The following is a 72,089-nucleotide window of genomic DNA, read 5'->3' as shown; positions in this document are numbered from 1 at the left end:
AATTATTAGTTATGTTGTGTAGAATAAGCTGGAATCAAACATCATGAGGAGTCAACTTGTCGGAATGATAAAGAAAAAATTGCATTACAATGTCGACTTGCTAGAATAAATGTAATGACAAAGTAATAAGAAGTCGACATGTTGAATTCAACTTTTCAACTGATTATGTCGACAACTTGCTCATTTGATGATAAGGTAAAACCACGTGACCATTTTGGAAAAACATAGGTCTATTTTTAAATCGATGTCCATATCAGTCGTTTTTTTTAATGTGCTTCGGATGTTCGAAACCATCCATTGAGTTCAAGTTCAAATTAAAGTTCGAGTTGATGTTCAGAGCTATTTGTTATAAAAAGGGGGAACGGCAGTCAAATAATAGAAAAAAAGTACTAAAAAATAACAATATTTAGGACATAACAGGGATATACCCACATCACGTAGTCCGGCTGTTTATTTTCCTTAGATCTTACATACACTACAATAATAACAAACACAAAGCAATGCATTTAGCCGTGCAGACTATTTTAATTTTTTTCCCACTAATTTGTCATGTAAATTATTTGATACTCTTATAAGACCTATTTTGACATACAACTCTGAAATTTGGTTTATGGATAATTTTCAGTCAGCTTTTATGGCATCTAAAAGAGCTGCTGTAAATAATTCTTTTTGTGATACTCTTGCATTAGCAGAAAAATATCCCTTTGAGAAGGTTGATTCTAAAGTTTGTAAAGCAGTATTAGGACTGAAAAAGACAGCCACTAACATAGGTGCTAGATCAGAATTAGGTAGATGTACTTTGGACTCTTATATAAAAACTCAAACAAACACTCATGTATTTTTGATATTTATCCCCTGGTTAAGAATCTCTACAAACAAACATAAATTTACATTCCACAGGAATTTTTTCTTGGTACTCATTTGCAGATAAAATTTTTAAAGATATGAAAATAAACCCAGAAAATTACTCTAATATTAATGTACCTTTTAAACAATTAAAAAACGTGTTAAAATGTAACAATAAAAAGTGTGTTTCAGAGGAATATGAAAAAACTACTTTAAATAAACTTTCAAAAATTGATTCCTCTTTGTCTTTATGGAAAATTAAAAAAAAATAATTGTCAGTTTGAGGAATATTTAAATTGCAATAATTTTATACATAGGCAGTTAATCTCAAAATTTAGACTTAGTGATCATTCCCTAGGCATTGAATTGGGAAGGTTCAGAAACATTCCAAGAGCACAAAGATTATGTAAAAAATGTGGAGTCCTAGATGACGAATTTTATTTCTTTTTGTATTGTGACATAAACATATCATTGCGTTCTAATTTTTTTGCTTATCTAAAAGACTATGTACCATTATTTCAACATCTTAATGCATTTAATAAACTAAAACACATTCTTAACCCCGTTCCTGAACTTGTTTGTCATATTGGAGTCTTCATTAAGCAGTCTTTAGAACTGAGGGGTCAGACCCATGTCAGACAAGCTTATGATGGTGTTTTTTTCATAAATTTATAATTGAACTCTTAAAATATGTTCTATTTTTCTATATATTGTATTGTATTACATTGTATTGTATATAATTGTTTGATTGTATTGCTTGACCCTTATGGGTGTAATTTTGCAATTTAGATTACTAACGGAGCAAGTGCAAGGCACGCCTCAGGACATTGATGCCGACCTTCAACAAAAACAAAATAATATATAAATATCAAATATTATAAAATATTGATGTTTAGTGTTGAACGTCTGCGGCTAGAATGATTTTCAAACAAAAAGAAAGTTAAAACCCGCTTTCACCTCATTAACATAAGAATACTTATTGACACAATCCAAATGATTGGTCCACGTAACCATGTTCAGAACTACACATAATATAAATTGCTTCGCTGAGCGCAGCTGGATACGACCGCAGATGTCCAACCCTGAAAATTGGGGCCGAAATGGACACAATATTCAAGCTTGATACAGGTTTGAATTTGGATTGTAATTAAATATTTGACACATAATAGGTTTCTGCCACAGAATAACTGTAGTCAAAGAACTTAAAAATTGGTTATATGATTTGAATATATATTCAATTTTTTGCTTTTGTGCAATACACTATGCTGTTGCAAATTGACCCCCTCCCCCACCTAAATAAAATTGACCCCGTTTTTGTTGGCTTTTGCGCAATGATACACTATCCTGTTGAATATTAATCCCCCCAAAAAAATATTTGAAGAAATTTTCTTTTTAATTTCTGAAATCTGAAATGAGAAAAAATAGTCTCCCCCTTTTCCCATTTTTTTCACCTCTCCTTTTCCCTTATTCCAAAAAAAAAATCATTCCCTTAAGATATAGTCATAATCTAAATTCAAATTTTAATAAAGTTTGCAACCATAATTACCCTTTTAAATACATCGTACAAGTCTTAAAATATAAAATGACATACATAGTCATGGCTAAAATTAATATTAATTAATAGTACTTAACTTTTAAAAATAAATTGACAGCTAATCACCTCAAGACAATCATCATTTCTTAATACATAATTTACAAGCAGTGTAAGGGAGGTAATCAAATATTGTTGTTTTAAATTGGGATTTGATTACCTCCCTTAGACTGCTTTTAAATTGTCTTAATTGTCCTTTAACCAGAAAAAACCTTTTTTTTTTGCCTCTGATTCCTAAATGGTTTGAGCCATAACCCCCCATAGTCAATCCTAACCATCCCTTTGTTGTATGGAAACTTGTAGGTATAATTTCAGAGAGATTCATACACTTTAACACAAGTTATTGTCTGGAAACTACAAAAATGCTTATTTGGGCCCCTAATTCCAAAACAGTTGAGACAATAACCCCCAAAATCAATCCCAACCTTTCTTTAGTAGTTATAAACCTTGTGTTAAAATTTTATTGATTTCTATTTACTTATACTAAAGTTATTATCCGGAAACCATCTGTCTTCGGACGACGCTGACGACGACGACGCAGACGACGACGACAACGTGATACTTATATACGACCAAAAAAAATTTTTAATTTTTGCGGTCGTATACCAAAAACATACCGTTCTTAAAAAACGTTCCTTGTAGACAACATTTTCCCGCTATACTCCGAAATGCGGAAAAATACATTTCTCCAATGGAATCAGTATTATAATAAATTCGTTAAGGATTCCACGGAACCCTCTGCCTCGCCTGAGATTGCTGATGTCTGTGTAAAATTGTAATGTTGACTGTAAAAAGTTTATATCTCTGTAACATACAAGATTTAAAAAACAGTTTTTTTTCTGTAGATTCTTTATCTTGATCTTACTAAAAGATTAGCTTCTATACAAGTTTTATAACAATTCATTGACAGTTACGCATTTATCAGGACAAAAAAGTTTTATTAATTGCAAAAAAAATAAGAAGATGTGGTATTATAGCAAATATGACATCTCTCCACCACATACCGTGGCAAATCACGGAGAGGTTAACAACTATATGTCACTGTGTGGTCTTCAACAACGAGCAAAACCCTCACCGCATGGTAGGCTATGAAATGACAAATGTGAAAAAAAAAACCCGAGAAACGTAACGATCTAAATGACGAAGACGCCGACGCCATTACCGACGACAGAATAAAGGTTTGTTGTTTCTCATTTCCGCGACATTAATCAAATGACTTGAACTTTATTGTCAACAAATGAAACACTTTTAATCAACTCACACTCAAGTTACAGGGAAACGACGGATAATATATGTTCCAATTTTTTCCCCGAGGATGACCTACCACATTACACCAAATAACTAGGTTTGTTATTTCACAAATAACACGAGAGGTGACTCACGTTGTGCAGGATCAGCTTACTCTACCGGAGCATCGAGATCTACGCCGGATTTTGATGAATTTATATTGGCCAGTAATACCGATTTATTGAGTAAGCCAGCTGCAACTGATTTTATAGTTTTTGTTGTGCTGTTACACGGCGGTCCCATGTAAGGGTTAGGGTTGAGCGCTCACAGACATGTTCAATTCCGCCACATTCTGCATATGCCTGTCCCAAGTCAAGAGCCTGTAGTTTAATGGTTTTCGTTGGTTCATGTGTTTCATATTTGTTTTTCGTAAATTGTTTTGTTATAAATAAGGCCGTTACATTTCTCGATTGAACTGTTTCACATTTCCACGTGGTTGCTTTTATAGCCGACTATACGATTTGTTGAAGGCCATACGGCTGCCTATGATTGCTGACATCCTCTTTATTTAAACTCTGGCGGCTAGTTGTCTCATGGCAATCACCACATCTCCTTACTTTATTTAGTAGTGGCGTTGGCGTCTTCGTCATTTAGATCGTTAGGTTTCTCGTTTGAGTTGTTTTCTATGTCATTTCGTATTCTTCATAGCTTACTATTAGTGCGTTAAAGGTTTTGTTCATTTTCTTATTTTTATTTAGCTAGCGGATCCCTTCCCGTTCGCTTCCTTTGTATATAATTCACTGCGATTCTACATAGATACTATATGTAGCTAGGAACAGGACAGGTTTGTTTTTTTGCAGTAAATAAAACTGTTTTATCCTGACAAGTAAACAAACCTCCATGAATTGTTATGAAACTTGTATAGGCGTTAATCTTCTAGATCAAGATAAAGCAGCTAGAGAAAAACTATTATTTAAATTATGTTTGTTACAGAAAAATGAACTTTTTAAAGTCAATATTACAATTTTTCACTGACTGCAGCAATCTCGTGCGAGACATAGGGTTCCGTGGAATCCACGAATTTATTATCATTATGATACTGCTTCCGTTTGAAAACTAAGGAAAATACACGGACTAAGTGGTGTGGGTATATCCCCCTTATGACCGAAATATTGTTATTTTTTCAGAACTTTTTTTCTGATATTTGACTGCCGTTTCCCCTTTTCATACCAAATAGCTCTGAACATCAACTCGAACTTTAATTTGAACTTGAACTCTATGGATAGCTTCAAACATCCGAAGCACATTAAAAAAACCGACTGATATGGACATCGATTTAAAAATAGACCTATGTTTTTCCAAAATGGTCACGTGGTTTTACCTCATCATCAAATAAGCAAGTTGTCGACTTAATCAGTTAACAAGTTGAATTCAACATGTCGACTTCTTATTACTTTGTCATTACATTTATTCTAGCAAGTCGACATTGTAATGCAATTTTTTCTTTATCATTCCGACAAGTTGACTCCTCATGATGATTTGATTCCAGCTTATAACACACAACATAACTAATAATCCGACTTATTTGCAACAAATAAACTTTAAAAGGGGTGTACCATATGCGCTTCCATAGGTATTCTATAAAATTATGCACCAACATTTAGTATTCTACCCTAAATTTCTTCTTATTACATAAGACAGCATAACAAGACATAACATACTACTTTATAAACAAATTCAAACCAATAAAGATTCTTACAAATTTTCATTTTATCCGCACACAATAGTACATCGGAACCTACAACCAACTCAGCATTCCTTTGTACAACAATTTAAAATAAGGAGATGTGGTATGACAAAACAATTAACGAAAAACAAATAAGTTTTATAGCTGGCTATACGGTATGAGTTTTGTTCATCGTTGAATGCAGTACAATGACCGATTATTGCTTAAATTTGCTTCATTTGGACATTGTTGGATAGTTTTCTAATTGGCAATTATATCAATATACTAATGGTTTGAAACCAGAATAAAATGTTTCTTTTGTTTCTTCTGCAGTTAAATTTTGCACATATTTATTCTAACCATTGAAAAAAACTGTACTGCTTATGACGTTGTTTTATGACATTCACTCTAAAGAACAGCCACTGATATTAGAGTTTCATGATTATGTTAGGTAACTTAAGTTTACTTTCAGTAACAACAAACACTGAATGATACGATATTGTTTACTGGTATTTCTATATTTGTTATCAATTAAGTTATTCTTTATTTCAGAGTCCAGTGTTTTCTCTGTACTGATATTTTTCATGTATATTCTTTCATGCTCCTTTTTGAATTTTTCCATTGATCGACATTAAAAGGGTAAAGGTAAAAATGTATTGTAATTATTTGCTTATTAGTTGGTAATTGCCCAATATTTAGCTTTTCTGAAAGTGTTTAATTTGTAGACTGTTTTTATGCCAATGCGTCTTGTTTGCTTTTGGTCATGGTGTTGTCTCTTTTTTTCCCCACTTATAGTTTTTGATTATCTCCTTGGTGTTTCTTTCTTTTTTGTAAAAAATAAACGAAATTTAGAAGAAATCAGAAAAGTTTAATTTTACATTACTTAGTCTATTCCAATTCAATGCATATACTTTGGTTGACACACTCTTTTTCTGGTGATTTTAATTGATCAATTAATAGAATTGTTTCAATTTCCAAATGATTGTAAACTATGTAAATTGGCAAGGACTTATATAAAACAATGATGAGTTATGGAAGGAGTAGCAAATTGTTAAATTCGACCAAAAATAAAACACGGTTTTTTTTGCAAACATTTATAAAGGCGGAATAAAGAAATAATATTTCGCTATCAGCAGTCAGTTTGGTTCAATTTCGTCAAAATAAGCCAAAAAACATCACTGATGTATTATTGACTTAGAAGTCAATAATTCAACTCATTTAAATGCGTAAGCATGCAACCTTTAGTTTGACCTTTTTGTCCATGCATCATTCAGTGTGTGGTGGTTTACTTAGCATGTTCATTTATTAAAATGAAAAGTATATGTCAACATTGAAAAGTCAAACTAGGGAGTCACTAGGAATAACCATTTTATTGATTGAACCGGCCAACAAAAAATATAATTTTTATACAGGTTACATATATTTTAACCTATAACATGAAACCAAACTGACATAGAAGAATCCGATTGCACGTGCTCGCTATCAATTCATATTTTTATTTATGTTTATATCGGGTTATATGATTGTCTGCAGTCTTCGGAGGACATCTCGATGAATAATTTGATTACGTCTGGTCTAAAATACATGGAATGTTGATACATTATAGCGAGCCCATCCATTGTTAAAATTGATACTTTTGGACGTTTTGTAATTTGGATATACGTTTTCATATGTTGTTAGTCAAATATGAGAATTTGGGTCCAATCATTGAACATGAATATGACAGCTAATGCCCATTTAATGTTATCAACTGAACCAATCAAATCAAATCAAATTAAAATCTTTATTTAAAGTCGGCATGTCAAAAAAACAATAACATAAGCTCTTTGAGCTTTTATAACCAACAAATACATACATTTACACAATAAACATACACAATACTGATATTAAAGCATAAAAGACATAAAACATATATTTCATGCACAGTTAGGCAAGGCTGATCTAATTTAAATACTACACATTATATACATGCATGAGCACTAACTAAAAGCAATATTAAAGCAGCTACATAAAACACTAAAGCACAGCAATCACAAACTATAAAAAGCTAAGCAAATAAAACACAAAAAGAGAGGAAGTATAATAAGCAGCACTACTATGTTTCCAAGCTGTAACATAAAACATAAAAATAAATATTAAAATACTAAGCACATGCGAGCCGCAGCATTGCAATGGCATTAGTTGTCATTCCATGAGTTTATTAGACTCTTGAACCCCTACCGATACATGAATAATTTTAAATATATCACCAGTGTAAAAGTAGTTGGTTTAATGTAGGAGACCATTTTTGCATGCCTGTTGTTGCAGTTTCTATTCATGCAGACTTTTAAAAAGGTTTTAATAGGTAGTAGCATAGAGGCACATATCAGTTAGTATTTCTGGGGTAGCAGGTGAGGGACCCGTGACGTTATTCCGGAAATGAGTATTTCGCATGCGTCGTTCGTAAACTGTTGGCTGGGTATATATGGTCATGAGAGGTGGCCTTTGAACCGTATATTACGTCATCAAACACGTAACTTCGAACAGTTGTCAACGTGAAAAAAAAATGTTTTACTAAAACACATAGATATCGCAACTGCTCAATTTATTCTGCAAGACAACATCATAAGAAGTTAAATACATTTATGTGGTTTCACAAAATAAAAAATGTTGGTCACGGGACTGGTTTTCTTGCTACAAAAAAAAATGAGTAAATTCTCTTCACGCAAGATTATCTGAGTTAATTATCACCCCTTATATGGAGAGTTGACAAAAAAAATCAAATCATACAGAAATATTCTGCATTTCTTTCGTAGTAATAAGATTGAGCATATAATTTTCTGGATTTAGATGAAAAGTATATGAATCGCATTCCTTTTTCAAATTTTGCATATTTTATAAAATATTTTGATTGTGTTCTGCTATTTTACAATCCAAGATGGCAGAAGACAACCGATCTACATAAATAAATAACATAAATAACAGAGCTGTCCAAAACTATTCTAGAGATAGAATTGTCAGGATTTGTTCTTAAATAGAACTAAAAAAATCAGTTTAAGGGTAAAACTGTCCAAACTGGTTTTTAGGGTAGAACTGTCCAAAACTGTCCTAGGGTAGAACTGCCGGAATCTGTTCTAAGTTAAAACTGTCTAAAAGTAGTCTAGCCTAATATAACTATCCAAAAGTGTAAGGTAAGGCTTTTGCAACTGCTTTACAAATTTGAGTCAATGGAGGCCTTAAAATACGTGCACCGATTATGTTATTTCCTTATTTTTGTTGTGGTCTCTCTAAAACTTATATACAATTTCTTTTTTTTTCGAGCAGCATTCGTTTGCATACCGTAATTCTATTTTGTTTTTATAGGCACCTCACATAATTCAATAGAAGTGTTTATGTCTACGCATTCGCTAGGTAAATTCAGGATTATTAGGATTGTAGAAAGATTTTTTTATCGTTCCGATAAAAATAAGAATTACCGTGCAAAGAACGTTAAGATGGATACCTATTTTTTCATTCTTATTTAATATACATAAATGTACTATATCCGGGAAAAGATGTTTAACCTTTTCTATTTTTGTGTGAAAATCGTCGATACTGGACTCCTTATTTTTATTGTGGTCTCTCTAAAACTTATATACAATTTCTTTTTTTCGAGCAGCATTCGTTTGCATACCGTAATTCTATTTTGTTTTTATAGGCACCTCACATAATTCAATAGAAGTGTTTATGTCTACGCATTCGCTAGGTAAATTCAGGATTATTAGGATTGTAGAAAGATTTTTTTTATCGTTCCGATAAAAATATGAATTACCGTGCAAAGAACGTTAAGAAGGATAACTATTTTTTTCATCCGTATTTGATATACGAAATGTACTATATCCGGGAAAAGATGTTTAACCTTTTCTATTTTTGTGTGAAAATCGTCGATACTGGACTCTTTAAGTAAAGTTGACTGGTGAAACAATCTGCAAACAATTAACACATGACAAAAGTACTTGACGTCAATATTAACGACTGACAAAATAACTGTGATTACAAATAAATACCCTCGCTGAGGGTAAACTCACGTGGAACAACATCATTTTCATAATATTTGGATAGTCATAAATTTTGTATACAAATTTCAAGGCGGTTGGTACATTTGGAAATTGACAGGATCATGCTCTAAACACAAGTTGAAAAGGCACTGAAGAATATAAACTGAAAGAGAAACAGTTTTTAATAAGATAATAGCGACTGTAGTTTTCAATCGTGCATTGAAAAGAGTACGTCAGATTTAAATACATCCTGCAAGGAGTAAACTCTGATAAAAAATTGTAAATAGAAACCGAAAAGGTTATATAAATTGTGAAAACTTCATTTTAAAAGTCATGGAGCCATGGTTAGAAGCCACAATTATTACATTAATGACAGTTCTTGTAGTCGCTGCATTCTTATTTTGCTTTTGCTGTCGAATAGCAAAAAAAGAACACAATATGGAAGAAGGATTTAGCCAATCAGGTTACAGTAAAACCGTTGGTAGGTCCTATTTACTTAGTTTATTTATGAAATGTCTTATTTTTTTATGTATGTTATTCTTCAGAAGTTGCGTAGTTTTGTAATTTAGTACGTCAGTCTAAGGCATAATAGTTTATGATAAAATTACAAGGGAAGTAATACTGTGCACGTGAAGAAAACATTGTTGAACCCGTTTTTTTTTATCAATCCTAGAACTATTCAACATAAATTAAAAATGGACAGCTTAGCTGTACCAGAAAATTGTAAAGAATTTTGAACAGATATATCATGTTATGGAGATGTTATGGAGGGGTATTTGCGAAAAATACCAGTCAAGGGACTGTTAAATTTCCCGAGCCGCAAGTCGAGGGGAATTTGGTCCCAAGACTGGTACTTTTCGCAAATACCCCTCCATAACATGATATATCTGTTTAATTGCACCGAATAGATTTTGATTGAAAATCTCTGTACAGGTGAAGGGAAATCTTTTTTTTACTTGTAAGCTGTAATCCATAAACATGTTTATGCATAATTTTGAGGATAAGCAGAGACTAACATAGTACCGCGGGAATTATACGTGTACTTATACGCGTTAGCGATGTCTTTATGTAACATCATGGTATCTATGTGTAAACGTTCATTTGTATAGACGCCTTTTTCCACTTTATATACACAACGCATTCTTCAATATACGATCACGAGATTGGTGCCGTGCAGTTGTGTTGTCTGGCATTTTTGTTTACAGTTTTCGGATTACCTCTATCAATCAATATTGCTTAATCATGTTGCCTTAATAATCGGGATTAAGTGAGAAAGGTTCCTAATAATTTTGGCGGGAAGAGGCTTGCGACGGTAAAAAGGGAATATCCAAAATGGCAAATACCACGGCATAGAGTGGAATTTGAGGCATATTTACCGGCAGTGGTGAAAAACAGGCAAGTTCGTTTGAAATGAGGATAAAGGTTAGAATATGCGAAAAATACACTGGCTACCAACCAGTCAAAATCCGGCATTCTTATATAAGGTGTAATTAAATAAAATAAAAATAATAGTTTTTTTTTGTTCACTGATTGACATTAGAAAGGGGGATAAATGAGATCTATATAAACCTTGTTAAAGCCCACCACATAGTCACGTGCCTGTCCAAAGTCTGTAACCATGTCAGTGTTTGTTTTATGTCATATCGCAATGTTACTTGTTATATGGAGAATTTGATGGTAATGGCCGATCTTTGATTATTTCTTCTTAATTTACTAACAACTTTCAAACACGGTTTAGTACTTGACATTTCATATACACCTGTCTATTGTTGAATATAAAACAAGGAAATATGGTATGAACCACCCAAAAGAGTCAAAATAAAGCGTCTATAGGCCACCGGCCTTTAAAAATGAGCGAAACCAATACTGTATAGTCAGCTATAAAAGGCCCATACATGACAAAATCATAAACAATTCAAACGTAAAAACCGATGACCTAACTTATAACAAAACAATCGACAAATAGTGAAATACAAATATGACAGACAGCAAACAACAACAACCACTGAGTAACAGGCACCTGACTTGGGACTGGTACATATAGAATGTGGCAAGGTTAAACATATTTGTGGTCGCTCAACCCTCCCCTTACATCGGACAGTTGTGTTTAGCATAACATAAGAACAAACTGTAAACATCACTTGGAAATGGCTCGACACATCAGGTCGTGACAAAGCACAAAAACAACTAACATACAGACAAAAGACACAAAGTGCCAATCTAAGAGAACCCGCTCTGAACGTTTTTTTTTTATTTTTTGTATCGTTGAGTTGAAGCCTCATTGACCTACACAAATGAATGCCCTACATTGTTTTAGTTGCGATTTCATTGCTATACTTTGATTGTTTTTTTCTTCGAACAGATGTATGTCACTATACATGTATATTGTATGTCACTATATATTGAACAATTGGAAATTAACTCAATCTAACGATTCCGATCTGACAACTGAAAGCACGAGTATGACAAAAATGAAAATCAAGTCTTTATTTATTTCAGTATAATTCAAGCCATTCCCATATACGATCCCATATAAGATCCAGATTAAAGTTATTAACTTTTTATGATCGAACAAAACAAACGTTATTTTGTATAATAAAATTAAGAATCTATGTTTTATTGATACGTGGTGGGTATATATTTCACGACTTCATGTGTATATTTCTTTTACAGGGACAATGGTAACAGAAACAAAACAGTGACATAGAATTTAGAAGATTTGTTCTATGACTCTACATTATATTTTATACATATGTTTTTTATTTGATTCATATATATATAATTGTCATGTTAAACGCTTTGTTTAATGCGTGCAGTCGGCTTACGGAAGTTATTTTTGAATCATTCAATCCTTCTGTGATTGGTTCCTTTCAAGTGAGTAGAATACATCATTCAGGTAAAACAATATTCACTTCACCTGGCCCAAAGAGTCACTATTGTTTTGACTTGGCGTTCGTCGTCCGTCGATAAACTTTTTTCCAAAATAATATATGAAACCGCTGTTCCAATTGGAACCAAATCATGGATATACTGATTTTTAGGATGTCTAGTTTCAGATTTGTTCTTGCTGTTCCTGTCGTTCAACATGGCTACCGTTAATAAAACTAGAGGCTCTCAAGAGCCTGTGTCGCTCACCTGTATCTACAGTGGTTTTGGAAATCATGTAAAATAAGGTTAAAATCATATATACAGTCCGCCAAAAGTTAAGCACCACCTAAATATAACTGGCAATATTTTTTTAACTATTGCGAAAAAAATATTAAAGTTTGGTGTTATGAATTGCCTATAACATACACTAAGAAAAGTCATTACGACAAAAAAAATAAACTCCGATAAACAAGCCAAGCAATTTTTTATTAAAGGTCATCTGCACTATTTCGAATACACTGTTTCTATGCCTTTAAATCATCTTCCTACTGTCCCGCGTACAGGTGAAATTTGACCTTCACCAAGTCACTGTGAAATATGGCAAGGGGTAAGTTATATGTGACGGAACCTTGACAAGCAATTGACATGTCAAATGCCGGTAGGAGCACTAGTTGCATAGGTAACCATTTCAATGTTAAACACATCGTCATTGTCAGATTTTTACAACGTCATGTTGACACAGGAACTGTAAATGATAGACCAAGGTCCGGAAGACCCCGTTTAACTATCGATCGTGATGACAGACTCCCTATTGGTTGTGCTAAAGCCACCCATTTACTCCTGCCCCACAACTTAGACACCACTGGCGTCAAGGTGGTCATGTTAGTGTTCGAACATTGGTCCGTCGACTTCATAGAGGCTACCTAAGAGCACGTCGTGTTGTCAAGAGACCTGCCCTAACAGCCAGACACCGTATAATCAGGTTTCAAAGGGCTAATGACCATCGACGCTGGAACATTAGAAGCTGGCAAAATGTTCATTGGTCAAATGAGAGTCAGTTTCTGTTACGACCAATAGACGGCAGAATACGAGTTTGTCGTGGAAATAAAAATTCTAATGACCAAAACAACATTTGCCCAACGACTGCATACGTTGCTGGTGGTGTTACGGTATGGGGTTTCTTCTCGATCATACTGTTGTACAGTGGGTATGAATATTCTGCAGGGTAACATGAACGGACAGACATACAGGGATTTGGTGCTTAGAAACATTGTAGTCCCTCATTTTGATAATCCTTCACTTGCTTCAAGACCCTTGTGCATGTACGACAATGCTAGACCACACAGGGCAAGAATTGTAACCGAGTACAAAGAGTACAAAGAGCAAGAAGCCATTGACACTATCTTTTGGCCTTCCATGTCTCCAGACATGAACCCTATCGAACATCTCTGGGATGCCATTGGCAGAAATCTCAATCGCAGAGATCCACCTTTGCAAAATCTTAGCGATTTAAGAAGCGCAATTGTTGCTGAATTGAATAAATTTGCTCAACTAAAGTTCAGAAGGCTTGTACAGAGTATGAGACTCCGTGTTATGGAACTGTACCGGAAGAGAGGGTGTTACACATCCTATTGACTCAAATGTTGACATTAAATTTGCCGAACATACCAAAGATTATTTGTAGAGACTTTTAATGATATTGGGTGATTAATTGTTGTAAAAAAATAAAATCACAGTGAAACTTAAATTCCGTTTCTGATTTGTGTAATTTTCACTATTTCTATGAACGCAAATTTCAAATGCATAGAACCTGCATACGTGAACAAACTTACGTCTACGGTTTGTTTATGGTATATGTTAGCAAAATTGCTACATGAATATTTTCTCTTTTTCGAGAATTAACTGATTTTTTTAAATGAAAAAAATTTCGATGCAATAAAAATAGGTGGTGCTTAACTTTTGGCGGACTGTATAGATACCCTAATAATGATTGAGTCCAATTTTGGTATAATTTGACCCAGTAGTTAAAATAAAAGCAGAAGATTTTTGAAAAGATTTACAAAAATTACCAATAAATTGCAGAAAATTACTTTAAAGGACAATAACTCCAATAAGATGTCAATTGCCAATTGGTCATGTTAACTTATTTGTAGATCTTTCTTTGCTTGATATTTTTGCTGTTAACAGTATATCTCAATCTATAATGATATTCAAAATAATTAACAAAAAATAGAAAATTTCCTTTCCTCCGCTCTAAAATTTATTTCACCTAGGGCCTGTATAATGCTGAAAATGCCTTTAAATGTTTTTATGGAACACCCGCCGGGTATAAGTATTCTGAAAGAAAAGATATAATAATGATTTATAGAAAAAGTAACATTGAATAATTCTGAAAATGGAACATATCAAGGAGAAATTATTAGCCCCCCCCCCCCCCCCCCCTGAAAAAATTGCACTCCCTGGAAAAAAAAGACCAGTCATCCCATTGTAGTCTTACAATAGTTACTGAAGACCCCTAATCATTATTTAAATCAGTTTTCAAGTTGTGACCATTTGAAATTGTTTTTGTGCATTTTTCCCATAGACTTCTATAATAAACCCCTATGTTCTATTTTTACAAATGGGGACCATGTTGGTTGTAGGGCAGGGTCATCGGATACATATTTCAATCAAGATACTCTAATAATAATTGTTGCTAAGTTTAATTCCATTTTGCCAAGTAGATTAAGAGGAGAAGATTTAGGTAAAAGATTAAAAAAATTTACGAAAAAAAGTGAAAATTTGACTTTAAAGGGCAACTCCTTAAGGGGTCAATTGACAATTTTGGTCATGTTGACCTGATGAACATTTTAACCCCGTTAGACTTGCTCTAAATGCTTTATTTTCAGAGATATAATCCAAAACTGCATTTTACCTCTATGTTCAATTTTTAGCTATGGCGGCCATCTTGGTAGGTGGGCGCGGTCATCGGATACAATTTTTAAACTAGATACCCTAAGGATGATTGAGACCAAGTATGGTTTAACTTGGTCTAGTACTTTCTGGAGAAGATTTTTGTAAAAGATTACAAAAATTTACAAAAAATTGTAAAAAATTTACTCTAAAGGGCAATAACTCCTTAAGGGGTCAATTGACAATTTTGGTCATGTTGACTTATTTGTAGATCTTGTTTTGCCTGATATTTTTGCTGTTAACAGTATATCTCAATCTATAATGATATTGAAGATAATTAACAAAAAATAGAAAATTTCTTTTCCTCCGCTCCAAAATGTATTTCGCCCAGGGCCTGTATAATGCTGAAAATGCCTTTAAATGTTTTTATGGAACACCCTTCAAAACAAATTTGGACAGGCGTTCCCCTGGCCCCGACTCAACCGCCGGGTCTGGGGGGCATTTACCCAATATAAATATGCTGAAAGAAAAGATATAATAATGGTTTATAGAAAAAGTTACACTGACTGATTCTGAAATTGGAACATATCAAGGAGAAATTATTAGCACCGCCTCCCCTGAAAAAATTGCACTCCCTGGAGAAAAAAAGACCAGTCATCCCATTGTAGTCTTACAATAGTCACTGAAGACCCCTTATCTTTATTTAAATTAGTTTTCAAGTTGTGACCATTTGAAATTGGTTTTTTTTTTACATTTTTCCTATAGACTTCTAGAGTAAACCCCTAAGTTCTATTTTTACAAATGGGGACCATGGTGGTTGTAGGGCAGGGTCATCGGATACATATTTCAATCAAGGTACTCTAATAATAATTGTGGCTAAGTTTAATTCTATTTGGCCAAGTAGATTAAGAGAAGATTTTAGTAAAAGATTAAAAAAATTTACGAAAAAAAGTGAACATTTGACTGTAAAGGGCAATAACTCCTAAAGGGGTCAATTGACAATTTTGGTCACGTTGACCTGATGAACATTTTAACCCCGTTAGATTTGCTCTAAATGCTTTAGTTTCAGAGATATAATCCAAAAACTGCATTTTACCTCTATGTTCAATTTTTCGCCATGGCGGCCATCTTGGTAGGTGGGCGCGGTCATCGGATACATTTTTTAAACTAGATACCCTAAGGACGATTTAGGCCAAATATGGTTTAACTTGGCCCAGTAATTTCAGGAGAAGATTTTTGTAAAAGATTACAAAAATTTACAAAACATTGTGAAAAATTTACTTCAAAGGACAATAACTCCTTAAGGGGTCAATTGACAATTTTGGTCATGTTTGACTTATTTGTAGATCTTACTTTGCTGAACATTTTTGCTGTTTACAGCTTATCTCTATCTATAATAATATTCAAGATAATAACCAAAAACTGCAAAATTTCCTTTAAATTACCAATTTAGGGTCAGCAACCCAACAATGGGTTTGTCTGATTCGTCTGAAAATTTCAGGGCAGACATATCTTGACCTGATGAACATTTTTACTCCCGTGTCAGATTTGCTCTAAATGCTTTAGTTTCAGAGATATAAGCCAAAAACTGTATTTTACCCATATGTTCTATTTTTAGCCAAGGTGGCCATCTTGATTAGTGGGCGGAGTCATCGGATACATAATTTAAACTAGATACCCTAAGAATGATTTAGGCCAAGTTTGGTTTAATTTGGCCCAGTGGTTTCAGAGGAGAAGATTTTTGTAAAAGTTAACGACGACGACGACGACGGGCGCTAAGTGATGAAAAGAGCTCACTTGACTTTTTGGGTCAGGTGAGCTAAAAAGGAAATAATAATAAATTGTAAGCAATTAACTGATATTTTGAAAACCATAATGGAAAGAGAATTCTAACCACAATTAAAAATGCTCAAAATGTCAAGATCTAATACCAAATTTATCAGTCGGCTCCTAACAGGAGTTATATTTCCTTAAATGACTTGATAGGAGTTATTCCTTTAAATAGCGATGTATGACAATTTGATATAAAAATAAGGAAACATGGTATGATTGCCAATTGAGAATTAATCTAGGGAAAAATAAACTATATTGTAGCACAATTGTGACAGTTTGTGTGCGATAAATCGGATATTGTGAAATGTCTTGCAAATTTTGATTTCAATTATTAACTGAATTTGTTACTTTTTTTTCTAGTTTATATAGATTATGTTCGGTTTTATTTCCCGCTTGAATACAGAATGGTCTTGTCATAACCTGCACAAAAACTTATGATTGCTATTTTATAGAAGTGATTAAAAATTATCTATGAAATCATTTTCAATGAAGTTATTTTTAGCAAAGCAGAACCTCCCTAATCAAAGTAGAGGAAGTTTACTTTGACAATGCCAGACATATATGAAAGGAACTTTAGGTAAAACTTTGTTCTAAAATCAGATTTATCCAAAAGTTGACTCATTATCAAGCTTTCTAATGGAAAGAAGATTTCATGCATTGTCTGTTTCAGAGTTCAATGCTCTGTCAGGTTCGAAAAATCTGAAATTCACCATTATGTCACAAAAGTTTTATTAAAAATATCGATACTTTTTATACAGAATTTTTTCAAGTGAACAAATGATAATACAGTTACATACACTGTCTACCTGATTCCATTTTTTAATTTTTAAAACAACATAAAAATGAATAAATTATTATAATGGAAAAGAATGTGTAATGTATTTCCGTTTAACGGAAGCCATCTGATCAAGGATATATTTCAATTGTGGTTACCATAATCCCATACTCATTTCCTAAACCGAATTTTTACTTACCATTGACAACATGACGGTAGCCACTTGGGGAGCAGGATCTGTTTTTCTTATTTGTTTTGCCATGGAATTGTCACTTTCTCTTTGACTTGTGAGATTTGATTGTCCCCTTGGTATCTTCCACCTTTTTTTATTTGGACCTGGGAACAGTATATCTATATATCAATATATATGTTCCTGTTTGGACCTGGGAACAGTATATCTATATATCAATATATATGTTCCTGTTTGGACCTCGGAACAGTATATCTATATATCAATATATATGTTCCTGTTTGGACCTTGGAACAGTATATCTATATATCAATATATATGTTTCTGTTTGGACCTGGGAACAGTATATCTATATATCAATATATATGTTCCTGTTTGGACCTGGGAACAGTATATCTATATATCAATATATATGTTCCTGTTTGGACCTGGGAACAGTATATCTATATACCAATATATATGTTCCTGTTTGGACCTGGGAACAGTATATCTATATATCAATATATATGTTCCTGTTTGGACCTGGGAACAGTATATCTATATATCAATATATATGTTCCTGTTTGGACCTGGGAACAGTATATCTATATATCAATATACATGTTCCTGTTTGGACCTTGGAACAGTATATCTATATATCAATATATATGTTTCTGTTTGGACCTTGGAACAGTATATCTATATATCAATATATATGTTCCTGTTTGGACCTTGGAACAGTATATCTATATATCAATATATATGTTCCTGTTTGGATCTGGGAACAGTATATCTATATATCAATATATATGTTCCTGTTTGGACAAATGCTTTGCAACCTTTAACAAGCACGCGGTATGATTTCCAATATAAAAGTTTTAAAATATTAAAAATAGAGTATGATTCACAATTTTGACGCAGTTTATTACATTAGCCACAGACTAAGATATCATTACAACGAATTCATATTCCATTTATAGAAAATGAATAAAAAGCATCTAGGATCTTTCAATATCTTCATGATTGCTTATTGATCTGCCAAGAGTCCAAAAAGTATTCATTTAACTAGTTATATCTTCATATATTTTCAATTGTTTGACAATGTAAAAAGCATTTTATTAACATATTACGAAATTGTGATACTTTTATGTGCATGATATTATGTATGCTATAGAAATTTGCAAAATCTGGTAAATATTTCGTACCGAAATGATCTATTACAATGTTCCTGAATATTTCATTTATAAATATCCTGTAAATGAATAAATGGCTGAAATATTGACAAATATTGACATATTTGCCTTCAGTGTGATGTATACTTTTCAGGACGTAACTTGTCACAACTATCACTTGACATTGAAAATCAATTTGCATTAATATAGTCATATACCATTGAATTATTGGAAATCGCAAAAAAAAAACAAAAAAAAAAACAATTTTTGGTAAATTTTGTTGTTTCTTGTTACTTATCTTAGACCAGGTTATGTTTGCTATGCATAATTCTTTCGACGTATGCAACGTAAATAATAAAATTATACACATCAAAGAATATTTTTAAAGGATAGTGAAGGTCCTTAGAGACGCAGCACTATTTTTATCTCCGAAAATAGATGATAATAATCCATTGAAACTTAAAACTAAGGTATAAAACATTTGCGATCAAAAATCTGTTCGCATTGGAAATTTCCTCTAACATATGTCAGATACAATTTTTATGATAATCATTATATATGTATATTTACGGAAGCCGATAAGGGTCATTCGAAAAAAATAATTTATGTCGTAATTACGACATAGCATGTCGTTACAACGACATAACTATGTCGTAATTTCGACATAGCATGTCGTAATAACGACATCACTATGTCGTAATAACGACATCCTTATGTCGTTATAACGACATCGCTATATATATATAAACAAAGAGTATGTATTATGATTGCCAAGAGACTAAATGACACAGAAATTAACAACTATAGGTCATCATAATGCCTTCAATAATGAGCAAAGCCCCCGCATAGTCAGCTATAAAAGGCCCCGAAATGACAAATGTTAAACAATTTAATTCAAACGAGAAAACTAACGGCTTTATTAATGTACAAAAAATGAACAAAAAACAAATATGTAACACAGCAACTAACGACAACCACTGAATAACAGGCTCCTGATCGCTATGTCATAATTACGACAACCTTAGCGTTGTCACTTTTTGAGGCGATAGAAAATTCAAAATGGTCGTCAGTGAGGGCAAAGTTTGTAGCGTAAACAAATTCATCTTTTTTTGGAGAATAATGAACACTAAATGCAATCAAGCTTAATTAAAGTTATTTACTTGCACATACTAGAACTTTATTTTATAATCAAGTCAAATGAGACCCAGTTGAACAGGGGAGCGATTCAGGCTCCTTGGAGCCTCTAGTTATGTTTGGTATGTACAGATTCGTGTAAAATGTGACTAAATTTTCATTGCAGATTCTGAAGAAGATGAATTTTAAGCTTTTCCAAATAAAGACTATGTTAAACGTTGGACTCCTAGTGCTCAGACACATGGACCTATGTACCTTCATTTGTACACAATTGCATCTTTATGGCCTACTGATGCTTGTTTCAAATTATAACTGCATTGCTACTGTTAGTTCTTAATAAGATTCTTACAGCGTCCTCCCCATTGAAGCCTGTATTAAACCCCACCACATTCTGTATGTATGTGCCTGTCCCAAGTCAGGAGCCTGTAATTCAGTGGTTGTTGCTTATTGATGTGTTACATATTTGTTTTTCGTTTATTTTTTGTACATAAATTAGGCCGTTAGTTTTCTCGTTTGAACTGTTTTACATTTGTTATTTCGGAGCCTTTTATAGCTGACTATGTGGTATGGACTTTTCTCATTGTTGAAGGCTGTACGGTGACCTATAGTTGTTAATTTCTGTGTCATTTGGTTTCTTGTGGCAATCATACCACATCTTCTTTTTTTATATTTAATCCTCATCATATAAGGATCATCCATTCTCTAAGATTGATCCAATATGGCCTGGTAGTTCTTAAGGAAAAGATTTTCAAAGCTTTTTCCATTGGGGCCTATGTTAAACTTTGGACCCCTAATAATCGAGCCTAATGACCCTTATCGGCTCCCGTATATATTACAAGTTTTGTATATTTGAAATTAAGTAAAAAATTTAGTGTTGCTTTTTATAAGTCTGTCAGTATATCATAAAGTCAGGGATGTCGCTAAAACAAATTCACGAAAACCTTACTAAATTCATTCAAATATTCTTATATTTGGTTTGGACATAATCGGGATTTCACATCTTAATTTTAATATTGATCTTATTAATAGAGCACATAAATTTAGATACGATCCATATAAATGTATTGATAAAAAGAAAGAGAAATTACCACGGAGGCAATCAAAAGTCAGAAGTGCAATAAAAACAGTCATTATTATGGCCAAAAAGAACAAGAAAAGCAGCAATATAAAAACATCACACAGAAAACAAAAGATTTAGCAACACGAACCCCATCAACCAGTGTGAACTCGTGGTCTCCGGAAGTGTACATTAGGGTGATAGTTTTTGTCCCCCGAGCAACGCGGTGCGGGTGACATATAAATACCAGGCGCCCGTCCGTCCCTAAGCGGTTCCACGTATACAATTCTTGCCAAATTTTAACCAAATTTATATCAATGGTTTATATCAGTAATATCTTAGAAAGTTCGAAAATTAGTGCCAAAACTATTTTTAAAGGAGTTTTGCACCTTGGAAATATAAATTACACGGAAAATTGCATTGTAAGCGCTCTCAAGCCTACATTATTTGTAGGATTGTCTTATGTTTATATCATCGATGTCTGGGTTAAGTTCGAATATTAACGCTGATCAACTATGCTAACAGGAGTTATGTCTCTTCGAAATTCTAAAGAAAATCATATTGTAAGCGCTCTCAAGTGAACAATTCTTGCCAGATATTTATGAAATTTATATCAGCAATGTCTAAGACTAGTTACAAAATCAGCGCCGCTCAAATATTTTTTAAATGAGTTCATGGGAATTACATGTATACATTATTTTGTAAATTGAAATGTATGTACTCTCACACCTACATTTCTTGTAAGATAGTATTGAAATGTACATATAAGGTTTATATGAGCAACCATTATGTTTGGGGTGAGTTCGAAAAACTGCGCTTATTAATTTACAATAGTGTCTCTTTGAAATGAAATTTATATTGAAATTAGCATTTAGAGCACTCTCACGCCTACATTTCTTGTTAATTTATAATGAAATTGATATCGACGGCTTATATCAGCAAGGTCTAGGAAGAGTGCAAAGCAACTATTTTTACAGGAGTTATGCCACTTAGAAATAGAAAATAAATAGAAAATAACATAATTAGCAACCGCTTTTAATTTTGTGTTCGTTTTTTTTTTGTTTCGTGTGTGTCGATTTGTCGAATCTAACCTTAATTGTCCAACTAATTTTTTTAGTATTTTTCATGCATATCAATTTCTCTCTTTCCCATTGATATTTCTCATACATATCAATTTCTCTCTTTCCCATTAATCTTTATCATGTATAATACTGTTACTTTAATTATTCATCCCTTATTTTATTGATTTTGCATTCACATTGTATCATAGATCAAATTTATTCGTTCAGTGTATGTTCACTTGTGTTAATATGTCTTTTGATTGAGTTAAGCCATTTCAATTGATATTTTATAGTGTGTCGTTCTATGTTGTGATGTTACACTATTGTTTCAGATAAGGTTGTGAAGGTTTGGTACCATTAAAACGTTTAAACCCGCTGCAATTGTTTGCACCTGTCCTAAGTCAGGAATCTGATGTTCAGTAGTTGTCGTTTGTTGATGTGGTTCATAAGTGTTTTTCGTTTCTCGTTTTTTATATAGATTAGACCGTTGGTTTTCCCGTTTGAATGGTTTTACACTAGTAATTTTTGGGACCCTTCATAGCTTGCTGTGCGGTGTGAGCCAAGGCTCCGTGTTGAAGACCGTACTTTGACCTATAATGGTTTACTTTTATAAATTGAGACTTGGATGGAGAGTTGTCTCATTGGCACTCATACCACATCTTTTTATATCTATATCAATTTCTCTCTTTCCCATTGATATTTCTCATAAAATTAAGAATGGAAATGGGGAATAAGTCAGAGACAACAACCCAACCAAAGAGCAGACAACAGCCGAAGGCCACCAATGGGTCTTCAACGCAGCGAGAAAATCCCGCACCCGGAGGTGGTCCTCAGCTGGCCCCTAAATAAAATTGTGTACTAGTTCAGTGAAAATGGACGTCACACTAAACTCCAAAACATATAAATGAACTAAAATTAAAAAACATACAAGACTAACAAAGGCCAGAGGCTCCTGACTTGGGACAGGCGCAAAAATACGGCGGGGTTAAACATGTTTTGTGAGATCCCAACGCTCTCCTATACCTCTAGCCAATGTAGAATAAAGAAACACATAGCAATACGCACAGTAAAATCAGTTTAAAAGAAGTCCGAGTGCGATGTCAGAATAGGTAACAAAAGAAACTAAGCAAAATGACAATGATACATAAATTAACAAAGGACTACTAGCAGTTACTGACATGCCAGCTCCAGACCTCAATTAAACTGATTGAAAGATTATGTCTTCATCATATGAAAATCAAGTACAATCCCTCACGTTAGGGGTTTAGTATCATACGATCATAAATATATGAGAAGAACATAACCCGTATCATGCCAACAACTGGTTTTAGAATAAATGTGTTTATTTCCGATGCAAAGACCCTATGAGTGAATCAATATTAATACCAAAATATGCAATATTATCAATTTCTCTCTTTCCCATTGATATTTCTCATGCATATCATTTTCTCTCTTTCCCATTGATATTTCTCATGCATATCAATTTCTCTCTTTCCCACAGATATTTCTCATGCATATCAATTTCTCTCTTTCCCACTGATATTTCTCATGCATATCATTTTCTCTCTTTCCCATTGATATTTCTCATGCATATCATTTTCTCTCTTTCCCATTGATATTTCTCATGCATATCAATTTCTCTCTTTCCCATTGATATTTCTCATGCATATCAATTTCTCTCTTTCCCACTGACATTTCTCATGCATATCAATTTCTCTCTTTCCCATTGATATTTCTCATGCATATCATTTTCTCTCTTTCCCATTGATATTTCTCATGCATATCAATTTCTCTCTTTCCCATTGATATTTCTCATGCATATCAATTTCTCTCTTTCCCATTGATATTTCTCATGCATATCATTTTCTCTCTTTCCCATTGATATTTCTTATACATATCAATTTCTCTCTTTCCCATTGATATTTCTCATGCATATCAATTTCTCTCTTTCCCATTAATATCTTACGTTTTTTTTATTATCTTATATCTTTGCAGTTATGCTCATCTTTCTAGCAATCAAATTCAAAGGTTATTTGCATTCTAGTCCTTTGGTCTTTAGTGTATTGATGTTTCATTAGCAACCATGCCACATGTCCTGATTTTAAAAAAACAATTAACACTATATCAAATGTTTGACGTCAATCAGATGGTGATAATTATATGTGGTAAATAGTTGAAAGCCAAATCAATTATTTTAGACAATTGAACGTAAAATTGAGAATGGAAATGGGGAATGTGTCAAAGAGACAGATTCAGATTCAATATTTTATTATAGTCTCACCACATGACAAACATAAAATAAGATTCACAGAAATAAACATAAAACATTTAAAGCATTTGCAATATATGCACCAATTTTAAACAGGTTTATGAGAGACTTTTAAGACACATTATATACATATAAACATATTTTTACACATTTACATTTGAAATTTACAGTGTCCATCTATACTAAATGAAAGTAAAACATTTGTTTCTTTAAGAACTAGTGAAATAAAATACTGTTTCTTCTCAATAAAATATTATTGCAGGTTTTGGCAACTATACCAGCAACATGGTCGTTATTAAATAAAAATATAAATTTTTCACTATCTGATAATAGGTTAAAACGTTCATTAAAATGTATAGCTTCGTGTATCATGATTTGTCTTAAATCTACATATAATGGGCATTTTAAAATGACATGAGGTTCATCTTCAAAAGTAGAGCTACAGTTAAACATGCCCTCTCGTGGACTTCTTTTCTTTCATACCTTCCAGTTTCTATTTTTAGTGGAGCTACCCCACATCTAAATCTTGCAAAAGCACTTCTGTGTTTAATTAGCAGAATATTTTTTCAAATAATTTTCAGTACAATAATTATTTTTAAACAATTTATAAGTCCTCAATTTACTTCCCTCTGCATACGCAGCAACTCTTGTACACCAGTTTGACTTAAACTTATTAAAGACAACAACCCGACCAAAGAGCAGAAAACAGCCCAAGGCCACCAATGCGTCCTCAACACAGCGAGAAAATCCCGTACCCGGAAGCGGGCTTCAGCTGGCCCCTAAACAAAATGTGTACTAGTTCAGTAAAAATGGACGTCTCACTTAACTCCGAAACATATTAATGAACTAAAATTAAAAAAAAAAAGACTAACAAAGGCCAGAGGCTCCTGACGAGGGACAGGCGCAAAAATGCATAGGGGTTAAACATGTTTTGTGATATCTCAACCCTCCCCCTATACCTCTAGGCAATGTGGAATAAACAAACACACAGCAATACGCACAGTAAAACTCAGTATAGGTAACAGAAGAAACTCAGCAAAATGACAATGATACATAAATTAACAAAGAACTACTAGCAGTTACTGACATGCCAGCTCCAGACCTCAATTAAACTGATTGTAAGATTATGTCTTCATCATATGAAAATCAAGCACAATCCCTCCCGTTAGGGGTTTAGTATCATACCATCATAAAATATATGAGAAGGACATAACGATACTGTTGTCATGTCATTAAAGATGGCATATTTTGGAATTCATATTGGTTCAATCATAGGGTTTTTGCATCGGAAATAAACACATTTATTCTAAAACCAGTTGTTATTATTTTACATGCCAACAACTGGTTTTAGAATAAATGTGTTTATTTCCGATGAAAAGACCCTATGATTGAATCAATATGAATTCCAAAATATGCCATCTTTAATGACCTGACAACAGTATCGTACTATATTTCTTCTGAATAAGTCTGTTTAAAGGTTTGGTTAGCTTTTGAGGTGAATGACGACTTTTTTTGTTCTTTATATAGAATATTACCATAAAAGATTGATTGTGAAATACCTGAACGTATAAGATGTCTGCATGTTGATTTATATTTACGAATGATGTCCTTGTAGGGATGATAAAATTTAGTAAATGTTTTGACTAGTTTGTGATATCGAAAACCCTGGTGTAATAATTTTTCAGTAATACAGAGATTTCTTTCGTTGAAATCAAATACCTTGTTACATACACGAGCGAATCGAACACGCTGAGATACATAAACATCATAAGATGGTGACAAGGGAACGTCACCATCTAAAAATAGATAATTAACAATAGGAAATGAAAAGTCATCTCTTTTGTCGTAAAATTTGGTATTAAGCTTCCCGTTAAAGATATAGATATCAAGATCCAGGAAAGAGCAGTGTTCATTGTTAGTATTGGCTTTTTTTTAAAGTCAGTTCAGCAGGATAAATCTCTTTAGTGTACATACTGAAGTCTTCATTATTGAGAGCCAATATTTCATCCAAATATCTAAAAGTGGTATTAAATTTTTGTATCAGATGTTGTTTTGATTGGTCTTTGCTGATTTTAGTCATAAATTGTTACTCATAACAATAGAGAAACAGGTCCGCAATAAGTGGCGCACAGTTAGTCCCCATTGGAATTCCGATTACTTGACGATATACGGAATCTCCATAGCGAACAAAAATGACATCTAGTAAAAATTCAAGTGCAATTATCATTTCAAAGCAGGTCCAATTGACATAGTTCTTTTGTTTGTTGTCACTAAAAAATGACCTAAAAGAGTTTAAACATATACATTCGCATTCTGGCATTTTAAATTCCCATTTAATTTCTTAATGAGATTATGAGGCAATGTAGAATATAGGGTAGAAAAATCTAAACTTTGAACAGATTCGAAATCACCAATATAAGCATGCAATTTATCAAGTACTTCCAACGAATTTTTGACACTCCAAAAGTAATTAATTCCACTATTTTTTTTATTCGAACAATTTATTACCAGGTTTTTTATTGTACCAAGTGTACTAGTAAGTAGAATGGACAGTTTAGTAGTGAAACAATGGCTTGAAGACGAAATAATTCTATATTTGTAAGGTGTTTTGTGCAGCTTCGGAAGCCAGTATCTTGATTTCAGCCTATTTAGATAGGGTTGCATGCTGGACATGAGTACTCAGAACTATGATTACCTCTAAGTATCTAGATTTGTGATGTGTTTGCATTTAATTAAAAAATGCAACGGCTGCCTCTTCGCTATGCACTCGACATTTTTTCTCTCGGTAAAGCATAAGGCCAAAACTGGTAGATCGGAGTAAGAATAATATTACCAAATAAGGTCTTAGTGTTTGTATTTTACAAATCATATGCTATCACCCACACATATTGTCACCCTGTAAATGTTTGAACTTTTTGCCGCTGTACATACACCATCCATCAAATACAATCATACAATGTTTAAGAAGTCTGGGGATATAAAAATGATCATCTCAACAACCATTGTATGAGGAGACAGTGGGTGATATTCTTCAAATATTTCTATAACAACAAGGATGCCACGGAAAGTCAAACAGAAGACAATTAAACCATTATCACATATAAGTTTTAGGCCTCCTTTTATTAATAGATTCAAAATCGCCATACACCTCTTCCAATAATCTCTATACACTTGTTCCAATAAACTTTATTCATCCGTTCCACTCAACTATATACACTTTCATGATTTATTACAAATGTTTTTTATTCTCCGTATATTAATTTAGGATTTATTTAAAAACTAAAGTTTCAACTCTCTCATGAAAAGTTGACCTTAGGTGAATTTCGCTATTCTTTTTATGTCCCTTTTGTTCGTATAGCTCTTTATCGTATAGATAACAACTAACATCATAGATTTAAATGAAGCAAAAAGACACAATTAAAACCCTATTAGCACATACTTACAACTTCCAATCAAATTGCTTGAATTTGCATTTAGGTTTCATAGCACATATATCTTCCGTGTACTAAGTAACTATGCATGAATGACCACAAGGGTAAGACTTCATTTTATCGTAATCAAGATATTAAAAACAAAAATTGCCACTGGTCATTTGGAATAAAATGTTGTGTCCCAAATTAAAAAAGAAATGTTTGCTATTTGTTATCTTATTGATTTTTATACATCCTGCTACTTAAATATTTGGTTTTACAAAATATTTTTTACAATTGCAAGTTTATATCATTTAAATAAAGAACAACAAATATTGTCCTTAATACCTTGATAAGGGTACAACGCTATCTTATAATTGTGGTAATTTATTATCCATGCAATTACTTTGTACACAAAAAAGTATGTACTATGAAACCTTGTGAATGAAAATCAATGCAACTTGGTGATGATATTTTTAACTTTAAGGAACTTGATCCATCTCATCATGCATGAATTTAAAAACAGAAGGGAATGTGCCACCTTTATCTATATTCTGGTAAAGCTTTTAGTTATTTACTTTGAAAAAAACAACAAAACATCTTTGATCTATTGGTAGTTGCTTTTTAATGCCACTCAGCTAGACTATCTATGTGCAAATATATTTATATTTTTAAAATTTATCATAGCTTTTGTTTTACTGATATTTTAAACATGTTTTCAAAACATATAAAGCTCCCGATGTAATTTAATTATATTTGCCTGTTTTTGGTCAATTTATTTTGTCATCTTACCATCCTCCGGCCATCGGGGTGATCTTACACTGACACACCGCGTACTCATGGGATAACTATTAATGGACTAACCTTTACTTCGATTTACATAAATACAGCTCATAACAGCGTAACCGATAATAGTTTCAATAACAATAACACAAACTAAATATAATAAGCAAATAAGCATTGCTGTAATCCTCTTCGTATCAATATCCATTTAGATAGCAATAATGGTATGATATTTTTAATCAATTTAGACAGCAATAATGGTATGATATTATCAATCAATTAAATTTAGACAGCAATAATGGTATGATATTTTCATAATAAAAACAGCAGAATACATGAAACCGAGTTAACAAATATATCCTAGTCTGTATCTGTGAAAATACGTTGAAGTTCCCCCAAAACTTTGGTATATAAACAACGGAAGTGAGAGCGCGTGTAGCTTACTGAATTTTTAGCGCCGATCTGAATATAGCACATGCCATGGTAAAAATAACAATCCAGACTTTTAATCTAACATTATTCCACATTTTCCCTTGAAACTTCTTGGTTGAACCATAATTCTATATATGTATTATAACTTACCGCTTGACATCAGTTACAGATACCCGAGTGAAATATCGATTTTTCTGTGTTTCAAACGCTTGTCTAGATAATTTTTATCAGTACTAAATGAGAGAGGAGAAATAAGAAATATAATCCAAAAATGTATAAAAGGATGAGAAGCTATATAAAACAAAATGGTCTACAATGAATAAAGGAAACGTCAAGTTTGAGTAGTCTTCAAGGAATAAACCTAAATTGTCGTTGGTCAAGTTGGAGTGGTCTACAATTAATTATAAATAAAACTGCCTCCGGTAAAGTTGGGATGGTGGATATTATCTTTCGATCAATTTAATTGAGGTCTGGAGCTGGCGTGTCAGTAACTGCTAGTAGTCCTTTGTTAATGTATGTTTATCATTGCCATTTTGCTTAGTTTCTTTTGTTACCTATTCAAAAATCGAACTCGGACTTCTTTTAAACTGAGTTTTACTGTGCGCATTGCTATGGGTTTGTTTATTCCACATTGGCTAGAGGTATAGCGGTGGGTTGAGATCTCACAAAACATGTTTAAGCCCGCTGCATTCAAACGCTTGTCCCAAGTTAGGAACCTCTACCGTATGATAGTCTTTTGTGTTTTTGATTTTAGTTCATTTATATGTTTCGGAGTTTAGTAAGGCGTCCATTTCGCGGAACTAGTACACATTATTGTTTATGGGTCAGCTGAAGCAAGTCTCCGGGTGCAGGATTTCCTCGCTGCGTTGAAGACCCATTGGCGGCTTTTGGCTGTTTTTTGCTCTTTTGTCGGGTTGTTGTCTCTTTGACACATTCCCCGTTTCCATTCTTAATTCTACAAAGAATACTAGTAAATCAAACCGTCTGGGTGAAGTTGGAGTTGTCTACATAAACCGAATATGGTTATGTTGAAGTGGTCTACCAAGAATAAATAACACCGTATAAGGTCATGTTGGAGTGGTCTACCGATAATAAATAAAACTTCATGAGGTTATGATGGAGTGGTCTACCAAGAATAAATTCAAGGTGAAGTCGGAGTGTTCTACCAAGATTTTTGGAGTGGTCTACCAATAATAAATTCAAATGTCTAAGGACAAGTCGGAATGGTCTACATTGATAAGATAAGAATATCGACGGTCAACTCTGCTTTTGTAAATCGGAACATTGCTTTTTTGGTAAAACAAAATGCAAAAAAATCAATCAATGCATGGAGAATATATCAAAATTAATTCCTGAATAACTTAGTTTTCTACATATAGGTTTGCTTATTCTCAGTTTAATAAATGGGACTCTCGTACATTTGTTCATATATTTTAAGTTTCTGTTTATTTTTGTATGTTGTTATCTTTGTTTTACGAGAAATAAAAAGTGGCAATGGTGTTGCAGTATTTTTAGGGGATGCGTGTAAAATATAAAAAAGATAATTGTGAAAAATTAATGTATTTTTATTTATGCGTATATCTGTTTAGATGTTCAATCGTTGATACGTGTATGGGATTGTTAAATAAACGGTAGGCTGTTCAGCCTACAATTTATATGTTTTATTCGGTTAAAGATTTGAAAGAAAAGCATTTAAATTAAAATCTTGAAAAGTTACCTAGATTCTATTTTGCTATTGCTATGTGTTCTCATTTAATTAAAATAGGTAAGAAATATAGACATTTATGGACTTACATGAAACCAAAGCAAATTGAATATCACATTTCTACTGCAAAGCTTAAATGTTAAATATCGGGAACAAATAATTATATAATCATTCCATGTTAAGGAAATCTTGACACTCACAAAAATGTTTTCGCCCAAGTTTTAAAAAGTTGTTGAAAGATTTAAAAGAAACTATCAGAGATCTTAAAATTTCTAACTGACTAAAGAAACTATCAAGATATATAACAAAAGAAAACTTCTGACGGGGGTTCTTTACCTAGGACAGGAACGTAAACACGTTGTCGTGTTAAGGTAACACGATACCGAATAACGTTACGTCACGAGTTATCGTTCCTGCTGTTGTCGGACAAACATGAAATTGACGACAAACGTAAAACCTGATGTTTTGTTATAACTTAGAACGAGTTAAACAAATAATTTGCCTTAGTCTGGTATAAAACAGTTGAAAGATAAATGTTTCTTTATTTCAAATTTACAAATTTAGATATCTGCATATTAAAAATATCTTCATTTTAGCGTTGCTTACTATACGTACAATGTATCATATTCACAATTCTAATAATCTACATGTATGCGATCGAAATGAAAATAACAAAAACGAGAACAATAGCAAAAATCACACATATGTGAAAGTTTAAACAAAAACATAAAAAATACTTATAAATAGTCTTTTTTTATATATAGATTAGACCGTTGGTTTTCCCGTTTGAATGGCTTTACACTAGTAATTTTTTTGACCCTTTATAGCTTGCTGTTCGGTGTGAGCCTGGGCTCCGTGTTGAAGACCATACATTGACCTATAATGGTTTACTTTTATAAATTGTGACTTGGATGGAGAGTTGTCTCATTGGCACTCTTACAACATCTTCCTATATCTATTTGTATAACATGATCGTGTAAAATGTTCGCAATATTTATCTTATATCAATACCGTGTATAATAAAATCAAACTGCAAATTTGCGGGAATGTGTGTGCTTTTTATATTGTGACGTACATTACAAATCCCGTTAGACGTTTCAGTCCTGCATTTGAACATGGCGGAAAAGCGGCGCATGCACTCTAAAAAGGGCAAGTTCACTTGGAAAAAAAGAAAAGTAGAAGATGACATACCAGTAAAAACCAGTACTTTTGAAACACAAACTGATTCAAACTTTATTTTGTGGAATGAGGGCAGAAGAATTGTAGAGCTTGGGTATTTAGCGGAACAGTTGTCTTGTTGTAAAAAATGTAAAAAGTCAACACTCAACCTGTCAGACTGTCTTGCAGAAGTACGATACGGATTCGGTAGCGTATTGAAGATAAAATGCCAGCAGTGTAAAACCGTCAATTGTGTTTACACGGGAAAACAACACAGAGATGAAAATAAAGAAAACAAAGGATTTGGAATATGGGATATTAATACCAAAAGTGCTCTAGGCCACGGTAAGTCAAACAAAAAATTTTTTCCAAGATACTCACAGTCATACATGTAGATACTTTTTTGTCATAAATATTTCCTTCATTTCGTCCATGCATGAACTCAGTGAAGTAATAATAGAAAAAAATAATTTACATCTCCGTTTTATAATGATGTTTTAATTGTATTAAAACTTTCCTTTTTTAGAATCAAAATTAATATTTTTTTTAAAAGAAACTGTCTGTTGACACTTTTTATAACCGCAACAAGTGATAATGAAAACCGGGCTAACCTAAACGACGTGAACTCAGCTTACCGGGTGGTGATTGCCAGTAAATGTAATTACGAGATGTTCTATTGTTTTTGCCATATATTCTATAATATTTATTATTTGTTTCCAGCAATGATACATACTGGTAAAGGACCCGAACAAGTTGGATATTTCTTCTCAACCATGAATGTCCCTTCAATAACTGTAAAAGCACTAAAAAAACGAGAGCGAGAAATAGGATCGACGATAGAGAAAAAGGCTGCTGACACTTGTAAACAAGGAATCGATGAGGAAATACAAATAACCAGGTAATCATTCACTGAACTAATACACAATGTATGTTAATGGGCCGGCTGTATCCCGCCTCCTGGTGCTGGATTTTCTCTCCGTGTTGAAGGCCTATTAGTTGCCTTCGGCTGTTTTCTGCTTTGGTCGAGTCGTTGTCTATTTGACACATTCCCCATTTCCATTTTCAATTTTGATCATGTATATATATATGTGTGTAATAACAATGCTAGACAAGGGGATTTTATAAGCAGATTTAAAATGTATAGAAATGTACATGTAGCTACATCTCAAAATGTAAATCGTAAAGATCCGTACCCGATTGAATTTCCGTTTTCTTTATATCATATTATACAAAATTGAACATGTATGTTCAGTGATAAAAATCTCGTTATTTATGTATTTCAATTATAGAACGTCAACAGAAGAGATAAACCTTCCTTCAGATATACAGCCATGTACAAGTACATGTACCATAGAAAACTCTACTAACAATGATGTGGACATTGAACAGTTACTTTCCGTCTCGTTTGATGGCGCTTGGCAGAAAAGGGAGAGTGGAAAATGTTATAGAATCATGTACATAACAGCGTAGACGAGACCATTGATTGGCGCGCTAAAATATCCCATTGACTGGGTCAGATTAGGTGAACGTTCGTCTGTAACGCCCACTATTCACGACGTATTTGTTATAGACATTTAACCTGTGGGGTCACCAAAGGGTCTCAACGCCTAAATAAAATGATTCGAAAACAAAACTAATCAGGAATAACCTTTGTGTTTTGATTTATATTGAATACTTAAATGTTCTTTACTTGTGTTTTTGTTATGTTTTGATAATCATTTTTTATGATATCGCACGTTCTTTCAGCAAAAAAAAAGGATTTAACTGGCTTTAAAAGTTGCAATGCATGTGTTGATTATTATTTTTTTTCGGACGTCAAAGCGATTTAACAATTGCGGTTGTCCAATTATGTCATCTTTTAACTTTTATCTGGTCAAAATTTTATTTTAAAACGAATGCATGATCAACTTTTAAAAGTGTGCAAACACCAAACATATAGACAAAATATACTTCTGTCCTGTCTTTTTCGTACTTGCAAGTTATTAGACAGTAAAAAGGCTATTTGGATCAAGCCTTGTGAAATTTGCATTTCGTTTTTGAATAGGTAAAATGTATAGTTTGGTGAACTTTTCTGCTAACTACTATACTTGTGAAAAACCCTTGGCAACATAAACATATTCAGATTTTTTTTTTAATCGAGCCAATTTACATAGTAATGGACGACAACGTACATTTTATGATCGCAAATAAAATATGTATATAATATACTGTGCACTGTAGTTCGTATATTCATTTTTCTTTTGTTAATGGATTTTCCCGTCTTTCTGGGAGCGATTATTTGTTATTGACTCCTTAAGCTTACTCGCAAATAATTTAAAACCAAGACTTGCAAAAAAAAATGTCCAAACAAACCTTGGTTTTCCTTTTTTTTAAACATACATCTCAGCCATAGATAAGGACTTAAATTCGCCAGGTCTTTAATTTCAAGTTAGTGAGTTGACCAAAGTAACATTGCGGACCATTTGCCAGTTTCCATGCGGTATCCGTGTTTTTTCACTCTCTCTGTTCTGCATCTACTCAATCTAATTAAAATTTAGAACTCGGATTTCGTTATACTGCATACGAGTATGCAGTATAACGAAATCCGAGTTCTATATTTTAATTAGATTGACATCCACTCATCTTTCGTGTTTGTCATGACAAGGCCATTTGAAGCTTTCATGCTATACAGCGTGTGTTTTGCTTATTGTTGAAGGTCGTACGGTGACCTATATTGCTAACGTCTGTTGACCGCTGGAAGGGATTTGTCTGATTGTCTCTCACACCACATATTCTTATTTTTATATGCAGTTATATCTATAATAAAATTGAGAATTGAAACGGGGAATGTATCAAAGAGACAACAATCCGACCAAAGAGCAGAAAATTTGTTTTTCGTTAATTGTTTTGTTGTAGATTAGGCCGTTGGTTTTCTCAATTGAATTGTTTCATATTTTTCATGTCGGGGACTGTTGTAGCCGACTATACGGTATGGGTTTTTCTCATTGTTGAAGGCCGTACGGTTGCCTATAATTGCTTACATCCACTTCATTTAAACTTTGGTGGATAGTTGTCTTATTAGCAATCATACCACATCTCCTTATTTTTATATAAAGTTGTATCAATTGTGACTTTAGATACATTGGTGTATTGATTTTTGTTTGCGTACAACGTCTAGTGTCAAATTTGTCATGCATGTTTAGGACTATTAAATAGATTGCAGATAGTTTCGTAATTAAACGGCTTTAGATCTGTTATACGACAATAATACATAAAAAGATAAAAGGTAGGAAAATTAAGAGACCACAACAACAAAGACCATCGAGTCCTGTCCATAAATAGTAAAATAGACGTTTAATCAACAATGAACAACACAAAACCCGGATAGCCGGACGTTTGGCTCAAATTTAGTGGGGCTAATCCAGTTTAACATGCAATCCCTCCCTGGTTAGACTTGGTGCAGGCACACAATCCAGTGGGTTAAATCAGTATAACATGCACCCTCCCCAGCCCGACTTTGGCACAATATGTAGCGGTGTATTGCTGTGTGTTTGTTTAATCTACATAGGCTAGAGGTATAGGGGAGGGCTGAGATCTCACTAAACATGTTTAACCCCGCTGCATTTTTTGCTCCTGTCCTAAGTCAGGAGCCTCTGTCCTTTGTTAGTCTTCATTTTGTATGTTTTTTAATTTTAGTTCATTTATTTGTTTAGGAGTTCAGTGTGACGTCCATTTTCACTGAACTAGTACACATTTTTGTTAAAGGGCCAGCTCAAGTGCGCCTTCGGGTGCGGGATTTTCTCGCTGTGTTGAAGACCCATTGGTGGCCTTCGGCTGTTCAAAGTTGTTTACTCTTTGGTCGGGTTGTTGTCTCCTTGAAACATTCCCCATTTCCATTCTTTATTTTAACATGTAACCTTTCAAACTTTTTTTGTCTGTCTTGATTATATTTGGCAATAAACAATAAAATAAAAAAATAAACTACACAGCGCAGCTTCCAACAGGATTACAACAAGAAAATTAATTTTAAAAATGCGGTCAACAGTCAGAATTTATTAATATTATTAAAATTATTTAAAACAAATCTTTTAAAGTTTTGTGAAAAGAAAGTTTCATTTTATGTATCGAAATGTGTAACAAGTGATCATTATTTAAATCCCCACTGGAAGGCCTCTGACAGACTGAGTGAGCGTAAAATCATTGTTATCGATAGGCAATGACAAACAAGTTAAAGGTAATGTATTCAGTATTATTACCAACAAAAGTTTAACGGTTGTCTACGCTGTTATGAAAACGATTCTAATAATAAAACAGGTAAGTTATTGAATTCTCAGATAAAATGCAATGGTAAAAACCTAGCACAATAAACTATTTATTATGCCTAATTTTAGTCTTGTTTTTTCCATCTGTAATTTTCTTTTTAAAACTGTTATATAAAACCTCGTATTTATGGTCTCGCATCGAGATGAAAGTTTCCTATAATGTTCACCTTGTCTGCATATCTGTCCGTCAATGATTTTTTTTCTGAGACAAGTGCTTGTGACCATCCAAAAGAACTTGCGGTCATCCGATGTTCAGTACTTCAGTACTTTGATTTTATGAATGTTGTGGCAAGCTTTGGATTTCCAAATATTTTGACCTCGAGCATCACTGAAGAGACATTGATTGTCGAAATGCGCATTTGTTGTCGAATAAATGGTAGAGTTTATGTTATTATTTGTAACCTTAATTACTTATACATTTAGTTTGGTTGTATGTAATCTGTATCTCTATAATGTGCTATAATGTATTGAATTTTTTAATCTGTTGTGAAACTACTTCATTATAAATGCAAGGTACTTTGATGTTCATTTTTTTTTTCAGGACATGCTACGATGATTGGAGAAAAAACTGGTAAATGTTTAGACTTTGGGGTAAAATCAACAGATTGCAGAAAGTGTCTTTTTACAGATAAACAATCAGACCATGACTGTCGGAAGAACTATGCAGGAAGTGCACGATCTATGGAATCAGCAATAGCAGTAGATCTAGTTTCTAATTTTATGGAAATGGGTTACAGAGTGAAATCAATAACCATGGATGAGGATTCAACTACTATATCACGACTTCATAAGTCAGTTGATCCAAATATAGTCAAACAGTCTGACAAGAATCACATAAAGATAACCCTTTCAAACTCTCTTTATGAAATAAAGAAAGGTCATAAGGAGTTAAGCACAAGCGTAATCAGTTACTTTGTAAGGTGTGCCTCGTATGCCATTTCTCAAAACCAAGGTCACTCTGACGAATTGAATCAAAGCTTGCTTGCAATTGTCCCTCATGCATACGGTGATCACGATCGTTGAAAATCAGATCGAGTGGTGCGGGTTTCTGAAAAATCCAGAGACATACAAACATAACGGTTTACCAGGTGGGTCCGACATGTCAGGAGAACAGCTCCGATATGACTTACTGACGCTATTCCAACGATTTGCAGACAGATCGGATAGGCTAATACACATTGGTACCTCTCAGGCGAATGAGTCGCTGAATCATATAATTGCAACAAAAGCACCCAAAGCCAAACATTTTGGCGGATCAGAGTCCCTGAATTTCAGAGTAGCTGCCGGTGTGGAACAACTGAATTGTGGGCGAAAATATATAGTTGACGTAAGTACTTTAATTTATGTGTCATTATGTTTTGCGATTTTTTTTTGTCCCTTGAATAGGACACGAAGAGGAGACTTAAAATACAAATTCTAATGTTATATAAATACTATGATAAAATAATGCCTAAATATGAAATATCCTTGACAATTTCTAAATCATTACCATCAAGTGTAAAATTTTGTTTGAGAATCTACCATTACCAAAAAAAAAACAATTTTTGTTTTGGTTGGATTAACCTTCAGTTTCCATATATCACATTATTCATAAAATGTATTTAGCTGCTGTTGCAGTTTCAGAAAATAAAACAGCATCATCTGCATAAAGTAGTACATAAAGTATGAAGTAAATATTAATTTGTTCTTCTATTTCATTTGTTACTGTGTTTAAACCTATTACATCATTTCTATGAAAAACATCTTCCAAGTCATTCAGATACAAGGAAAAAAGAAAAGGAGATAAATTTTCTCCTTGTCTAGAGGTTTTTGTCTTGTAAGGTAGAATAAATATATTTTTGTCGATTTAATAGATTAATTTAAAACATTGGATATCTTCCGAAGTAAGTACACAATATTAAAGAAGTGCAAAATAGCGTTTTATTGTTATATTATGTAATTTTATAATCATCAAATTTTTATTCAAATAAGCTTATAAATTTAACTTTTTATTGTATACAGGTAAACGAAAATCATGAAATTTCACCTGGAAAAGTAACGGTATCAAAAACAATAAAACTAGACGAGAAGGCTAAAAGAGATGCAGAAAAGAAAAAGTTACCGGCTATCAAAAGGAAGAGAAAAAGTAGAGTCCGATTCATTTATTAGCACTTTAACCAAAGAGACCAAAGATGGTATAACTTACAAATCACTGATTGCCATGGGACCAGATGGGGATAATGTAGACATCGAAACAATCCCAGACCCAAGTGATTTAGAACTACCAACAAGAGTCGACATTGATAGTAGCGAGCCAAATGACACAGAAATTAACAACCGTATAGGTCACCGTACGGCCTTCAACAATGAGCAAAGCCCATACCACATAGTCAGCTATAAAAGGCTCCGAAAACCTGTTTATGGTAAAATCAACAGGCAGCCACTCATACAGTTATAAGCCCATATCAATTAATGTAAGACGCTGTGTTCTTTTGTAATATATTTCATTTGCAAAACACTAATTTCTGGATCATCAAACTGACCCGATTACTATCGATTTATGAAAAAGAAACAATCATACGTTATAGCAATCAACATAATTATGATCATATGTATGCATTTATTACAGGATACGATTCCGAGATAGTTCAATTGTCAGCAGTTTGTAACAAAGGAGAGTTTGATAAGTACATTATTCCGACAAAACCGATTCATCCAAAAACTACCGAAGTCACCCATCTTTTCAGTACAGGGACGCGTCTTTATTATAAAGGTCAGCAACTTGTGACAGAAACAAAGGAGAATATTTTTAATAGTTTTATTTCCGAAAAACTCATTACTGGTTGCACATAATTGTAAACAATTCGATGCAAAAATACTTGTAGCCCAGATGCAGCATTTAAATTCAACAATTTTACAAAACCTCAAAGACCGTATATTAGGATTTTCAGACACACTTCCATTATTCCGTGTTAAATATCCGAAAATAAAATCATATTCACAGAGCTCTCTTGCTAATGACATTCTTAAGACAACATATAATGCTCACAATGCCCTTGATGATGTAAAAATGTTAAAGGAGTTGATAGAGGTAGACAATGCAAAAGAACAACTTATTGAGAATAGTTTCGTTGTAAATGAAATAGAACGTCAATTGAAGATGTCTCACGCAAAGAAACATTTAATGGTCTCCTATAATGGGGTTATTAGAGAAAAGATTATGTCAAAAGCACTGTGCGATAGGGCAGCCGGAAGTGGACTTAGTTTTGATCATATCAAGTCTTCTTTTAGTAGAGCTGGACAAGACGGCGTTCGGAGTATTTTTGCTGAGAGGACTTCAAATGGGAAACCACGGTTTAGTAATCAGAAGAAAATTATAAATCGTGTTAGCCAGTATTTATCTAATTGACCATATCCATTAAATTATATTTTTATACATAATTGCGTGTTATTTACTTGATACTTTTATGTTCCGTGAATTTCAGGAAATGAAAGACAACTGAAATGAGTCAATGTAAAACAACGTTATATTCTGTATTCCGTAACGTCACATATTTTTGTCAATTTCTAAGCGTATCGATCATCTTTGAAGCAATTTATCTGAAAAACAAGGATGGTGACATATGTTTTTTTATGTATGTATAGATTTGGTACACATTCCTGGATATTATGTTAGTTTTTAGTCTTTCTCCGTATATGAGAAAATAGACATCCATTGAAAAATCTAGAAAAGTAAGTCGAAAAAAGGCATTTTCCCTATATATCTATGTAAATTTGGCGCCAAAATTGACATTTACTTATCAAAATTACAAAAAAACAAGAATGGTGACCCCATTTTTTATTTCTTATTCCGATGTAACTCGAATCAAAGTACAAATGTGCCAAAAAATTTAGAAATCGGGAGATATCCATTCGTTATCGTGTTACCTTAAACTAGCTTTTTGAGCTTTCAAAATGTCGCCTTTTGATCCCGAACATGTATCTTAAAGTCTATCTGACACAAATGCATATAAAGCAGTTCTAGTAAGTTCTATGTTGACGTGAAATCTAAGATAACAGGTGGCACTGATAATTCAAATCAGTACTTAAGGCGTACATTCTACAGCCTTGTTCTCTTATCGTAACCAGACAACATGAAAAAGGCAAGTCTTGTTTTCTTCTCTTATCAAATATATTTATATAACATTGTACTATTCTCTTTAAAGCAAAATAAGTACCTTGATCGATTGTACTTTAATTTGTAAATGTTTGTATAATACGTTGGAAATTTAACGCGTTAGGATAAAGAGTGACAAAAACAGAGCTGAATGTTCCAAACCTACATTGTAGCTTATCTTTTGTCTGTACTTATACTATCACATGGTTTCCACCTTAAGGTAGATGGGGTGTCTAAATTACAATCCATAGAATTTTTTAATAATTTGCCAAAATGTAGTTTATATCATGCTTTTTAAAAAAAGATAATAAAAAGAATGGGTCACGGGGCTTATTTTCACGCTACAGGTTGTGCAAAATTGACAGATTTTGTATGGATTATGCATGGAAAACCCAATTTTCTGCCATAAAACGAAAACTACACCATAGAATTTTGAGATAAAATATGAGAAGATAGCTTTAATAGTATGCTTTCAGATAAGAAAAAGAAAAAATGGGGTCACGGGACCCGTTTTCTTGCTACATAATAAAATAGGTAAATTCCTAACACATTCCATTGTAAAAGTAACTTTATCTGAATTATCTGCCCTTACATTTGAGTTGCCTCCCCTTATGTGGCAAAGTTGGAAAAAATAGAATCAAACAAAAGTATTCTGTTTTTTTGTAAAATACAACCATAAATATGATAAAATATGTCATTTCCTATATTGAAATGAAAATTCTTACACATGAATAAACTACTACTCTCAAAATTTGCACCTTTTATTAAAGATCTAGACCGATTGTTTTCTGGTATTTCAAAATCCAAGATGGAGGAAGACACCCTATCTACCTTAAAAGAAATAAAAGTTGAAACAACCAAAAACTAATATTTGTATAAAACTTACGAAAGCATGAATAACTAAATATTTTTTGTTGGTTGATTTAAATATTTCAATGTTAATGGAACATACTTGGTTCTTCCTCTCCCAACAAATATTACGACGTCCGAAAGATTAGGAAGTACAGTGGCTAGCATTCTAACTACTTATATACCAGGAGCTTTTTATTAAGACTCTGACGAAATTTTCGTTTATTACCTTCATATTCGACAAAATTATTTCTTAACCAGTTTAACCATAAAGATTTCATGTTTGTACGTGACCTTTTGAGTCATCCCTTATATAGGATAGATTTTAGTAGTTCTTGGACAATATTTAAAAGGTCACAGCTTACACAAAACATTTCATCTCAATCAATAACACAAAAACACGCCCTTTCCATTTCTAGGAAGATATTTGAAGATATTTCAAAGAATAAATGTCAAAAATAATATGGTGTTCAAAACAAATGGCGGTCGTTGTCATGTTAACTACGACGTCAAATGCCCACTCACTTTACTTTATTTTGTTGAATTTGAAATTTGTCTGTTTTTATTTGTTTGTACGTGAACTTTAATTTTTTGTCAGCTCTTAATGGCAAGCCGTTTTAGTATTTATTCCATTTTCAAGATATCTTAATAGAACTTTAGAACTTTATCAAATAAAGTCGGACGCAATAACTGCGCTACAGGAGCATCACTTATACATTATACATTATAATTACAGATGACAGAAATTAAGATGTCTTATAAATTCAATAAGATATATTATTAAAAAAATGAGATATCTTATATAGTATATAAGGTATCTGCAGAATTCAATAAGGTATCATATTAAACGTTTATGAATATATCTTTTTTAGTTTATTAAATAACTTATTTAGGCTATATATAAGATATCTTATTTAGTTCAAAAGATAAATTGTTATTTTAAAAGATATCTCATATACAATTATCAGATATCTTATATATTTTTTTAAAGATTTTTATAAACTATACAAGATATCACATAAAGTATTTGTTTAAAAGATATCTAATGAAGTTTATAAGATATTCTAATTAAGTTTAAAAATATATTATAAAGTTAATAATAAATCTTATAAAATTAATAAGATATATTATTAACTTAAAATTAAATACGATATCTCATAAAGAATACAATATATTTTATATACTTTATATATATCTTATTTACTTTATAAGATATCTTGAAATTGAGTAAATATAAAAACGGCTTGCCATAGCCCTTGCTTATATCAAAGTGGTAATTGTATTTTACTTTAGCTAACCAAAAGCGTCGGTCCATATAAGAACGTATAATAATTATTATTTTTACAGATTTTTATGACGTCAATTGCACACTTGCAAATACTTCACTTTTAGATTTTATATATGTTTGATTACTAAATGAAAAGGTCAGTCCATTTAAGAATAAATATTTTCTAGATTTTTGGCGTAATAACTCTCCTAGCAGTTCTCGCAGGAATGTAAGTATGGCTAAGGGTTGTGGGGTTTTAAGTAAATATAAAAGAAGAATTAAAGTCAATAATGTACCAAGGGGGCAATCAAAAAGAAACAATACAACCTCATTTAGTATAAATACGACAAGACAAACTAAAGTCCACAAAACATTATGCAACTGACAACGCCATGGGGAAAAAAGAAAAGACTGAAGACAAACAGCAGTATACAAAACACAACATAGAAAACTGAAGACTGAGCAACACGAACAAAAAACCGGGGATGTTATCAGGTGCTCTGGAAGGGTAAGCAGATCCTGCTTTACACGTGGCAACCTTCGTGTTACTCATGTAAGTACAAACCCGGTGATAAGTCTAATTCGGAAGGTCACCATCCGGAAAAAGGAGGTCAGGATTCTGGTAACGACGATTGGAACATATCCGTCGTCATCTGTGAATACAACTTCATTTTATAGAAGTTATGCATCCCAAAAATGGTAAACGAACTTGCAGATCATGCAAAGGAAATTAATCTTGGGTATCAATATCTCAAAACAAACATTTGTATATCCAGGCTAAATCTAGATATTTTTTTGAAGCTAAAGCTCATGATCATTTAAAACAGTTTTAAGCAACTTTAACCTCCCTTTGTGCAGTAGTAACATACCATAAACTAAAGCGTGTCTACATATCTCAGTTGATTGTGTTCTCATATCATTATGACAACTTCACTAACACGGATGCCAGATATAAAGAAAACCCCAAAATCGTGCATCCACACTACGAGAATGAATCTCTGAAATAATCACTTCAACAGTTCAACGGTTTCCCTCACGAATTTGTTTTTCGTTATAGTCAGTCTCAACTAACAAAGACATTAAAATTCTGACATTGACTCAACAAGTTCACTATACTTGCATGGAGATTTGTGATTCTGATTGTTTAGTCACCAATATTTTTTGTCTGTTATACCGTGATTGGTGATTCTGAATGCTTAGTCACCAATAGTGTTTGTCTGTTATACCGCGATTTGTCATTCTGAATGTTTAGAAACCAATATTGTTTGTCTGTTATACCGCAAATGTTTAGTCACCAATATTGTTTGTCTACTATACCGTGATTCTGAAAGCTCAGTCACCAATAGTGTTTGTCTGTCATACCGCAATTTGTGATTCTGAATGTGTAGTCACCAATATTGTTTGTCTGTTATACCGCGATTTGTGATTCTGAATGTTTAGTCACTAATATTGTTTGTCTGTTATACCGTGATTGGTGATTCTGAAAGCTCAGTCACCAATAGCGTTTGTCTGTCATACCGCGATTTGTGATTCTGAATGTGTAGTCACCAATATTGTTTGTCTGTTATACCGCGATTTGTGATTCTGAATGTTTAGTCACCAATATTGTTAGTCTGTTATACCGCGATTTGTGATTCTGAATGTTTAGTCACCAATAGTGTTTGTCTGTTATACCGCGATTTGTGATTCTGAATGTTTAGTCACCAATAGTGTTTGTCTGTTATACCGCAATTTGTGATTATGAATACTTAGTCACCAATATTGTTTGTCTGTTATACCGTGATTGGTGATTCTGAAAGCTTAGTCACCAATAGTGTTTGTCTGTTATACCGCGATTTGTGATTCTGAATGTTTATTCACCAATAGTGTTTGTCTGTTATACCGCGATTTGTGATTCTGAATGTTTAGTCACCAATATTGTTAGTCTGTTATACCGTGATTGGTGATTCTGAAAGCTTAGTCACCAATAGTGTTTGACTGTTATACCGCAATTTGTGATAATGAATGTTTAGTCACCAATATAGTTTGTCCGTTATACCACGATTTGTGATTCTGATTGTTTAGTCACCAATATTGTTTGTCTGTTATACCGTGATTGGTGATTCTGAAAGCTTAGTCACCAATAGTGTTTGTCTGTTATACCGTGATTTGTGATTCTGAATGTGTAGTCACCAATATTGATTTGTAATTCTTTAGAGACGCTGTTATACTATAAATACATTCCCATTTTACAGCCTTGCAGATTCTGAACCACAGAGAGAGCAAATATTATTTGAAAAAGTTGATAAAAATTTGGATGGATATTTGACCAGGGCAGAACTTGATTCGGTTTTTCTTCTGTTTGATACAAATGGTAAGTCAAATAAAATATGTTTGCTTTTCAAAGTAAACACGCATGGGGTGAGGTACACGAAGACGAAACTGACTCCATGATTTTGAAAAAAATATGGCCATATATAAATGAACGTGGTCATATCTAAGACTCTCAAAATATCTATGCGTGTCAAAGCTTGAGGGTTAACGTTCGGAAAATATTGCTATCTGTACCATTCAAAATGATCACTTTTATTCTTACTAATGTAAAGGCCATTATTTTATTTAAACTTAAAACATAAAAGGCAAACACAATTTCAGAAGACTGTTACACTTGTACTTCTTGAAATTATTTCTATGTTGCCCTACATTTGTGACCTTTAAATCTAATCGATAATTTGGTCATTTTTTTTTAACATTTATGCTAGTGCTCGGTTTAAACATTCATATAAAAAATATCGTTTAGTCGTATGCAAATGGATAGCAAGCCACGTGAAGTAAGAAGTATCCGGTCAAGACAACGGTGATGTGCCATTTGATTTGGTTTTATGCAAAGCTGTTCGAGTTCAAACTTAATACATTTAAATTTTCTTTGAGGGACGAAAAATATTCATTTTGCAAGAACAAATAAGAGAATCTGTTGATAGTGCAAACGTAGGAGAAAGCAAAATACTGCATTAGCTAGATGACATTTTTATTAGTCAGATCACTACAGTTAAAGTCTGAAAAGGGCAGTATTTGTACTCAACTGTACTGATTTTTACTCGATCATTCTGAATTTGTCAAATTTTATTCAGCTGTAGTCTGACCCATACTTATGTCTGGACCTACACTAAACCAGTTCTTCCCCATTTTTTTTATAGAGTCGAAACCATACTCGACATAAGTCTGAACTTTAGTCGACTTAAGTCTGAACCATACTCGACTCAAGTCTGTACCATAATTGACCAAAGATAATAATATTTTTATTTAGAGAGAGTAACTCATTTTGATTACACCAAATTTTAATAAGACTCTCTTAAAACAATACTAATACATTAAGACTTAAACATATAAATTTAATAATAATGATAAATAAATATGCATACAATTTATATTCGATACTCAATGATTCTATGGCATTACAGTACAAATATCATGGCAATGTTAAAAGTACATATATTTGTAGGTATTGTAAAGATAAATAAATTGTAGTAAGTTACACATCCGCGATTGTTAAGATAGCACTACTCTGGTCGAATATGGTTCAGACATTGAAAACAGGAAGAACAGGTTTAGTACAGAAATATAGGAGTACAGGTCAATAATCGGTCGGTTAAATCTATTCCATTCGGGTCGTTTACTTGTTCAGACTTTTCAGTATAGTTCACATTAGGTTAAGTACAAAGCAGAACAGTCTAGTATGGTTAGGATGGAGGTAAACTATTCAAAATGTTCGAGTAAAAATCAGTTAAGTCGAGTACAAATACTGCTCATTTTAGACTTTGATCAAATGATTATCAACTGATCAGTTGAATGTACACAATATTGGAATAATGTGAGAAAAAAAATATTATTGCTAAATAAGAAATTCGTCAGTGATGGCGCATTTCTTAAAATCCTTTAAAATATAGACATAAAAATCCATAGTTATTGTTCAAATTATTAGAATACTTGAATTTACTCTATATACTAGTACATGGTCCACTTAACTACATGATTTATGTACCTGTCCTAAGGCAGTAGACTGTAATTCAGTGGTTGTTATTGGTCGCTGTCTGTTATATTTGTTTTTCGTTCAGGCTGTTGTTTTTTTGTTTGTTTGTATTTATTTATATTTTGCCATGTCGCGGCCTTTTATAGCTGACTATACGATATGATTTTTACAGCGGATGACCGTGAGGTCATTCCGGTGTATTGCTATCGGCTAGATTTCCATTACGTAATATTCGTTTTGGGTTTTTAACCGATCTATAAACATGATGAATACGTAGACATCATCAAGTGCAAACTAACATTCCTTATCGTTTGTTATAAATTCATTTCTTCAATGAATACTCATCAAATATTTTTTTAAAGAAGATAAATTAATAATATTAAATTTTTTTGTTATATGTATATACATATAAGTAAAAAATCATTAATATCTATGCACACGCATGCGGAAGAATATCTCAAGAACGTTTGCAATCTCAAGGAACGATAACTCTGCATGGATGATTAAACATTTTTTGCGGGAAAATACGAATGCCTACTCAAATACATTCTATTAGAAAAATCGAATTATTACAGAAGTGTGACGTGTCCACCATGCACTTGCACTGCACTATTATTAATATATTAGAATAGAATGATATACAAATCCATGAAAATCATATATACATGTAACCGTTGAGTAATATACAAGTATTAATATAATATATAACAATAAACCAGAGTATACTGATTTGTATCACTACAATATAATAGTCATTACAGTGAGGATGAATTCCCTGTCATTAATTTATCATCCACGCACGAACTTGTCCCAGAAAAAAAATTATATCTGTTCATTAACCTCACTTTCAGGTATAGAGATGTGATTTTTTTTCTGAGACAAGTGCTTGTTGGACCATCCACAAGAACTTGAGTAAATCTAATAATACTATGATATATAAAAGTGTTTTGAATTTCTTTTTAAAAGTTGCCTCGTGACATTATTTGGTATTTCATGGAAAGAAGGACACTTGCTTATGGGAGATTGTATTTATGAATTAAAACGTTATATACCTTCTAAGTATACGTACCTTATTTGATTTTAGGAGACCGGAATATAACTAAGCAAGAGTTTGACACTGACTGGATATCTCTGTACAAGTTAGGAACCCAAAAAGAAGCAAATGTGTTGTTTGATAAAGCTGATGCCAACGACGATCTTCTTATCGATGCAGCTGATTTACCATTTATCTTCAAATTCTTCGATGTAAATTGTAAGTTATACGATTCTAATCTTTACCCGATTTCAATCTATGACAATGACATTGCACGATTATTTATATTTTTAGATTTTATAAATTCGATGGCAAAAGCATCTTTCCAAAATTATAATTGAATTCAATCGTTTCGGTAGTACGCGATTCACATCATAGCCAAATTAGTTTAGTCAGCGTACATCCGTTAACGTGCACCTGAACAGAATCCATCTATCTAAATAACTACAGATACATAGATATACATCCTCTGACTTAATAAACCGTTTAAAGAAGGTCAAATGTTTCTGAGAAATAGTTGAAAATAATTATAAAAGAAAAATGCCGTAATGTATTCAATTTGATCTCGCCTTAAATAAAGGGTATACCGATTTGACTCTCGTGTATATTTTTTTTTCCAGACATCTGCTAATTGTTGTTCTCCACCGCAACTCGGTGGTAAGGTCATAAAAATACCGGGAATCCGTCCGTCTATGCGTCCGTGTGCGCGTACGGTCTTGAGAGCGTTCTCACACGTTCAATTATTGCAAGAACTTTATGAAATGTATATGAAATGTTTATATCAGCAATGTCTCGGACTAGCTCGAAAATATGCCGATCAACTATTTCTAAAGGAATTGTATCCCTTGGAAATATAGATTATATGGAAATTGCATTATAAGCACTCTCGTGCCTTTATTCCCTGTTTGAATGATTTTAAAGTGTTTTTATATCCGCAATTTCTTGGACGAGTACGATAATCAGCGCTCAACAATTATTTTTACAGGAGTTATGTCCCTTGGAAATGTAGAATCTGTTGGAAATTGCATAGTTAGCGCTCTCAAGCATACATTCCTTGTCTGATTTTTATGAAATTTATATCAAAGGTTTTTATCAGCAACGTCTTGGACGAGTTCAAAAATCATTTACTATTTCTACCGGAATGATGTCCTTATGAAATGTAAATTATATGGAAATTTGCCTCATTTCTTATTGGATTTTTATGAAATACATAAGTTTTGTATCAGCAAGGTTTTGGATGAGTTCGATAATCAAAAACCGTCAGACAAAGAAAAGAAGATAACATATGGTCAAAAGACAAAATATGGAAAGACAAACAACAATGTTCAGCCAATAACGTAACGTAACAAGACCGTACTGTGACCTATAATGGTTTACTTTTATAAATTTTTACTTGGATGGAGAGTTGTCTCATACCACATCTTCTTATATCTACTAAATCTAAAACTAGAGCAACACGAACCTCATGAAAAAAAAGGTGGATTCATGATGTCCAGAAGGGTCTACAGATCCTGGTTCACTGTTGACGCTTGCCCGCGATTCTTTATATTCTATTTTTCCTATCTTCCTGTCTATCTGATTATTAAACTTCAATACACAAAATTTATTGATAAATGTATCGTCAATATATTTTAGCTGACAATACAGTGAGTATTGATGAGTTTTTGACACAGTGGGGACAACTGACTCTAATGGCGTTTGGAACAGCACCAACAGTAACTCCAGACAGTACAACTACAAGTGACAGTACAACTACAAGTGACAGTACAACTGCAAGTGACAGTACAACTAAAAGTTAACATACCAATGTCCATACTACACCAAGATATTAAATAAGACATTCCTTCTAATTCATTCTATTAATGAAAATAAAAGCAAGTGTATTAAACATCAAAGATGTTTTCGTTTGTATTATTTTACTGATAAAAGTAATCTGGAAGGAGATTCTTGCTGTACTAACAATACAGACTCATTCAAAAGCTAGATTAAGTCCGATGGATTTCTGATTGGTTTGTGAGTAAAAGGACAAATAAACACATTTACTCACACCTTAAAAATATCTTGTATTACTTATAAATCTAATAAATTGTAATAAAAATTATACCTTGATATCAAAAACTTAATCAACACATATATAACTACTTCTCCTGTGTGAGAGATCAAATCAAATCAAAAGCTTTATTTAGAGTCGATACATATAAGCAAGTGTATAATGGCTCGTCAGAGCTTTTTATACCGACAAAAATAATTTAAACAACTTAAATGCATTCCTGTTTTGTTGAGATTAAAAGCATACACAAAATACTGTCAATGTACATGCTGTTATAGTATTTCCGATGGTTTTGCCGTAAATGAAAAATAAAATAATTCTCGTGATGCCATGAAACCCGTTTAAACAGGGATAACGTTTGGTTGCCATGCCACCTGTTTATCGGGTTTAACGTTTTAGTTGCCATGACACCAGTTTATACAGGGTTACCGTTTTAGTTGTCGTGACACCAGTTTATAAAAACGGAAAATTTCAATATGGGTATTCAAGATGCGATCCGATATCAGATCAATGAATAATGTTCCCTTTACTGGCTTAGCTTGCTTATATAATGTCGAGTCAATTTCATGTTGATAAATAAGAGAAGTGCCAAAGATGAACAAGTTTCTGAGTGATCATCTGGCTATATATGCATATACACAAACACCTAAAATACATATTACTGCCAATGATCTTCAAGAATTTTTTTTAAACAAATGATATATAAAAATAACAAGCTACACAAACGGCACAAGAAACCCCGGAATTTTGCATTAGAATTGTCGTTAGAATGACCTGGAATATTTAGGAAGCATCTAATAACAAGTTAGTAAAATGGCTGTGTAGGACAACATGCAATGAAAACATCCATTTGAAAATAAATACTGCGTAAAAATGAATGTTAAAAGTCCAATAACTCTGGAACGACTAACCATAAACCATTTTTTAATCTGACCGCCATATTCAATAACTGTGAAATGACAGAATCATAAATTTTCAAAATCAAACGGTATCTCTGGAAAGACGACACCAAAGAGTTTTACAATCAAAAGGAAGCTTCCTTCTATCAATCCTAATATTTCGTTAAAATTTGGTGGGAATTGGTTAAAGCTAATTTGAGTTATTGTAGGAAGTGTTCATGGACAAACTACAGTATACCATAATACGTCCGATCTAAGATTGGCTTATATTACAACACTTATGAGTATATGCACAAAGGAGATAAATAAATAACACATAAACAACCACATAGACCACATCTTACTTAAAAGTATGGCAAGCGAAGCAATCCAAAGCTTTTCAGAAAGCTAAAACTTGTGAAGTGTTATTTTCATTTATAGAATTTTCAACTATTGGAACGCCGGTGTGTTTTCGTATGTCATTAACTTCTCACTAATTGACAAATAGTTGTCTCCTGTTTCCCCAAAATCTAGCAATTGGCACATAAGTCTGTCTGTTCATACTCATCCGGACGTAATATTGACAAAGGATATTTGACTTTTAACCCAAGTTTCTTACATATTTTATTTTTATTTATAGGACAAAAACATCTGAAACACTTTAATAACATGTGTATTGACAGTTTTTTGTTTATGCATTAAACCTCAAAAAAACAAAGGATGCATTTGAGTTGCTTAGAATTTTTAAATATTTTATGATTAAACACTGTACACCTCTGGTATCTTTCGTCCCTCTTTTAGACCTATAACAACTATATGTGCTGCCAACAACATTTCTTCCGACGGCAATTCCAGAATTCTCACCAAAGGCAACAAATTCCTTATGTTTCAATTTACATCGATATAACATGGTCTATCAAATTGTGTCATCATAAAATAAGTGGGGAGTGTAAATTATTATATTGATATATGTAATTTAGGTCTTATTTTTCAATGGAAGGCATTCTTGTTTGTTCTTCTTTACAGTTTAATTTTATTTTAAATATCTATCCACAACAGACAGTGACTGACGGCAAACGTATTGCCCTCTTCTATCAGACCTTTTTCTGTACTCCTATAAGGTAGATTTTTTACAGAAACCTCTCAAACAAAATGAAAGAATCTTCCACCATTAATTTACTTTCCGCTATACGCATGAAGATAATCTCTACTAAATATTTTATATAATTCGGTGACATTGCTGTTTGTAACTCATTCATCTTGTAATAAAGAATACTAATGTACGGTCTGTTTCATGCAGACACAAAAACTACGCCAACAGAGTTGGAAGGAAAACGATTTAAATCAACACTACATACGTTTTACGGGCACCATCACGAATTGATCGACCGATACGATATGTATGTATCTCAACTCACTAGCGACATGGTTTCGCGGTCTTAGGTTTTTAAATTCTACGTTGTAATTTACCGATTGTCCTATTCCCGATTGAGACATTTTGACTGAGTGTTGATACGCATGATGGATGAAACATGCAAAGCAGAACTTTAAATTGCCAATTTTCAAAAAAACATGTCCATATGTTTTGTAATAATATTGTTGCTATGAACGTGTCCGTTTCAACAACAAAAATGTATATGGATCATTGGATTTTATTTTTATAGACTCGACATGAAGAGTGAAAACAAACTTCAACAGGACACCGTCTGTTCTTTTTTTCTGCCCTCACCAAAATTAGATTATAATTAATTAAGCAAAAACAAAACTGTGAAACTTCTAATATTTTCTGATCATTAAGTTCACAGCAATAACATATCATTTTTAAACAAAATTCTGTGAACAGAATTTTTAGAAATGTCGATTAAATTGGGAAAAAAATCTTTTATTTCACTTTTTACGAACACTCCTTACACTCACAAATCTATTAAACAGATTTTTTCGTTGATTCAATGATTGTTTTTCAGGAAATGTAAATGCTCCAATTACCATATTTTTCAATGTTCAGATGCAATTTTACGACTTGTAAACATATACAAAATAAATCCGAAATACTGCACATCGCTTTAAGATTTACGACGACTACAAAGGACGCTAGATAGCGGATAATTGTCCCAATGTGTCGACCCATCTACAAATTACCACAAAATTGGTCTATTTAGAAATTATTTCTTTGCAACATTGCTAAATTGCTTGATTGCCCCCAAGTTAAGGTTGCCTGTTAAAAGAACACTTTATGTTTATTTGTGTGCAATTTTATTTTGTTGTTGGTGAAACAATCAACTGGTTAGCAGCAACGTCAACCTGTAATAAGAAACATTGAATAAAACAATACTTTTCTAGGGGCAATTAGTTAAGATCGAATCTTAATGAATGTGTTCATCTTTTTATGTTACAAATTACAAAAATTGAAACAAAATAATAGAATATAAAAATTCATTGAAACCATTAATTATTGTTTGACTTTTTCGAGTCAATCATCGGAACATTATTGGCTCTGCATATGTCATATTTAACGCGGCTTGCAATATGTATATATATTTTTATTAATTAATCATTATTTATGTCTCAACCGTACGCATTTGTTTGTCAAACTTGATATAACAGAAAATTCTTCAAAATCTATTCACAATTCAGATCTTAATATGTGTAAATAAATATCAAGCAAATAGAGAGAAATTTATCTTAATGTTATTTTTTTGCAATTGTTTACATTATAAATTAAAAACTTTCTTGTACAGGAATTGCATTATTTTCAGAGAACTAATCATTAACAAGTAGGCAGCTAATACTAGTATCTATTGCAATGCCTGTCTGTGCATGTATCAAAAGGAGTTACTGCTTTTAGTGATACATTTCTATGTTTTCTTTCCCTGCAATTGTATAGCATATTACTATGATAGAAAATTTCAAAACGACTTTGACTTCTTTTAAACTGAGTTTTACTGTGCGTATTGCTGTGTGTTTGTTTATTCTACATTGGCTAGAGGTATAGGGGAGGGTTGAGATCTCACAAAACATGTTTAACCCGCCTGTCCCAAGTAAGGAGCCTCTGGCCTTTGTTAGTCTTGCAGTATGTTTTTTAATTTTAGTTCATTTATATGTTTTGGAGTTTAGTGTGACGTCCATTTTCATTGAACTAGTACACATTTCGTTTAGGGGCCAGCTGAAGCCCGCCTCCGGGTGCGGGATTTTCTCGCTGTGTTGAAGACCCATTGGTGGCCTTCGACTGTTTTCTGCTCTTTGGTCGGGTTGTTGTCGCTTTGACATATTCCCCATTTCCATTCTCAATTTTATTTGCCAAAATGTTTTATTTAATGTTATAAAATTATAATATTATATTCAAAAGTATTATAGAAATAATAGGTCACCGAACTTGTTTTCAAGCTACTAGTTGTAAAAATGTCGCATTTTATATAGATTCTACAGCCGCCAAAAATAATCATGTGAATAGAAGGTAAATTTAATTATATAATTTTGGAAATAGTATATGAGAAGATAGCTATTTTTAAAAGAACATCAAAAGAAAATGGGATCACCGTAATCTTTCCTTCTATAATATGGAAAAAAAATCCTGCAGATTCCTTAATAAATCATACAATTTCTGAGTTACCGTCCCTTAATTCGCTAAGTTAAAAAAGAATCAGGCAAAATTATTCTACCTTTTTAAAGATATTAGTCATTATAAGATAAAATCACATAAACTTGTTCATTTAAATGAACATTCCTGTTCCTTATTCAAAGTGTATTCCTGCATCGACACTTGCTAACTTGATTGCAAATCTAGACCTATTGTGTTCTGCTATTTTACAATCCAGATGGCGGAAGCCTCCCATACTGCCTTAATTCAAAACAATATATGCCGTTTTTGTAGTTGTAAACAAAAAAAGATCCATTTTATACCTGAATTGCTATCTTTATATTATTGTAGATTTATTGGTGGGAGAAGTAGGTACATCTGAAATACATAAAACATCCAAGACTTACATATACGTATACAATTCGCGACTTTCAAAATCCAAGTGTTGAATGCATATCAACATAAGTTGGAGATTCAAACATATACATCTTTCATGGACAGTCCGGATAAAAAAAAATCAGTAGCAATAAGAAACAAAAGTACATTTCATAATCAAAGACGAATTATAAAGTGGTTAACTCATTGTTGATTTTTTTTTTGGAAAACTCTCTTTGTTTTCTACGCCGATTGAGACCAACCAAGTTCAGTATATATATTAAGATACAAGTAGCCTATGTTAAAAGGAACTTTTATTGTTGTTTCCATTTTAGTCGAATAAGAAAAATGGTTGCACCAACAATATATACAATTGCAGTCTTTTATGATTGAATCAAACTTCTAAACATTTAGGCCTCTAGATTTATTTTATTATTTGTGTCGTATTGTCGCTGTCTCATTGACATTATAATCAGATGTCGATTAGAAATAGAGAACAGAATTGGCGTGAGAAGATGGACGTCAATAAAAATAGGTTTACGAAGTAGTTAACAGAAAACTAAAGATGAGCGACAGCAACCTTACGAAATACCCGGAGTGGATTCATACAAGTGCTAGCGGTTGTACAACAGGTCTTGCTTTACTTAAACAGTGTATTGTGTCAATACTTTTAACTGTTGTAATAAAATTGAGATGATTATCTTTCAAATGAAAGGTATAACCTACCTTAACTGTTTCTATAATATCAAGGTGGCTGTCATCTACAAAGGAAATACTTTTCGAGTCATTTTGATTAAAATGTTTTAGATATTTGATATCTTGGTAAGTTTATGCTTTCTGTCGGGTAAAAATAAATGATAGATTAAGAACTAGCATTCAGTAACTGCGAGTACTCTTATTTCGGTACTTTGTGTCTATTGTTTTTATGTTAGTTGTTTTTGTGCCTCGTATCGATCTTTTGAGTTAAGCCAATTACAACTGATATTTACAGTGTTTTCTTAAATTGTGCTGTCCCAAGTTTTCACATAAGTGTAACCCCGCCACATTCTGTATGTGTCTGTCCCAAGTCAGGAGCCTGTAGTTCATTGGTTGTCGTTGGTTCAGGTCTGTCATATTTGTTTTTCGTAAACTGTTATGTTATGAATTAGACCGTTAGTTTTTTTTTCAATTGATTTGTTTCACATTTTTCATGTAGAGGCGTTTTATAGCCGACTATACGGTATGGGGTTTTCTCATTGTTGAAGGCCGTATGGTTACCTATAATTGCTTAAATGCACTTCATTTGAACCTTGGTGGTTAGTTGTCTCGTTGGCAATAGTACCACATCACATTATTTTTATACGACCCTATGAATTTTCTATTTAAATATGTTATGTCTGTATAGACTTGTACGACTTTGCCCCCAGCAGACCTATAGAAAAACAGTATATTAACGGGTGTTACATCCCAGCTCCTTTGTTCTACTAGGGGTGATCTGAGCCGGATCATCCTACCAGATCACCCTAGCCTGAGTTTCTTTGTTCTGCATGCTTTCCTTTGTTCTGTAACATTTTGGCGGGAATGTCAAATCCACAATAAAACTCAGAATTAGAAAAGACTAACTATCAAAATTTATGTAGAAAAAATCCAGTATCTTTGCTGGGATTCGAACTCAAGACCTTTAGCATATAGACCCACGATTCATACCCCTACACCAAGACGACTGGATACAAACTCTCTGTTAATTTAATATATCTAAACATTGTGTCCGGGGCTCATAAAGGGTATATACTAAATAGTAATATATAAAGTATATTATAATTATTGTATGGCGTTGTAAACTAAATTTTATGAAGCGTAATGTTTTTTTTTATCTAATCTAGAACAGCTGGGGTGTAAAATAGTTATCCCATTCGGACTTGGTGTGTCAGTGAGTTCATGAGCACTTTGAATTTCAATTAGATTTAAACTTTTTGTTTCACCGACATATTTCCTGTCTTTTATTAATAATATATCTAGTTGACATCAGTAACTATATTTTTTTCAAACAATCTAGTATATTACTATTCATATCAGTACACTAAGGGACTTGGCCATTTAACTTCAAAAGGGGGGTTACTGTATGTTTTTTCCTAAAAAAAATATTCTGATCCTCAATTTTATGAGAAAAAATATATTGTGGTCAAGCAAAAGACAAAATAATGTTCTGATTCCTGATTTTCCGAATACCGTACATAATAGTGCTAATTTCGAAAAAAAAAATATTTGGGTGATAGCGTTGAAAAACTAAATAATTTCCTTAGAAAAAAACATACCCCCCTTTTGAAGCTGCATGAATGGTCGGTCCGTAAATGTATATTTTTTTTCAATATATGGACATGAATAGTATTCTGGACAATGCTGAAATTAAAGAAATGTTGGTACCGACGTTTATATTTCAATAAAAAAGACAGGAAATATATATAAAAAAAATCAAATCTAATCAAAAGAAAAAATCCCTATCAACTCACCAATGCACGATTGATCCTATAAATAAAAAGTGTCCGTGTAATACATTTTCAAATAGGCAGCAAATCTTGAAGAAAATCATTCAACTCATTTCACCAATTTTGGACGGTAAGCTGCGATTGGATCATATTGTGACACGTGTCTAATCCTGATTAACACTATTAGAGACATATAAAAACCTAAAAGCATGACAAATTAAAAAAAAATCCAAAATATATGCCTATATATATCTAATAACAAGACAAAATCCATTTTGTCATAACATTTCATTCACTGATGAAATAGGAAATTCATTCTTTTTATACATTTATATTGTCATAAATGTTATTGAATTCATATATATTGAATTCATACATATTGAATTCCTCAATTTAGTAGCAAACGTACGATTTTTATTATTTTTTAAGGGGGAATGGGGGAATGAAATGGCACATCCTGCATTTTTTCAACAAAAAAGGATCAAGCCTGTTTATTTTAAATTAATTTTAAACCCTCCCCTATTTTTCGTTTTTTTCCCAAATAAAAATCAAATGTAAGCTTGCTTACCCCTGAAATGTTTTTCATACATTACTTACTTGCAAAGTTGCATTTTAAAAAGACTCAAATGTGTACGACATTCATCTTTTACTTGACATGGTTCTTTTTTATAAAATTATTAGATTCTTGAATCTCTTGAGAAAAAACTCTTGGTTGAAGGGAAGTGAAAAAAAAAGTTTGTTTAAACTGTAACTTACATTAACTGGTATATGGCCATTTAAGTTTATAATCTGTTTAATTTTGCTACCTATTCTAAATGCAAAAATGTACTACTTCTTTCTTGAAACTTCACAAGTCAGATACAAAATAAAGGTAACAAAAAAAAACAGCCGGAAACAAACTGCCGTATAGTTTTTCTGCACTTGTAGTCAGGTCAAGGTCCTCGGCTATCGCCTCGGACCTTCACCTGACTACTCGTGCAGAAAAACTATCCGGCAACGGTTGTTACCGGCCTGTTTCTTTGTTACCTTTGTATTGTATCTAATGCGTGTTTTTACATTGTAACATTTCATTTTAAGTTGTTGTGTAGGTTTTGTTAGACGGTGTGCTTGAATATTACAAATAAAATAATTATTTCCATTCTATTGGCTCTGTCGATATGAAATGGCGAATAACTCATTTTATACTCACGGTTAGTGTCGTAAACGTTAAACCAATGGCTCATGTCTTGACTGGTTAAAAATCCATCGTGGTTGTTATCTAGCTTATCGAATAAAATGTCAGAGTCTTTTACAGTATCGGCAAAACCATTTGCTGTCCAAGCCGTCTCGATCTCAGATTTGCTCACTTTACTATCATCTTAAATAAGTAAAATAAGTGTTGTATATGATTTGAGTTCAGTAATTTGTTAATACAACTGATTGAAATTAATATTTTGCCAGCGTTTCCTGATGCTTACACGTTCATTTCAAGAATTCAGTTTAAACCGGTGCTAGGGGCCGTTTTAAACTTGCAGTACGGTGAGATTTTTTTCCCGTGCTGAAGGCCTTATTCTTTTCTTTCCATAGTATGAATGAATTACTTGTACTATCTAGAAATTATATGAAAAATATATTGTTTTGTTTTCCTGGCATAATCCATTTCTTATTACTGCGTGAGTATATGTAGCAGCACTATAAACATAAAATAGGGTTAAGAGTAAAAAAATATACAATAAATCACTTTATACTTTGCTTAAACTATATATTGGAAACTTCATTGAAAAGAATGTTACGCACATATTTCCACTAATCGACATACATTTACATTACTTACGATTTGTATCGAATGATATGAAGAAGTTATTGTATTCTGTCTTATTGAGGACATTGTTTTTATCCACGTCAGATCTCACAAATAACACCGTAAATGGCGTTTCTCTTATTATCTGGAAAATATTTCATCATAAGGCAGTGAGCAGAAATGCAATTAGGTCATATAATAAATGTTCTTTGTACGAAACTAAAATCTGAACATTTTCTCTTGTTTCAGGTTAAAGTATAATAGTGAAATGTGTTGTCGATTTAAAAACAAATGTCTACTATTTCAGTGCGAATATCACATGACAATTCTGGATTAACCGTCATCTAGGTAACCTGGAGAACAAACATTCGAAAAACCAAAAAAAATCAATAACAACCTAAACAGACCAACAAGAATACTCTAAGGTCAACTTTGTTTCTTATTAAAAATACATAACTTTATTGATTTATTGTATTCACGGTAGGTATAGTGTCCGGCTGGGATCGTGGTTTTTCGAGTGATTTAATCGTTTTTTTTTTCTAGTGTGACCACTTTTTTTTCGAGTGAATATTATTAAAAATGTTAACAAACAGACTTCCTTTCTGGTAAAACGTGAAAAAAAGATACTAGAACCTTATATACAACATCATAGAAGGTAAATTAGTATTTTTGATAAAAAGATATTATCAACCCTACATTATTTTGTTTCAAAAACGTTTAATTTAGCCTTGCAATGCTTTATTCCAAAATATAGAGTAAAGCCATTTTTATACACATACCAATGCAAATGACAACAGAAATGTGCACATGGAATCTATGTATACTTAGCTATATAGACACTTTACAAAAATTCTTGTATTTGTATTGAAAAGGTCATTTTGGAGAGTAAATTCATTTTTATTTTTATATGTCCACGTTTTTTCGAGAGCAGTCCGTGTTTTTTCAAGTGTGTCCTTATTTTATCGAGTGAAAAAACAAAATTCCTTTGGCTTAAAATGTAATATGTCAGTGCATTTACGTATAAAGAACAATGAAAAGGTTCAAATAAAGTACTTTTCAAAGCACGAAACAATGCATTAAACCTGTTTGATAATGCTGTATTAACACGTACATTTCATAAAAAGTCATCGTTCATTTGCATTCTGAAATCTTCATGTTAGTGTACCGATATGGATTCCATACAGTAAATATTTCGTGACGTAAACAATCTTTAAGTGAGCTCAGACATGTTGGAATGAGACGTACGTACACATAGAGTGTAAATCGGGTAAATGTGTTTTTTTTTACAGAAAGTATATCCTTAATGTTTCATTTACTATTTGTCTTGATGGAAATATTAGCTATCTTGGTGTAATCAGGAGTGTACAGAATTTTACAAAAGTGTTGAAAATCTATACACCCTGAGGCGCAGCCGAAGGTCGTATGCATTTTCAACACAGGTGTAAAATTCCGTACACCCCTGATTGCACCAAGATAACATGTTTATTTCTTAGTTAGCGTTCGTTTACTTTTTTTATTCCCGGGAATAAAATTGAAAATAAATCTTATGACCAACTTCCGCTACACATTTTTCAACACCGAAGTTGCTGTGCATTGTCAGATATTATCTTTCTTTTTTTGATTTGTTGAAAATTTGAAAATTATTATTATTGGGAGAAAATAGTTGTTTTCTTCACTTGGTATTTTTTTTTTTTTTTTTTTTGGCTAAAAATTTTTTTTTTTTTTTGTTAAATTAAATTTAATCTAATTCTTTTTAATTATTATTATTATTATTTCAAAAATTTTAATTTTCATAATTTTAGCAAAATTTTTATGTAAATTTCTGTCTATATCCAATATACTCTCATTTATCATTATACTTAGAGTAAATAACTTCTAATTTTTACTGTATGATAATAGCATTAAATTTACGTGAATTCCATATTTTCCGAAATGTTGTTTAGCAGGCTGATATGAAAAATTTATCACATGCTTCCAGCTATAATCACATGCATTTTCGTAACGTTATCGCATGGGGTAAAAAGATCATAACATGTAACTTTTCATATCAGATGTATTATCAGCCCAAGGTTCAATATCAGCCGAAGTGAGACGTCCGTTTGGTCGTATGGGATGTTCAAATACGCAGTCACGTCCGGGCAGAATGGGGCGCCGCCCGGCGTGTAGAGAGTGCTACACTCATAGCACGTTAAGAACCCTTGCAACACCTCTTTGAATGTTCCGTAAGTGGCTTGTTGCAAGGCAAAATTTCTGTCCATATCCAATATACTCTCATTATCAGTGACAGTCTAAATTTCCCGACCTTTATCCCGAACGTCCTCTGTTACAGGACCTACTTATTGGATTTACTGTAAATTTGTTCTCGTCCGGAACATGCATGACAGATTTTGCCATTGGACGTTAAGCAACCAACAATGAATCATTTATATAGAATTCTCCGTTTATAAATTTAAAAATCATAACAAAGAGGCTAAGGTTTCAACTCCATCAGGCAAAGTTGACCTTAGATGGATTTGGCTAATTTTAGGTCCCTTTGGTCACATAGCATGAATTTATAAAGTGCTGTTTTCATTTTTTATTAGATATTCCATTCAATTCAAAAGTTATTGTAATTTATTTATTTTTATTAGGGGGTCCCCTTTTAGTAGAATATTTGGGTTTATATTGAATTTTTCTGATTGTTTACTCCTTTTTCTTAGTTTTCTTGCTCCTCAGTTTTTTCGTCACTATAATATAATATCTCAATCATAAAATATTATTGACAGTAAAAACAAAGGCAGCATGCAATGAAATCAAAATTTAAAGATTACGAGTCCCTGTACTCGGTTCTTACGACCGTTTTAAAACGGACCCATTGATTTCTTATACATCGTAATACTGCTAGGTTATGGTAAAATGTCTTCAAAACAAAAATTTATCATTAAATTGAAAACAGTTAAATTTGATCAACATGGTAATCTGTTTTTGTGACTTATACAGAATATATAATATTGTTCATCGCTAAATTACAATAAAAAACTAGAAAAAGTCAGTTTTTAAGCCAAAGAATGTCTTCTTTTTTATTCACATTTTCTTCAAAAAACCCGGACCATTTGTTAAAAAACCCGGACGTTTTTTAAAACTGTTGCTTTCGTAAAACACGGACAATGTAAATATCTGAATTTTAGGTTAAATACAACGAAATTGTGAGTCTTTTGTGCTCAAAACTTGTATAGTATTCAAAATAACATGGACGGTCATGAATAAAACTACTATAATTGCATAATAGCAGTTAATTGACCGGATCGCATGTTTTATCACTCGAAAAAACCCGATCTACATTCGAAAAAGGTGGACCGATTCACTCGAAAAAACATGATCTCCGCCAGACACTATATCTACCGTGATATTTACATTCACAACCAAGTAAATCCTTAAGTGCTGGTTGAAAGTATTTAAACTTCTACCAAATTACAAAGTATTAATGTTTACTTACACCCATCCATTTTTCACCAAATTCTTTGGCAGTCACATTACCATTCCCTATAAAAATCAAGATTCAGCTAGTGCAGCTTTTAATATATCCTTTAAATTAGCTTTTATACACATTATCATCTTCTTTTTTTTTCGCCATCAAATTAATTTTCACTCAATTATGTGACAGACAAAGGAAAAAAGTACTAAGTTTAATTTTGAGAAAAAGTATTCATAATTGTCTCATTAGCAACCTTTCCATATCTACTTGTTTCGTGTTTATAAATAGCTCTAAGGTTAAGCAGTTAAAATGTGTTTTATACGTGTAACCTTAAGCCTTAAACAGCCGGACGTGTTTATATGGTAAAATTGATAAATATTACGTTTTGGTACTTGCACACAATCGATATATGTTGAGTGTAGAGGATAATTCTCAACCATGTCTATCAAGGACTGGCGGTGATCTGAACTTTCACAAGACATTTGTCTGTCATATATTAGTATTCTCTTTTTCTCTTACATGTTTACTTTTGGTCTTCAAACTCATTTTATATATTGCGAAACTGCTACTTAGTATCATAATTGCCTCAGTTTGAGATCATGTCATTTATATTTAAATATGAGCAACAACGGTTCCAGAAATCTATATTACTGCAAGATGGCTCATGCAAAGGTGATGATATGGGTAAATTAATACATTTGTGGTAAAACTAGTATCTTATTTTAATACCATCACCTATATTTTTGTACATTGACATTGTATGTTAAAAGTAGCAGTTTTATTACAAACATATCACCATGTTAGCCTCTGATTCACACTGTCATTTCTGTACTCTAAGTGTCCAGATTGTGTTATCATCTACTTTTATCGTTAAAATAAACAGACATTCTATAAGATTGGAGAATTTTACTAATTTTGCAATTTTAGGGTTAGATAATGACTGGCCTCGTACTTCGTACTTGATAAAGTGATTTTATACTTAAAGTTTACCATCAAGATCAAAAACATGATGCAGTGGTGCTAAATCTTTAGAGTTTATAATGCCATCGTCATTGAGATCTGCCAGGTAAAAATATGCTTCTGAATGCTCTTTGGTCTGGTGTGTAAGTAACTGCCAGAAATTCACAAACTCCTGCTTTGTCACTGTGCCATCATCTGCAAAAGAATAAGTAGATACCAAGGGGAATCAAAAATAGTAAAAACAGACAACATCATGACGAAAAACAATATCTCCTAAATATAAAAATGGGTCAAAGGTTTAACAATGGTACTATTTAAGACTGACTATTCGCAGCCGGAACATATCAAGGGAACATTCACAACTCGAAGATAAACTGACAACACTTTAGCAAACCACGGAAAGACGACGAAAAGACAAACAAGTCTGCAAACCCGTACATAGGGAACTAAAGACTGAGCAAGACAAACCCCTACATAGAGAATTAAAGACTGAGCAAGACAAACCCCTACATAGAGAACTAAAGACTGAGCAAGACATACATAGAGAACTAAAGACTGAGCAAGACAAACCCCTACATAGAGAACTAAAGACTGAGCAAGACATACATAGAGAACTAAAGACTGAGCAAGACAAACCCCTACATAGAAAACTAAAGACTGAGCAAGACAAACCCCTACATAGAGAACTAAAGACTGAGCAAGACAAACCCCTACATAGAGAACTAAAGACTGAGCAAGACATACATAGAGAACTAAGGACTGAGCAATTAAGACAAACCCCTACATAGAGAACTAAAGACTGAGCAAGACAAACCCCTACATAGAGAACTAAAGACTGAGCAAGACAAACCTCACCAACACCTCAGGTGCTCCGAAAGAGTAAGTCGACTCTGCTCCACTAGTTTAAAGAATAAGCTAGTAGAACTTCCCGTGGAGGTCAACGGAAGTTTGATATAAAACAACAATTATTTATTAAATAAATGTGGCGGGTCCAGACTCTCCATAAAGGGAACAGATGAGACACCAAAAATTGTTTTGTTTAAGATAATTAATATATCATCTCTATATCTACTGTTTTTTTTTTACTTTTTGTCAAAATGCTTTGTTTGTTTACACCCTAAACAAACTACACTGAAATATCAGATGTTTCTGGCCATTTTATCAAATTAAAATGCTCATTTAAAAAAATCGTTTTCTAATCCTTATTGCCACACATTTACAGAGATGGACGATACTGCTAGAATGGGCATGCCGTAACTGCCGATGTGTCTGTCAATATTATCTGTTGCAAAAGAGAGGCGAAAGATACCAAAGGAACATACAAACTCATAAGTCAAAAATAAACTGAAAACGCAATGGCTAAAAATACAAAGACAAATAGACAGACACTAGTACATAAAACACAACATAGAAAACTTAAGACTGAGCAACACGAACCCCTACAAAAACTGGGGGTGATCTCAGGTTCTCCGGAAGGGTAAGCAGATCCTCGGTGACAAGTCTAATTCGGTAGGTCACATTCGGGGAAAAGGGGACGAGATTGTAGTTACGACAATTGGAACATATATCCGTTGTCATCTGTGAAACGGATATTCTATAATGGTCAACCAACTCGTGATGGCGTCCGTAGAATTTACGAAGGGACGATTTCAACTTCACCACTTGGAACTCTTGGTTTAATAGCTTCCTTGTGAGCAGCAACCCATCTATCAAGGAAATCATGATAGGAAATACAAGCCCTTGAATTTCGTATCAACTGGGAGATATATACTCCATATGCAGGCGTTGATGGAATGTTGCTACATAGAAATGGAAAGTTCACAATTGTGAAGCTGAAATCATCTATTTTGTCGTAAAGTTTTGTGTTCAACCGTCCCTCATTGTCAATTTCCAGATGTAAGTCAAGATATGAGACAGACTTAACTGTATCTGTTGTATCCTTTATCTCAAGTTCGATGGGATAGATGCGTTCAATATAGTCTCCAAATTTTAAATTAGTTAGTGAGAAAACATCATCTACATAGCGGAAAGTGAAGTTAAAGGATATTTTTCTTTCTTCCTAAGAAGTTCCTGTATGATGTCAGCATCATATGAATAAAGGAACAAGTCGGCAAGAAGAGAGTTTGTTCCCATGGGAATGCCGATTAATGGTGAAAAACACGTCCTCCAAATAACACAGTTGACAAATTTGGATACACTCGTTACATTTATTTGTCACTTACTTACACTTCATTCTTTCTGCAGTAATTGAAAGTGAAATAACATTACTTTACATGTACTCATGTTAATCATACGAATATACTTTTAACAATATTGTTATTTTAGCTGAAATTGAAATATTGTTTGCCTTTATGTAGATATGATGTTCTTAAAAGACGATGATATTATAGGTTGGTAGCTTGATCCTTGAACGATACCCTGTATTAGATACGCCATATGACGGTTATCTCTAATTTGATTAAGAGATACTCAGATGAAGAATATTATTAGTCAGATTATAATAAATATACATAACACGGAATACGTGCACAAGGATCTGGACGAGTGAAATTAGCAGACATTTTATAACGGTATTATATGATATGAGATATGAATTAAGTACTGGTGCGTATGGTCATTAGAATTTAGACAAGTACCAGAGTTTGGTGTACGATCTGACCAAAAACAGTGTGTGTCAGCTCAGGCACTGAGTAACAATTTTTACGGGGCAAACCTCGTTTTGCATGTAAATTATTCCAAAACTCTTACGATTGACATCGAATCCTTGGTAAACACCATTTAATTCTGGTATGGTTATTATACTTACGATTAACATCGAATCCTTGGTAAACACCATTTAATTCTGGTATGGTTATTATACTTACGATTAACATCGAATCCTTGGTAAACACCATTTAATTCTGGTATGGTTATTATATTTACGACTGACATCGAATCCGGTATGGTTATTGTACTTACGATTGACATCGAATCCTTGGTAAACACCATTTAATTCTGGTATGGTTATTATACTTACGATTGACATCGAATCCTTGGTAAACACCATTTAATTCTGGTATGGTTATTATACTTACGATTGACATCGAATCCTTGGTAAACACCATTTAATTCTGGTATGGTTATTATACTTACGATTGACATCGAATCCTTGGTAAACACCATTTAATTCTGGTATGGTTATTATACTTACGATTGACATATAATCCTTGGTAAACACCATTTAATTCTGGTATGGTTATTATACTTACGATTGACATCGAAACCTTGGTAAACACCATTTAATTCTGGTATGGTTATTATACTTACGATTGACATCGAATCCTTGGTAAACACCATTTAATTCTGGTATGGTTATTATACCGTTGGCATCTCGATCTGCTTTCAAGTACAATACATTGATTACGCCGTATAAATCTAAGACGCTGCAAACAGATTAATATGTTGAAAAGTAATGAATGAATAAGTATATTTTATATTTTGAAAAGATACCGTTCTCTTTTTATTCACATGTTTCAAACAAAAGTTTTACAGAAAGTACTTTAAACTGTTTTTGCATATGCCTTTATCTTACCTCCTATAGATTTCTGCGGATATGATTGGTTAAAGGACTACACGTGGTGACTACATATATTTGATATAGGTGTGTCCTAAAATATATGGGGTTGGTAAGGAGTTACTTCCCTTTCAAAACAAAAAAAGAAATCTGAAAGGTTTCAACAGACGAAGAAATTGAAAATGAACGATTGAAATAAATTCATAAAACAAATTTAAAGCTAACAAGTTGTTATTGTTGGCATTTGTTTTTTGTATAGACAAATGGAAGTAGGTTCTTAATACTTAGTATTGAAGACTTAATCACTTAAATAGGCCGCTAGTTTAAATACCACATGTGAAGAAAGTCGGTACGATAAATTTGTTACACGGTGAGAGCGAAGCTCGATTCCCAATATGGAATTTAATGACCCCATATATATCGTATTAGGTCACTTACACACCATGTAACTAATAATATTGTCTACAATTTTTATCGAACAAAAACATACATACTATGATTATAAGAATAACGTAGAAATAACCCCCGCCAATTGTATTTAACGCCTTGCTAATGAAAATAGCTATAAGAAGTTTCCTGTACATTTTATTTACTAAATAAAGTACTCAACTTCAAGTTTTTCAGTGCTACTGATGATTTGTATAGTTCTGTTGATTCATTCGTTTACCTTATACTCGAGTGAACTATTTTTTCGAAGTCGTACTTTCAAAGAAAACGAAAGTTTTTGTTTCTGTCATCCTGTTCGGTCGTTTATCTTATTTATATACAATGATACAGATGATTCTTGATTGGCGGTCTTTAAAACGGCAAGGCATGTTAGGGGTAATTCACCCTCTCCTCTGTTCTGATAGACCTCAATATACATAATGACCACTAAAATTTCGTTAAATAATTCATAAAAGGCATGTATATTTTATTATATTTTTTATTTTTTAAAGTTGTAAATGCATAACCAGACCTTAAAGGTCGAATACAGCTGTAAAATATTAAATTATTATGATCCCTCAACTTTAACCAAACAATTAATATGTTTTATTTACTTCTACGTTTTTTATTTCGTCTCTGGTGGAGAGTTGTCTCATTGGTAATCATACCACATCTTTTTATTTTTTTATATTGAATGGCTATGTATTAATTTAAAGCACGTTTACATAGACTTTCCTCTAAATGTATCAAAATCTTCTATTGAATTATTGTCTTCCCGTACTCTAATTCACCGACGACTTTACCGTAGGCAGTGACCTTACCACTCTCATTAGAAATTCGACAATTGCACAGCGCAAACGTTATGGATTAGTAATAAATGTAAAATACGCCTACAGGGGACTAAGTTAAGTATATATGAATGCATTGGTGCATCGTTTGCTTATCATTATAATAACCAGAAACTCGTTACTTACCTAGAGGCGCACGAAATTGCAAAAAAACTCACCAACAACAGATATTTCTGGAAAAAAAGTCGTTTTTTATCATCAGTTCTTTAGATAAAAAAGAGACAGAAGAGAATGACATCCAAAGGATACATCGAATCATAAAATTGAAAAGACGACTTTTTTTTAAATAGATTTGAACAGGTTTTGCCTATTTCTATTCAGAATTTTTTTGTTAAGAAATATAATTATGTTCCCATAAGAAGAATAATTTTACGAATCAACTGAGCCAAAGCTATGGACAAGCAAAACAGTTTTTTATATTCACATAGCATACACTGCTTTTTATGACATGAATTTTACGTGTCTAATAACCATCGCTGAGACGCTGGTGTTACTGTTGGACGATTGGTCCCTGAATGTACATCTGCCCAGAATACTGTGCTATGGTTTTGGCATGATTCAAATAATACATTTTGATACTATTTTTCGTATAAACTTTGTCATGTCCTTCCGGTTAAACTTTGTAAAAATTTGGTTTTCAAGGAGCCTGATGAAAGTTGTTTATGCACTAAAAAGGTATCATCCTTTTGTAGTAGAACTCAAATAACACAATTAACAGTTAATCAAATCATCACTTCTTTTGCTTTTGGTTATAGATGTCGGATCCATGTTAAAGTTCAAGAAATTCGGGTTCCTATGTTATTGAACATTTTCATACCGATATGATAGAGTTTTATCGGAAATTTTATTGGCCCTTTTGTTATTCAAATTTTCTGTTGCATATTTGACGGAATTTTTTAAAAAGTGAACTACAAGAAAAACAACTTTTAACGACTTTTTATAGTAAAAAATCAATGATTCAATGGTACTTCAAAGGTATTTTTTTTTTGTAAAAGTGAGGTCGTTTTTGTCTTTTTCTTGAATGCAGCTTATAACCATGACAGATACAAGTGCGAACTATAAGACAGCTGCCTTAATTGTTATTGAATTTTGGTGGAATTCCAAAGTTTAATAAAAACTATACACCACGTATATAACATTTGTTATGTAGATAATCTGCATCAATTGTCAGTAAAAGTGCAAATAAGATTTATTTTTAATGTCTAAGTAATATTCAGACCTTGATTAAGATTTTATAAAATCTTACCATATTGCTTGGTTTAGATATTCAGAAAAGCAATTGGAAGATAACCTCATATAAAGACAAAGGTCATAGTCAACAGTACCTTATCTTATTCTATTCAAATGACAATCTTTGTATTTACGTGGAAATTAACATATGTTACATAATTTGTTAGTATGTTACTACGTGTAAACACATTTTATCTTAATCTATGTCTTTAGTACTTCGGTACTGGCATGAAAATACGGACATTGTGGTAATAAAATTTCCTGTTAGAAAAGTTTTAATATTATTTTGAATTAAGTAATATATTTCCCTAAAGCAAAGCTCTGATTCTTTCTATATTTTTTGTCCATTCTTGTTATTAAGCACTTCATTTTTTTTAATAAGTTTTGGATTTTCAAATATTTTGGCTTCGAGCATCACTGAAGAGACATTTATTGTTGAAATGCGCATTTTGTGCAGTATATTTGGTACTGTTAATATTGTTATTTAGAGTTGCCTTGTTCATAATAAACTTTTTATTGGCATATATTCTGATATGCCTTTTCTTTTATCACTACTTTTTATTCTAATGCATGACTGCCTAAAAATATGAGAAAACTGGACTTTAAGTATATCTTACAATGTAAAGATAGAAATAATGATTTGGTTGCATTATATACACTGAAAGAGCCCCTCATTAATTATAGAAATAAATCATTTTGTTTTATGTGTATATTAGATACAACTAATCAGACTAACGCCATCAGGGGTGTATCCAATACATGTATCAAAGTTGAGATAATCTTCATTTTAAAATTTGTTTTTGACAGTTTGTAGGTTTTATTTTTAACCTCCATACAGATTTTTGTAACTGTCTAAAAGGTCACAACATAAGTTTTACGTAAAATTCTATAAAAATATTGTTTAGTGAAGATTAGACAACGACTTAAATCGACATCATTTATGTGCTTTCCCCATGTAAGGAGCCTGCAAGTCAGTGGTTTTGTGGGTTTGCTGTCTGGCATAGTTATATTTTGGTTTATTTTTAAGCATAAATTTGACCGTTGGTTTTATCCATTGAATTCACATTTTGTTGAGTCGGGGGCCTTTATAGCTTACTATACGGTATGGGTTTTGTAATTTATAATAGATTGGGCATCTCTTCGATGCGCTATAGTTCAACACTTCTTATTCATCAGATGTATCATGTATAGCGCCCAGTAATGGTAATGCAGAGTCTAGTATCCATCAAGCAGGTACATGTACTAAATCGGTCATTAAATATGGTGATTTACATGTGCAGATTAAAAGTTATCATTTGCTTGCGCGTCTACTCTTATTAAATAAGATGCGAGGCTTTTCTTAAATGCCTCTGCATCATCTAATAGTTTTGTTGGTAAGCTGCTCCAGCCTTTGATGATACGAGGGAAAAGTCTGTATTGTGAGTGTTGGTTGATGTGAGTCCAAATAATTATGACGTTTTGAAAGGCTATTTTAATTTTTTTTTCTGTGACGCCTTCCTACATCGTCATAACGCTGAAGCCATTTTTTCCGTATGGACTTTGAGAGAGAATTTAGAAATTTTTGCAAAGATACAAAGTCTCACCTTTTGTGTGCTTATTGGTGCAAAAATATTTCCAGAAATATCCAAAAGAAATGATAAAATAAGATACGATTCCATTTGAGGTGGGCAAATATTTATTTAGTTTTCAAAATGGTTTCCAAGAATTTTAATTCCTGAAGTATGGTATGGACTGATACAAGTTATCTACTGTATGAATGTTTAATAAAACGCACTGATCTTTTTTGCACTGTAATGACTACTAGTATTTCTATCTTTTTATGTGATTTTCATGGTATGAATCACAACCACTGCTGGCATATAATATATTTGGTCTTACAATAACTTGTTATCCTTATTTTTTCCTTTTTTCATCCGCGAATTTATTGACATTTCTAATCAGGAAGCATAATGATTAATTTGCTTTAGCTACAATATTGATGCGTATATCCCATTTCAGGTTGGTGGTGAATGGAACTCATAAATATGGGGTTTGGTCTACCGGTATTTTCATTCTGTAAGATTAAATAGTTCAAACATTTGATCTTAAATGTATCTAAATCATGTTGTTTCCTTAAAATCTTGGACAAATTATTTCAGGAATTATTTAGTTAAATATCTAAATAGATCAGGAATAATAAAGGTCCAAGTGTAGCACCTTGTGGATCTCCAAAGTTACAGATATATAACCGGATTCAATGGTTCCTATTAATTTTTCGCATTATCCAAACGAGTTAGGATGAACGATTTTACAGAATAGAAGTACAATAGTAGTAAGACTTCCATGGTCCAGTACCTTGTACGACTTCATCATTTGTTACAGTTTTTAGTGGAAATTAAACATCATTGTTCATTTTAGATTTTACGTAGTTCTTGAAATTCTCTGATTAAAACTTGTGTGAGGATTTTGGATTAGCTTCTTACCTTCTGTGCTAAATGATAATTTCAGCAGTTTGCAATATCGTGTTCATTTGTAAGGACCCCATACGGCATCGAATTTTACAGTTTTTATCATAATTATGGCATCCATACAATATTTTGCTTTTGATGAATACATTAACTTTTCCTATGATTTCTTTAACCATCCTTTAAGCATTTATTGGTGATCATTCAAATATAGGTGTCATTGACTAAGGATAAAGTACAGATTTTGTATGCATTGCACATACCATTGTTTTGAACAAACAACCGGTCACAGCCCAAATAATGATTAATTTATTTGTCTAATATTTATTAT

General features: G+C 32.6%; 2 protein-coding genes and 1 long non-coding RNA gene across 3 annotated transcripts; 1 reads left to right on the top strand and 2 right to left on the bottom strand.

Moving 5' to 3' along the window:
* Nucleotides 1-17,866: 17,866 nt before the first annotated feature.
* Nucleotides 17,867-18,933, bottom strand: LOC127728677 (uncharacterized). Its single transcript, XR_007994309.1, has 4 exons — nucleotides 18,769-18,933; nucleotides 18,440-18,533; nucleotides 18,299-18,392; nucleotides 17,867-18,204 (listed from the first exon to the last, which is right to left on the bottom strand). It is a non-coding gene; the product is annotated as an uncharacterized LOC127728677 (long non-coding RNA).
* An 18,044-nt stretch (nucleotides 18,934-36,977) lies between these two features.
* LOC127727783 (uncharacterized) lies at nucleotides 36,978-49,613 on the top strand. Its single transcript, XM_052234900.1, has 4 exons — nucleotides 36,978-37,216; nucleotides 44,911-45,029; nucleotides 47,770-47,937; nucleotides 49,354-49,613. Exons 1-4 carry the CDS (start codon nucleotides 36,978-36,980, stop codon nucleotides 49,515-49,517), a joined length of 690 nt encoding a protein of 229 aa, XP_052090860.1. The 3' UTR covers nucleotides 49,518-49,613.
* Nucleotides 49,614-52,868: 3,255 nt separating this feature from the next.
* Nucleotides 52,869-66,282, bottom strand: LOC127727782 (uncharacterized). The gene is made up of 8 exons (XM_052234898.1): nucleotides 66,216-66,282; nucleotides 63,288-63,452; nucleotides 62,319-62,365; nucleotides 58,877-58,988; nucleotides 58,253-58,420; nucleotides 55,325-55,359; nucleotides 54,547-54,601; nucleotides 52,869-52,947 (listed from the first exon to the last, which is right to left on the bottom strand). Exons 1-7 carry the CDS (start codon nucleotides 66,280-66,282, stop codon nucleotides 54,566-54,568), a joined length of 630 nt encoding a protein of 209 aa, XP_052090858.1. The 3' UTR covers nucleotides 52,869-52,947; nucleotides 54,547-54,565.
* Between the last annotated feature and the right edge of the window lie 5,807 nt (nucleotides 66,283-72,089).

The sequence above is a fragment of the Mytilus californianus genome, unplaced genomic scaffold (assembly GCF_021869535.1).
Source record: "Mytilus californianus isolate M0D057914Y unplaced genomic scaffold, xbMytCali1.0.p SCAF_2, whole genome shotgun sequence".
NCBI classification, from domain to species: domain Eukaryota; kingdom Metazoa; phylum Mollusca; class Bivalvia; order Mytilida; family Mytilidae; genus Mytilus; species Mytilus californianus.
This window is presented reverse-complemented; position numbering and strand designations above follow the sequence as displayed.

Coding starts and splice junctions, on each gene's coding strand:
- LOC127727783 (XM_052234900.1), top strand. CDS start 36,978: ATGATTGGAGAAAAAACTGGTAAATGTTTAGACTTTGGGGTAAAATCA. Junction 45,030..47,769: donor TCTTCTGTTTGATACAAATG/GTAAGTCAAATA, acceptor ATTTGATTTTAG/GAGACCGGAATATAACTAAG. Junction 47,938..49,353: donor CAAATTCTTCGATGTAAATT/GTAAGTTATACG, acceptor AATATATTTTAG/CTGACAATACAGTGAGTATT.
- LOC127727782 (XM_052234898.1), bottom strand. CDS start 66,282: ATGTCAATCGTAAGTATAATAACCATACCAGAATTAAATGGTGTTTAC. Junction 58,989..62,318: donor TTGGTGAAAAATGGATGGGT/GTAAGTAAACAT, acceptor AATATTTTCCAG/ATAATAAGAGAAACGCCATT. Junction 54,602..55,324: donor ATATTATAGAAACAGTTAAG/GTAGGTTATACC, acceptor TATGTATTTCAG/ATGTACCTACTTCTCCCACC.